This window comes from Phodopus roborovskii, unplaced genomic scaffold (genome assembly GCF_943737965.1).
Source record: "Phodopus roborovskii unplaced genomic scaffold, PHOROB, whole genome shotgun sequence".
NCBI lineage: Eukaryota > Metazoa > Chordata > Mammalia > Rodentia > Cricetidae > Phodopus > Phodopus roborovskii.
Window position 1 is genome coordinate 77,147,832 of NW_026126418.1, and position 72,089 is coordinate 77,219,920.

Below are 72,089 nucleotides of genomic sequence, written 5' to 3' on the forward strand. Positions count from 1 at the left end.
CTCCTTTCTCATCATCTGCAAGCTGGTTCAAATGCTCTTTCATCATTTGTTTTGTTCCTCTGTCATGTCTATCCTTAGCGAGCTCCAGTTTCCTATACACCAATGCATGCATTTCTGACACTTTTAAAAGGTCGTGGACCTTAAGGATCTTGAGTGCTTGAGTGGCAGCCTTAACGGTCACAGTGCAGTAATTAATACGTTTTAGCCAAGGCCGGAGCAGAGGAAGTCAACGGGCGGGCAGGCAGTGTCGAGGTGACAACTGGAGGGAGGAGTGGGGGCGGAGCCGTGGGATGGGTGGGAGGGGACCCGCCAGTGCTCAGGGCAGTGCTGGAGTTGTATTCGAGGAGCCAGCCATTGCTTTTCACATCAGCTCCCAGAGCCATGAGCCGTGAGTCCGACCCCGGTGCCCCCCACGCCCAGGAATGTGGTGGCTTGCAGGAGGAGCCTTGAAAGCCATGCTCAACTTGTCTCTCCTCTGCAGGAAGGAGTCTCTCGTTCCAGTTTCCTCTGCTATTGCTCCTGCTGCTGCCGCCTCCACCAGTACTGCTCACAGATCCCGGAGTGCTCTCACCGGGTAGGCGACCCCACCCCTTGGTATCCCGAGTCCTGCACCACTGGCTTAGTCCATCTCCCTCTTTTCACTCGCGGTGCCTGGGAGTGGGGTGTTGAGTTTGTGGGATGGGGCTCCCCTGGAGAGCTCTAGGGGTGTGGTCATGGCTAGGGCCTGCCTACCTAGGGTCTTTGGCACACAGCTAACTGAGAGCTGGAGCTGGCATGGGGAGCTGGGACAGTTCTTTAACGTCACCTGTTCTGGGCTCCATATCCCCTCTCCCCCCAGAAGCTGGCGGTTTCCTGTGGGGACTCTTTGGAGGAGGAAGCGGCAGGCGCTAAGAGGAAGGCAGGCTGGACAGCAAGTTCCCATTCTTTAGCCTCTAACTTTTGTAGGACTACACCCTGACATCCCGACTAATCCTCCCCTAATCCGTAGAGACGGGGGGGGGGGGGGAGTAGGGTGGGGCACCAGCTATCCCAGGAATAGGGAGGTGGAAGGCAGGTGAACACACACCGATGAAATTGAGGCTCAGTGGTGTGATAACACCCCCAAGTTACATAGTGCATGGTGGGTTCAGGATTTGCAGTCAGGACTAGCCTAATCCAGAACTTCCCAATACCCTTCTTGTTTCATCATGGTGAATGGGGCTGGAAAGTCGGGCCCCTTGCAGTTCTGTCCTTTATCCCTTCTTCAGGCCAGTACCAGGTTCCAGGAAGGAAAAAGAATTCACAGGACCTCTTCCCCAGTCCCGCCCTTCCCCCCTCTCTAGCGTGGATGCTCATCTGCAAAGTAGGACCAAGAAAGACTGTCGGCTGGGAAAACAGGGAGTGGGGGTCCTGGCTTTCTGTTGGGTGCTGCTGGGACTTGGTACCCAGAGGAGGGAAGAGCAGTATTAGAGGGACTAGGAATCAGAACAGGCTTCTTGGAGGAGAGGGTTTGTGTGGGGGAAAAATTGGGCAACCTGTGCATGAATACCTCCTGTCCCCCACAAAAGTGTGGATCTTGGGAGGGAACACTTTTGACCCTCACTGCTGCATACTAAGCTCACTTCTGGGTGGATTTTTCTTCGGTGCTCACAGCAGCCTTGGGGCAGATGTGTTAGACCCTTTTCATAGAACAGAACTCTGAGATGCAGAGGAAGTTGGGTTATTTGTCAGAGCTCTGTTGTGAGCTGGTGGTGTGAGACTTGCCCTGCTGGCCATGGGAATGTGTAGTCAGTTTCAGGATGAATCCAGCTCTTACTTGGCCCCAGTTGATCCCATCTGGGCCCTCAAGTACCTGGTGTTGGTTCACCTGTCTTCCTTGCTTTTGACTCCTGGGGAGGAGGGGGTAGAGTTTAGCTTGAAGAGCATGGCTCTGTTGGGAAATCCACAGTGCTCCAATCCAGGCCTTGGATGTGGCTCTCTTTAGCCAGGGAGCCGGCATGACCTGGTGCCCCAAGCTACACAGAGCATTGAGCCATGATTTGAGCCACAGCACCCCTTCTGCGTATGTTTAGAGCGTGTGATGTAGTGGAATTTTTCTATTTTGCATCCCAAGGGCTTCTTCTGTGCCAGCCTTTGGCTGAGGCCTGGTGACACAGAGCCCAGTGGCGCTTGCAGTCTGATGTGGAGTGATGTAGGTATCCAGGGCTACACTGGAGCTCACAGTATGGTGGTAGAGATGGACAGCAATGGATTGTCATGTAGGGAAGTGAGAGCAATGATTAAGGGGGAGAGAAGCAATGGACAAGGAGAGAAAACATGACCCTGTGCGAAGAGTCAGGGAGGCTTCTTGGAGGAGGTGGTATTTATTTCAACCAGACCTTGAAGAAATGGAGGTGGTGGGAGGGGACACTGGCTTTGTGTTGGAGTTCTTCCTGCAGGAAGCAGTTAGGAGTGGAGTAACAGACATGTGTTGGACAGCAGGGTTTCTGAATACAGGGTCCCTGGAACATGAGAATGGGCTAGATGATTTGGGGGTGAGCTTGGAGGCTGAGGAGCCCATCACAGACTCCTGCAAGGGTTAAGGATAGGACAGGACAGGTGGGTGTCTGCCTGCTCCGAAGTCTGCAGAGGCCCAAACTACTTGGGCACCTGTCTGGAGTCCAATGCTGCAGAAGGAGATCTCTGCTGCTTGATGGTGGAAGAGACAGTGCCTTGTTTAGAGTTCAAATCTGTGCTGGGGACCCACAGTGTTCAAATGCTTCCTGTCCAGAGCATGTGCACATGAGTGTGCACGTAAGTATGCATGCCTGTGCATGCAGGAGCGCCTAGCGCATACACACGCGCACGCACGTGTGTGTGCAAGGTCTCTCTATATAACCCTGGCTGTTCTGGAACTCACTATGTAGACCAGGCTGGCCTTGAACTCACATACACCTACCTGCTTCTGCCTCCTGAATGCTGGGACTAAAGACAGACACCATCATACCTGGACCATTTAGGGCCCCATGCCTAGGAAGGAGAAGATATGACCTGGCAAGTATAGCTGTCTGCCAGGCTGAGGATCCTGAGGTTGCTAACTCCTGCACATGGGTGAGACTGCTCCTGTCTCCAGCCCCAGTTAGGCCTGCCACCTGGAGGCAGGGGTGCTTCTTGGGCCTGCCATGGAGGTGCCGGGCCTGGATATGCCTACAGGCCTGACTACTCAGGCTTGCTTTCCTCTTGACTGCCAGCGCCTCCTCCCTCCCGCCCCCCAGGAGCTTCTGTAAATATTATTCTTAGGGAATTTGAGTGCAGTCTCTTCTCTTCTGCCTGATGCCGCCTCCACATCCGGGAGGACTTGGTGCTCCCCAGCTGTACGTGTCCCCTGCCCTGCTTGCCTTTGAGTCCAGGTCCCCAGCTTTTGGGCTGGAAGATGTCTTACTCAAATCTATGGATGGGTTTTAGAGCTGTGAGTTTCTAGTCATGGTTAACTGTGGGAGCGTGGGTTGGCTGCTTTGACTTTAAGGTCTGTGTGTCTTGCAGGCACAGTGGCTGTCTATCATCCTGCTTCATGGATGTTAGGCACTTAGTGAGAACAGTTGCAGATTCTGTACTGAGGGCGAGAGAATGAAGAGAATAACCTAGAATGGCAGCTTGGCTTCCTGTAGAGTACAGACTGGGGCAGGGAGTCAGAGGGAGGCATCCTCTGAGTTACCCACTCTACCTGCTTAAGGGACAGACAGGCAAGCAAGCCCTAAGTGTTCATGGGTATAGCCAGACCGCACCACTTCTGAAATCCTTGTTGACATGTGCTTGAGTGAAGTAAATTAGACTGTGTCCTTGTACCTCCTAGTCTCTCCCCCGATGGCCCCTGAAGGGTGATGAGTGTTCTCAGTAGAGTTGTGGCCTCTGCTAGACAGAGGGCCGGGCTGGAATAGAACCCTGCACATGTGAAGTCAGACTGAAAGGACCATAGTCCTGTTGAATAACTGGAGGTCTGCTTACAGCATGAGGCAGTGACCTCAGGCCCCACATTCACTTGGGACTTGCAAAGTTCACCACAGCAATATCCATGGCCTTGGATTAGTGTGATTCTGCTGTGTCTCTCCTCTAAGTCAAGTCCTAGAACCGCACCCCCCCAGGAGTCAGGCAGGGAAGGGAAAGGAGGTTCACATTTTGGGTCTGTTGCCTGGAGGCTGTGGAGCTTTAGTATAAGCCCGTTGCCTTCTCTGAGCCTGGAGTTCCTCATTGTGAAATAGGAGGCTCACCCACCCATCTTCCTCCTGGGTGCTGGAAGACAAATAAACCCTGGGGATGTGAGGTCATGGACTCGGTCAATGACAGTCCCAGTTTTCCCTAGCATGGCTGCCATAGTTGGCATGGCTAAGTGGCACCTAGTCTCCTCTCTGCACATTTTCATATCCTGGAGCTCTTGTGGCTGTTGTCCCTGCCCAAGAGGACTTTTCCTGTCTTGGGGCAGCTGGTGTTTATGGAAAGGGAGTGGGGAGGAGTGAGGGAAAGCTGGCCACAGTCTGGTTGGTAGGGAGGGCCTTCTTTTGGCTTGAGGCAGGACACGGTGCTACAGGAATCTGGGTAGCTGGAACAGGAACCCTGGCAATATTAGGAGGCCCCTCAGGAGGCTGTGGGAGGATGAAGCATCTCTCTGCCCAGCAGGGAATGGCTAGTCTTATACCATTTTATTGGTCCCCTGAACACATGCAGACCAAACCCAGGCTGTGATCCCAGCCTAGTGGGAAGGTTGATGCCTGGGAAGGTGTGGCCCTCCTTCAAAGAGAAGAGACAGCAGGAAGGAGAGGAAGACTTAAGAGTGGGAACTTGGTGAGCCTTGGGCAGGGGGCAGAGCAAGATTCCTTGGAGAGGGCTGGGAGATGTGTGAAGAGAAGCAAAGTCTACCTAAGTGTGAGGGTAGGTCTTTGGGGTGTGAGGGAAGGTTGCTGCTGCCCCTCTGAGCTTCAGGACTTTCTGAGACTCCTGAGGAGGCCTGGACTCTGCCCTGTTCCTTCTGAGTGGTAACATTGTATGCTGGGTATGGGAGAGCCCTAGGCCAGAGTCAGGTTAGGCTCATGGCAGGTGAGTTGCATTTGAGTCCTCCATCTCTTTCTGGGGCTGTGACTAGCTGGGGGATTGATGGTGTGTGTGTGTGTGTGTGTGTGTGTGTGTGTGTGTGTGTGTGTGTGTGTGTGTGTGTGGTTCCTGGGTCTTGTTTGCCAGGTCTGCCTGTGGCAGCTTGATAAGGCCTTTTTGTCCAGCCTTCTTCCCCTTGGCCTCTCTCTTCCAAACCCCTGCCAGAGATCACAAAAATGTCATTGTGGGGTTGTTTAAAGTCACCAGGGCCTAAGCAAAACTATTTGCATGGTCTGTATTATTTTTGATGCTATGCCTGTAGTGATGGTGGTTCTGGGGTATCTGGAGGCCCCTGGAGGCAGGAGGGTGAGGTGAGACCACAGGCTGAGGGCTAGGTCCTGCTCCAGACCAGACCTTCTGATGCTGGTCTCTTTGATGACTGGTTAGTTCATACCAGGCTGCTCTTTTTGCCATACTCTGGACCCCTAATCATCAGTCACACACAGTGTCAAAGTTCCTTATGCTGTTGGCTCTATGCCCAGAAAGAGAAGCCTTTGCAGAATGGATCTTGGCATTTCTGTGAAAGCCAAAGGGAGGTGCCTCCTGCCAGGAGCTAGGGGTCCTGGGTCTGCCTGGCTTTGCTCTATGTTTTTGCCAAGTAGCACTCCCTGAGCCTCAGTTTTCCTGGATGAACAGTGTGTGAAGGAGGAGATGGACCTGGCTGAACTGAGTAACTGTCTAACTTGACAGCTGAAGCATCGCTGAGATCACAGAGATATAGCAAGGGGTGGCAGTCAGAAGGATGGGGCTGGACACAGGGAGGGACCTCATTGTTTGGGGCTCATTAGGGAAGAAGGAGGGTGGATGCAGAGTTCACACGCATTTCAGGAGATTTCTTTCCAGCCAGGCTCCTTGTGTTCTCCCTGCACTTGACTTCCTCAAGGTCTTAGGACACAGACCCCACCTTCGCTTAGGTCAAGTCTGAGCTTTTCAGGGCAACTCAGATCTTGGGGTCCCCCTCCCTGACCCTTGTGCTTTATCCTTGGCTCTGAAAAGCCTCTTTCCTGGAGTTGATGCTGAGCCTGGGGAGGATGGCTGGAGAGGAAGTGAAGGGATGGACAGTTGGCCTGATTTGACTATTTCCTGGTGACCTTTCCTGGCCTCAGTTTCCCCCACCTGCAAAGTGGGCATGAGAAACATACTGTGCCCTCCCTTTTGTAGAAATGGAAGACTAGAAACAGATCCTGTCTTCCTAGTGCCTAAGTGATCACATGCAGGCTCATCTGGGAGAAAGCCTTCCACACCCTGATCTCTTTTCTGAAGCCCCTACAATACCCTTGTCATTTGGCTCTGCCAAGGCAGGAAGTGACCCCTCAGATACTCACAGCACATTGTCTTATCAGCTGCTCCCCAGCCTGGGAATCAACAGCCTGTGTCTCCACTCTTCCCCTTACCCCTTGGTGGCAACAGGGAGGGAGGAGAACTTTCTCCTGGGCCCCAAATGCGGGCTAGGCTGGAGATCTAGGGCATGAGAGGAGTCCAGAGTTCATTTGGGAGAGAGCTACCTCTGTGCCCTTTCTCCACACTCGCGGGTTGGGTGGGGTCAGGGAGCTCCTTGAAGGTGTTCCTAATGCTTGTTTCTTGTCCACAGTCAATCCCTGTTGTTACTATCCATGTCAGAACCAGGGAGTCTGTGTTCGCTTCGGCCTGGACCACTACCACTGTGACTGTACTCGCACGGGCTACTCGGGCCCCAACTGCACCATCCGTGAGCTAGGCTTCAGGCCCCTACCTCTCCTGCTCCCTCTGTAGCCTGACAACCCCCTTCCTTTCTGGCCATGGCTTCTTTTGCCTCCTTGTTTGGCTTTGACCTTGCTTAAACATGTCTTCCAGGTGAGCTCTTTTCTTGGTCCACTCCCCTCCATGGTAGTTCTTTTCCATGCTCCCTGCCCCCTGTGCTCATTTTGGGTCCTGGCTCTTTCATGTATCAACTCCTAAGGGTGCTGCCTATAGCTTCCTGTTTGGTCCCTATCTTCTCACCATGGGTAACTGGTCTTGGCCAGAAGGGATGGACTCAGTGGCTCCCATTGTCCGTGCAGCTGAGCTATGGACCTGGCTGAGGAATTTCCTACGGCCCAGCCCCTCCTTCACCCATTTCCTGCTGACACATGGGCGCTGGTTCTGGGAGTTTGTAAATGCCTCCTTCATCAGAGAAACACTCATGCGCCTGATACTCACAGGTAAGTGTGGGGCTGGGCTCCTTTAATCTGGGGAACAAGGAATCACCCCAGGTTTTAGGATTCCTGGCATCTGAATAAGTAGAGAAACTCTCTGATACCAGGTAAAACAAGGCCCAGCATAGGAGGAGGCAGGGAAGTGGAGTGGGATGGGGACAGCCTTGTCACCATTACTTTTGCTCTGCAGTGCGGTCCAACCTTATCCCCAGCCCTCCAACCTACAACTTAGCACATGGCTACATCAGCTGGGAGTCCTTCTCCAATGTGAGCTACTATACTCGAGTTTTGCCTTCTGTGCCCAAAGACTGCCCCACACCCATGGGAACCAAAGGTAAGGGACAGCAGTAGGGGGCTGTTCTGAGCTCTTCTCTTCAGGCAAAAGCAGGCAGAAGAGACATTACTGACCAATTTCGTAGATGGGTGGAGCAAGGCAAGAAAGTTGACATGTCCAGGACCAAGGAAGAGGACAGAAGAGGCAGCTGAGGTTCTTGCCTAAGGTGACAAGGAAAGTCAGAGGCAGGTTCTCCCAGATGAGGCCACATGTGATCACCTAGGCACTAGGAAGACAGGATCTGTTTCTAGTCTTCCGTTTCTACAAAAGGGAGGGCACAGTATGTTTCTCATGCCCACTTTGCAGGTGGGGGAAACTGAGGCCAGGAAAGGTCACCAGGAAATAGTCAAATCAGGCCAACTGTCCATCCCTTCACTTCCTCTCCAGCCATCCTCCCCAGGCTCAGCATCAACTCCAGGAAAGAGGCTTTTCAGAGCCAAGGATAAAGCACAAGAGTCAGGGAGGGGGACCCCAAGATCTGAGTTGCCCTGAAAAGCTCAGACTTGACCTAAGCGAAGGTGGGGTCTGTGTCCTAAGACCTTGAGGAAGTCAAGTGCAGGGAGAACACAAGGAGCCTGGCTGGAAAGAAATCTCCTGAAATGCGTGTGAACTCTGCATCCACCCTCCTTCTTCCCTAATGAGCCCCAAACAATGAGGTCCCTCCCTGTGTCCAGCCCCATCCTTCTGACTGCCACCCCTTGCTATATCTCTGTGATCTCAGCGATGCTTCAGCTGTCAAGTTAGACAGTTACTCAGTTCAGCCAGGTCCATCTCCTCCTTCACACACTGTTCATCCAGGAAAACTGAGGCTCAGGGAGTGCTACTTGGCAAAAACATAGAGCAAAGCCAGGCAGACCCAGGACCCCTAGCTCCTGGCAGGAGGCACCTCCCTTTGGCTTTCACAGAAATGCCAAGATCCATTCTGCAAAGGCTTCTCTTTCTGGGCATAGAGCCAACAGCATAAGGAACTTTGACACTGTGTGTGACTGATGATTAGGAGTTTTGGGGGCTTGAGCTTAGGCATCTGTGGGAGGTATCTTTACCTGCTGAGCCCACTTACCGGATGCCTGTATGATTCTTCGATACAGTCTCCCTGTTACCCAGGCAGGCCTTTAACTGTAGATATTCTTGCCTCAGCCTGCCCAGTGCTGGCATTATATGTGTCCACTATCATAACTGGCACTTGGTAGGGTATTTTAGAAGAGATTCCAAATACCAGGCCATTTCCTTGGCAAATACTTAAAGGCCTTTCTTTCAGTAGAGCTTACCTGTGGTGAGGAAGGACAGGTCCTGGAGGGGAAGAGGACACTATGGCCTTCCTGCTTGAGCTAGTTTGCCTGGGGACTTCTGGGAGCCCAGTGGTCCCCAAGGCAGTAAGATACAAGCAGGACCTAGGCATCTACTGTTCTTTCCTACCTCCCTAACCAGGGAAGAAGCAGTTACCTGATGCTCAGCTCCTGGCCCAACGACTGCTGCTGAGAAGGAAGTTCATTCCTGCCCCCCAGGGGACTAACATCATGTTTGCCTTCTTTGCACAACACTTCACCCACCAGTTCTTCAAGACCGCTGGAAAGATGGGTCCTGGCTTTACCAAGGCCTTGGGCCATGGGGTGAGTATGCAGGAAGGACCTCATTGCCACGTGCAGGCTATCACCAGAATCCAGGTGATTGGAGCGGACCTTTCTCTGTCCTCAGATAGACCTTGGCCACATTTATGGAGATAATTTAGAACGACAGTATCGTCTGCGTCTCTTCAAGGATGGGAAACTCAAGTACCAGGTAGTGTTGGTTGGGGATGGAACAGTGGGAAGGGCCTCCCTCATTTTCTCTTGTAAAGATGGCTGGGTAGGACAATGGAACAGAGAGCAAAGGCTGTGAGGAGCTAAAGGGGCCAAAAAAATAAATAAAATAAAATAAAGAAAATGCATGACCTCCCATGGTTCCCCATGTCCTCCCATGGCTCCCCATGGCTTCCCATATCCCCTCATGGCCTTCCATGGCCTCCAAAGACCTCCCATGACTTCTGATGGTCTCCCATACCCTCCATGGCCTCTCATGGCTTCCCACATCCCCCCATGGCTTCCCATGGCCTCCTGGAGATGCTTTCATTCTACTGTACCACGTTGCAGAGTGCGCACCATGAGTTGACTTGTGCAGGTGATTAGGCAGTGTCCACCTTAGCTATAGGCCCAGCCACCATGGAACCACAGTCCACTAGGGGTCATGTACATGAATGTCAGTGTATGAGGAAACCACAGTCTATCAGGGGTCACATAACAGGAATGCTGGGGTATGCGTTGTAAAAAGATTTCTTGTGTAAATGAGAGCTGTCCAACAGTAGCACGGGCCTCATATCTAATTCAAATTTCCTAGTGGCCACATTAACAAAAGGGAAAAACAGATAAGATGCATTTTAATAATACACTTTACTTGGCTTGGAGAGATGGCTCAGCTGGTAAAGACACTTGACACCAAGCCCAACGACCAGTGTTTGATCCCTGTGATCTATGTATAAAAGAGAGATAGATAGATAGATAGATAGATAGAGAGAGAGAGAGAGAGAGAGAGAGAGAGAGAGACAGAGCAGTTTCTGCAAGTTTCTGCAGTTTCTGTCTTCTGACCTCCACAGGTTCACTTTGGCACCAGTGTGCTCTTGCTTTGTGCACATATAAATAAATAAATAAATAAATGTAATAAAATTTAAAAAGTGCTTCATTGGAGGTAGCTGATATTTCTCTAGACTTCATAAAAATTGTAATTGAATAAGGAGATTCACATACCCAGTAGATGAAACATCAGCTTTAATATTTAAAATTACAGGGCTGCAGAGATGGCAAAGCAGTTAAAAGCACTGGCTGCTCTTCCAGAGGACCTGGGGTTGCTTCCTAGAACCCACAAGGGGCACATAACCATCTGTAACTTCAGCTCTAAGGGATCTGATGCCTTCTTCTGGCCTCTGTACGCATCCCCACAGACGAGGCATACATGCATATATACAAAAAGAAATCTTGAAAAAGGAAAGTTTAAAACAAAATAATCAAGCAAAATCTAAATGAAATGAAATGGAGGTTTTCACTCTAGTCCAATTTGGAATGCCCAGGGGCCACAGATGGTAGCAGCTACTACTGCAATGGGTTATGGAAATCTGAATGAATGGAACGAAAATTCACTGGGGCATCATCAGAGCTGAGAACACTACTTGGCAGGTAGTGTGTACATTTAATGAATGGATGAAGAAACCAACGCCTGCCTAGTTACTCTTGTGATAATTGCCACTGACCAGTTGGTACCATCAGAGAGTCTTGAGGCTGGGATGGCTCCTCCAGGGAGTTAGAGTTGCTGGGTAGTTGAGGAAATCAAGAAGGGGCCAGGGTTGTTGGCTCTCCAGAGGGCTTAGCTATGAAAACGTTTGGAGGCAGGAAGATCTAGGGGTGCATGTTGTGTGAAGGGTTTTAATCTTCACAGCTGCAGAGGGCGGCTGGAAGTGTTTCAAGCTAGGCTGTGATAGTAGATTTGAGGGCTTTGTTGTTTACTTTTTTAAAGGGGTTCTCTGACTGCTGTGTACCTAAAAAGGATGTCTAGGAGAAAGAGCTGGTCTAGGGCAGGCACTTAGGGAGTAGCAGGCAGGTGGGCTAGGGTTGAGGAAGTAAAGCTGGAACACAGCTCCTCGATGTGGAGAGCTATAGAGAGGGATCTTGGAGGAGGGCTGGAGTCAGCTGCGGCTGCCCTGCCTGGCCCCAGGTTGCCAGGCTGCCCCATCCCACAGGTGCTGGACGGAGAGGTTTATCCACCATCTGTGGAACAGACGTCTGTGCTGATGCACTACCCACCTGGTGTCCCGCCCGAGAAGCAGATGGCTGTGGGCCAGGAAGTGTTTGGTTTGCTACCGGGGCTGATGGTCCTCTCCACGATCTGGGTGCGGGAGCATAACCGTGTGTGCGACTTGCTGAAGGAGGAGCACCCCACCTGGGATGATGAGCAGCTCTTCCAGACCACTCGTCTCATCCTTATAGGTGAGCACATCTGAGTGCTGGGAGACCAGCAGGTTAGGACTGTGATGTTAATGAATGTGGGAGAGTCACAGCCTGAGTCCCAAGCCAGGTTTGGCAACCCATACTCAATAACCCAATTAAAATAAAAACAAATAATAGCACAAGCAGAAAAAAAGAGATTTAGTCAGTGTGGTCCCATTGGTGAGAGGGATAGTTGCTAGTGGCTCTAGGCTGTGGCTTCAGACCCTAACTGTGTTGCAGAAGGATTTGCTATGATGCCTTGTGGGAAGGCTCTGAGTACATTTGATTGGTCACCTGGAATCCTACTTTGTTTCCCCCTTGTGCTACACCCAGTTTGGCATTAAGATCTTCAGGGCACCAGGACCAAACCACAGCTTACCCCACCCCCAGGAACCCCCAATTTCCCCACTCTCAGCCTATTGAACTTTGTGGAGTTTTGTAGATTGTAGGTGACTCAGGGACAAGATATTTTTGTGTGTCCTATGGGGGTGGATCCATAACCTAAAATGTCAGATGGCTTCCTGCCTGGGAGCTTGGACCCTGACACCTCTGTCCAGATCATAGCCTGTGTGAGTCACCCACCACCTCTGGGCATTACTGGGCATGGCTGGTCCCAATTACAGTGTTTAATTCACTGGCTTCTGGAAGAGTCAGGCACTTGGGATAGGAACAGCCAGAGAGTAGACAGGCTGAGTTTTCTTCTGAAGTCTGTATCTCACAGACCTTTACCAAAGAGGTCAGGTCTCTGGTTAGAGGTTGCCCAGCACCTTGGATGGCGAAGAAACTGTGACCAAAGCTGGGACTCTAGCTAACCTGTATTGACATGGTTGAGGTTGCCTGTCCTATGTCAACAGTATAAGCACCTCTGTTGTTCTCTCTTCACATGACCTGATACATGGCCATATGGAGATCACATGGGAATTAACAGAGCTTATAGTTTACAGTCCAGGAAAGTGAGCCTCAAGCTCAGATACCTACATATTAAGAAGTTAGGATGTTGGGTGGTGGTGGTGCACACCTTTACTCCTAGCACTGAGGAAGCAGAGGCAGGTGGATCTCCGTGAGTTCAAGGCCATCCTGGTCTACAGAGTGAATTTTAGGACAGCCAGAGTGGTTACACAGAGAAACTCTGTCTTGGAAAAACAAACAAACAAACAATAAAAACTAAAAAAAAAAAAAAACCCAAACCAAAACAAAACAAAAACAAAGAAGCTAGGATGTGAACCCATGTCTACTAACCCCAAATCCCGTGGCTCCAGGTTAGTTTACTGAAAAGCCAGTTCATCTGTTGGCTGATTGGTCCAGATAACAGTTTTCTTTAACTGTTTGCTGGCCTGTTTTCCTGTTGTTCTGGATTTTTCAGCTTACTTCTTTTTGGCTGTTTGTGTTATAGATAACTGGTTTCTAAGGAATCAAAGGAACACCTCTGCCCACGAGATTCTAATGTCTATAACAACACATGAGAAATACAGTATATTTACTCGAATGCCCAAGACTGCATTGCCCAGATGTGTGGCTTCTTTGGCTGCTGCTGCAGTAGCTGTTAGATGGTGTTCCTGAAACCCTCCTCCTTCACTGACAGCTTCAGTGAAATGATATTCCTCACTAACCCAGCACCACAGTTTTTATATCTTTCAGAGTTTCTCAGCTTACAATCTTTTTTAGATAAACTTTTTTTTTTTAAGCATCTTGACATAAATTTTGCAACTCCTGCCTTGGTCCTCCAAGTTCTGGGACCCTGGGTCCTGGTCTATAGGAGAGAGGTTATATCAGGGTTGGGAAAACAGGTTTTTTTTTTTTTTTTTGGACAGGATTTCTCTGTATTGCTTTGGAGCCTGTCCTGGAACTAGCTCTGTAGACCAGGCTGGCCTTGAACTCATAGAGATCTGCCTGCCTCTGCCTCCAGAGTGCCGGAATTAAGGGCTTGTGCCACCAACGCCCAGCTGGGAAAGCATTTTTTTTTTAAATTTATTCTTTGTATTTTGGTGTTTTTGCCTTCATGAATATCTGTGCACCACATGCATGCCTGGTGCCTGAGGAAGCCAGAAGATGGCGTCAGATCTCCTGGAACTGGAGTTACTGATGGTTGTGAGCCACCATGTGGGTGCTGGGAGTTGAACCTATGTTCTCTGGAAGAGCAGCCAGTGCTCTTCATCCCTTTCCATCTCTCTCTAAGCCCCCTGGAAACCAGTTTTTGGATTACTCCTTTACTGGGTCCAGGGTCTCCCTCTGGAGCAGCAATGCCTTGTCTGGGAATCTTAGTCAAATCTGAGTGAGTCTGTTTTCACATCCCCTTACAAGACACAAAAGGAGAAGTGACCGAGGGGAATAAATAAACACCAGCAACAGCAAGGAGACAAGGAGCATTTGTCATGAGTTGTCCCATTTCCCACACACTTACCTCTGCTGACACCATTTCCTATCTTCCCCACACAGGGGAAACCATCAAAATTATCATCGAGGAGTATGTGCAGCACTTGAGTGGTTACTTCCTGCAGCTCAAGTTTGACCCGGAGCTGCTGTTCCAAGCTCAGTTCCAGTACCACAATCGCATTGCTGTGGAGTTCAACCATCTCTATCACTGGCATCCACTCATGCCCGACTCCTTCAAAGTGGGCTCACAAGAGTACAGCTATGAGCAGTTTTTGTTTAACACCTCCATGCTGATGGACTATGGTGTTGAGGCATTGGTGGATGCCTTCTCTCGACAGAGGGCTGGCCGGGTAAGCTTCAGAGGAAGAGTCATCAGGGAAGGGCTCCAACAGATTTGTTCTAAAACCCAGTTTCCTTATCTGTGGGATGTGCATAGTGTCGCTTCTACAGGTGGTTGTAAATATCTCTATGGATTCTCTCATACAGGTACAGTGTCAGGGCTTATTGGTTACTTTCATGTTGTTATGCCTCAAATACCTGACAAAAGAAACTCAAAGAGAAAGGGGTTATTTCAGCCCACAGTGTCACAGTGAGGAAGCTATGGCAGAGTAACCCTGTCTGCGGCAGCAGGAGCTCCAGGAAGAGGCTGTTTATCTGTTCATATCACAGCAAACAAGGATAATGAGATGGGAGCCGGGGGTTGAGCTGTAGCCTTCCAAGACTGTCTTTTAGTGACCCATTTTCTTCAGCTTGGCCACACCTTCTAAAGGTTCCACAGTGCCCCAATAGTGCCACCATTTGGGGAGAAAGTGTTTAAAATCCAAACCTATGGGATACATTTCAGGGTCAGACCACAGCACAGACATTACTCCAGATGCTTGGGATATGGTGATGAGCACAATTGACATGGCTCTTGGACCCTGTCCCATTGGCACTTACACTATAAAAGAGTGTAATGACAGTTAGCATCATTTGAGTACTTGACTATAAGGGACCATGACAGGTGTTTTGCTAGTGTCCTCAGAATGATAACATGTTGAGGACCATAGTACAGAAAGCCATGGTGCTCTATCAACTCTGCGGCCCAGAGTTGGGTGTTAGGGTGATGGCAAAGCAGAGATGATAAAGATGAGCAGGCATTTCTCCTGGAAGGGGGTAGTGATGGTGAGAGGGGATGATTGTATCCCAGATGGAGAGGACAGCATGCGCAAAGGACTGAGGGACAGAGGGCATGGCATTCAAGGAACAGGAGGACTCTATTAGGATATGGTACTATCCATGACAGTGCCTGTATAAAATGCTTTTTGAATTCTATGCTTCCTATCAGCTGAATTGTGTCTTCTCCTAAACTAATATGCTGTTATCCTAACACTCAAGACCTCAGAATAACATTTGGAGATATTATCTTTAAAGAGACAATTAAGAAGACTAACTAGGAAATTGGGGTGGGCCCTAATCCAATGTGATTGGTACCCTTGTAAGATCAGGAGATTAAGACAGACTCACCCAGAAGGAAAGCCACATGCAGACACAGAGAAGAGGCTATCTGTAAGCCTAGAGGCCATCTCCAGAAAGAAGCAAGCATTAGACATACTACCCTTCAACACATATGTGGTCAACACATATGTGTGGCTTTGGCAAACAAATGCATTCTTGTGGGATACCTAGCCAACCACTCTGAAATCCTCCTTTCTGCAGTTGAAGCTCTCCTTCCTGCACCCTAGCTGTCTGGATCCATCAATCTTGAGAACTTCGCTTCTCTGTCATCATTGTCCCTCAGCTCTGTTAGGAAGCTGTGACACTTAGTGGATTTACATTTCCTCTTGGTAATTTGACTGCAATTAGCATTTACTGGCACCTGCATATGCTGACAGGCTTATGTCCTCTGCTCTCTGTGGGAACACAGGTGTAAGAAGGGATAGTAGCCTTTGTGTGGGGCTGTATGGCTGGGAAGTATGTGAAAGGTCTGGGTTTTGAAACTGGCAGGAGAGAGCAGGTGTTAACTCTCAGGATCTTAAAAAGGAGCAGAAGCAACAAAGAAGGCCTTTCTCTAATGATCATCACGATGGTGATGGCTACTGTCTGATGTTGCCATGTGACTGGCACTGTGACAACAGCTGTGCATCCTCCATCCCCTTTATTTTACCACAACATATCAGGCGGATGCTCCTGCACTCACTGTGTTTGCCTATAAGGAAACATGAACATAGTCTGTACTTGTGTTTGCATTCCAGGGTTTCTCAACAAAATGCTTCAAAGTGCTTAAGGTAACAGAGATGTGTCCTTCACTGTTGGGTGGCAGCATGGCCACTCTCTCTGAGGGCTCTATTCTATGCCTTTCTCAGTAGGCTCTCATAGTCTCTAGTTTTTTTCTTGACTTGTAGAAGTGCCACTTAACTGTCTGCCTCCACCATCTTGTCACATGGTATCTTCACTACGCCTCTAATCTCATTTAAAATCAACCACTCGGTTGAACACAGAGGTACACTCCTGTACTCCCAGCACTCTGGAGGTGGAAGTAGAAACACCAGGAATTCAAGGTCATTCTAGCTCCATGGCACATTCTAGGCCAACATAAGACCCCGTCTCAAAAATTGAACACAAAAAGTATAACATGAATTCTAATAGGTCTTAATAATATAAGTCTGGAGTCAGATATTAAGGGGTGAAAGCTGAAAGATCTTACCTCTACAAAATCCTCAGACTGAATAGAGACCGACTTCCTGTCTCATCCTGTTTATGTTCTTCTCTCTGCCCAGTCATCTCACTTCCTGCCTGCTGTACAGACCTCCAGACCTCTATGGTTAGCTAGTGGCTAGTTCCATCCTCAGAACTTCAGACAAATTTTTATTAGTTAGAGCATAAACAAGATATCACCACATTCCCCCTTTTTGCCTAAAAATATTTGTAATAAGTACAATGATTATATATAATATAAATGCATCAACGATGTCTAGTCCATTAGCAATTGACAAATTCAGAGAAAATACTCTATATTTATGTTATCTTGGTAAGTCCAAAAGGTTGTACCTAATTCACTTTCTATTTTAACTTGCATTACCAGAACTATCTTTTTATATGTCTAAACATTATACACTTTATATTTCTTTAGTGAATTTCTTTTCTGAATCTGAAAACAAGGAAGACTAAAACTATAAAGTCTTCAACTCCATCAGAGACCCAAAGGAAATAATATTACCTGAGTAAGTAGGAAGTGCAAGCAGGCAACTTCCAAAAAATGTGAGAAATGACAAAAACAGCTGGATGCCTGGATGGTCACCCAAGCTTCCTCTGCAACATTGGGGCATCCATCTTTGGTCTACAGGCCTAGCATATCTGACAGACTTTTCTGTGAAGCTGGATATTCTGAAGGGCTGTCTTACCTTGTTTCAGCAAAGTTCAGTAGTCCTTTCTTTTGTGACCTGCTTGTCCAATTTGGACAGCATACTGTCAGCAGTCAAGGCAAGAATACTTGCCCAATGGCTAACTTTTGCCATAAAGAAAATAAACTCCATGTGGAGTTTCTTCAATGCCCATCATCTTCTCTGAAGTAGATTGGTGCTGTCAGGAGCAAACATGCCTCATTGTCATAAAAAAGAAAAAGAACCTGTTATTAAATCATATTAAATGCTATATTCTCTAGGTCTTTGAAGTGTCTGAAGATGACATGTCTATCTAAACTATATCTCTGTTTGACCTTGAAGACATACCTAATATGATTACAAGTTGGATTGTAATAGGTGACTAATTGCTAACCTGCATTTCCTTATTATCCTAAATAGTTGGTAATAATAACTTTAAAGGCTAAAAATTTGCATCGAGCAAGATTATAAATATATGTACAGCATGGTCTAACAAAAATAATCTCAACTTTGTATCAATATACAAAAATCCAAACCAATTTAAAATACCTTTTTGGTTTAAAAGTAAATTCAATAATCTACCCTTTTCTATTTCTATATTCCTATTTCTATATTCCCCTTTATTCTTTTCAGAGTAAAGTCAATAATCTACCCTTATATCCTATAATATCTACATCTGCCTTTTTTTTCAAAACAGGAACTCTGAATCTAATCCCCTTTGTTCTCTAAACAATGGCACATATTCATAACCCATCAAATGACCAAAAACCACTCACATTTAAAATGTGGGTGCCACATTCTTAAATTTTCTTTCTGCTGTCTGGGGGCAATGGCATCTTTAGGGGAGCCTGAAAAGAAAAATTTGGGTTAATAGTCAAGTCCTGGGAAAGGTAGCCGAACCATTTGTCATCCGGTCTCTGTATTATGGGAAAGTGCAGGCTTAGTCTCAAATACTGGCTAGAGTAGTCTGTGAGGTTGGGTTATCTCAGCTAGCTACCTTGAAATTGTCATTAGTAGTTTGTTGTCCAAAGCTGATCTTTAGGTGGTGTTATTCAGCTTAGTGGCATTGTCACAGTCCTGATGGAATTGTCACTGTGGAACGCATCTCCTTTTTGGAGACTTCAAAGGTCACTGTTAGGTGTGGTCATGGTTCATGGCAGAAAACTTAAATATTTTAAATGTCATATGCAATAGATTTTTAAAGATGTTATGCACATCTTTGTTATGTACATCTAGAGTATAAGAACTTAATTCCTAGTTATCTGATAGAGACTCAAATCCAAAACCATGTACAGTAAGCTAGATGAAGCCTGTTTTAAGCATTAGTTAGTACTCTATATGACCATTAATATCTGACAAAAACTTTAATGTATATATATATATATATATATATATTAATCTTGTAAAGTTTTAGATAACATTTATATCCCAAGAAAAGCTTCAAAGACTCAAAATAAAACCAAAGGATTATGAGATTAATGGCAAAACATAGACCTTTAATTTTTGTTTTTCTTCTGTCCCATATCAGGTGGCTCTTCTGACATGAGACAGTGACTTTGGATTTTACTTTAACAAGCATGCTTGTATTGAAGTCCTGGCTAGAGTAGTCTGTGAGGCTGGATCATCTCAGCTAGACACCTTTTCCATATGAGGATTATTATAAGTAGGCACCATGAAGGCTAAGTTTTCTCTGTCTTTTTCTTTTAAAGGTATAGTGAAAAAAAAATTTTTTTTAAAATCAGTACTATAAGAGACATGCTTTAGGTACTGAGAAGACAAAGGAATTCCAGAATGTAGAGAGTCCATTAGCCAAATCAACTTATTAACAACGCTTAGATCTGTTATCATTCTCCATTTTCCAGATTTTTTAAAAATAATAAATACAGGAGAATTCCAAGGGCTGATTGATTCTTCAGTATGCTGAACATTTAGCTGTTCTGTTCCAGTTGTTCTAAGGCCTGCAGTTTCTCTCTTATTAAAGACCATTGCTTAACCCACACAGTTTGTATATTAACCATTTTAAAGGTAGGGCTGTTGGTGACTTTGAAAAATTAGCAGCTGTTGTGCCCTGTTCTTGTGCAACCTGAATGGCTGGTGACCGCTATTTATAATACTTTCTAATATTTTCCCCCAAATGCATACTAATATATGGTTTGTTTCTGAGATTGGGGGAATGTTAATCAGAGTATTCCATTGCTATAATAAATCATGTCCCCATAAGTTCATTGATATGTTAGCCACATATGCCTTTAATTTTCCTCTCTGCCCTTCTGACCCTATACATTTGACCCATCTCATGCTTCTGTTTTACCTGAGATGAAGTCCCAATCCCTAAAAACTGAACATTTACCTGAAGAGGCTAATTTGAATGCCAAGATTCTGGTGCAATTATTGTGACATCTGCACTTGTGCTTACAAGGCCTTCAGTGACAGCATCACTTATTTGTATTTTTAATTTTGGTCTTCTTTTATAGAAGTTTGCCAAAATATTTGCTTCATGGTTTCTCCTGAAATTTTTGTTCTCTCTTCTATAGCTTTTCTATCATCCACACCAGTATACTTTCTTATAATAGGCATTAGGTTCTTTAATTGCTCTGGGAAGGAGTTTGCTCTACAATGACAGAAAATGACTGCACTGAATTTGTGCATATCCTGATGGAGAAGGGTTACCTTGAATGTCCCTTGTTGACCTACATTCATTAGTTCAATGCCTGCCTTTGCCACACCTTCTGCATAATCCAGAAGGGAGGGGCATTTCATTTGAATTATGCTTATAAAAAAACATTGTTTCTAAGAATTCCCTGCCTACAATCCCCTTTTAAATGGCCTTGTTTGCCACAATTGAAACACTTGACATTTTGATATTTCTTCAAACCTCTGAAAATCACCTCTGCTATCCATGCATCATTATGGTCATGAGATTCAATATTGATTGTCTCCTGGATCCATTAATATCATGTCAAAAACTTTAATATTTGTATACATTATATATAAACTAATCTTATAAATTTTTAGATCACATTTATACCTTAAGAAAAGCTTCAAAGACTTAAAACCAAAGGATTATGAGATTAGTGAAAAAAAATAGACCTTTAATTTTTGTTTTTCTTCTGTCTCATATCAGGTGGCTTTTCTGACATGAGACAGTAATTTTGGGTTTTACTTTAACAAGCATGCTTGTATTGAAGTCCTGGCTAGAGTAGTCTGTGAGGCTGGATCATGTAGAGTACTAACTAACGCTAGAAAAAAGCCTTTGTTGACCTACATTCATTAGTTCAATTCCTGCCTTTGCTACACCTTCTGCATAATCCAGAAGGGAGAGACATTCCATTTTTTTTTTTTTGAAAACTAATTCCTGCTTCAAGAATTCCCAATTGTATCACCAACTAAATGTGCTGAAGGTGGAGCATGAGTCTGCCTCTGTGTAGCTTGTGTGAGCTGACAACGTAAGTGGTGCACAGCTTGGCTGAAGACAGCTGCAGCTGCTAGTGTGTAGCTGTGAGCTGAGGGTGTGTGGTGGTTGCAACAACAGTAGATGTCTGAGTGGGTGGCAAGACAGCTACCTAGTGTGGCAGCAGCTTGATGGGGGGGGTTTCGGGGAAGCCCACAACCCATGGGGGAGAGTGAGATGTCTGTCTGAAAAATGCACAGGGGATTGTACAGAAGAAGCATGTGTGGTAGCAGCTGCCTGAGGGTAGAGCCAGCTGGTCTAGGGCAGGTAAGTTCTGTGGTGTTTCGAGCCCAGGTGCTTCTGGAGTTTGGGTGGCAGCTGGAGATTGTTTTAGAGAGGCTACAACAGGAAAATTCCAAACTCACTCAGAAACCTAGCCAGGCAGGGTGGTGACTCTGGCGGGAGCCCTGCATGCTGCTCTGGCCTGTACTGGTGGCTGCAAAGCCACAGGCAAGCAGCTGTTTCATGAATTCATGCCCCACGTTGGGTGCCAATTATGTAACATGAGTTCTAATAGGTCTTAATAATAAAAGCCCAGAGTCAGATGTTAGGGGCTGAAAGCTGAAAGATCAGAGAGGCAGAGCAGCCAGCCACTATAGCTCTTACCTTAATGAAATCAGACTAAAAGGAGACAGAGTTCCTGTCTCCTCCCACCTCTGTTCCTTTCTTCACCCAGGCATCTCACTTTCTGTCTGTCTATACAGACCTCAAGACCTCTATGGTTACCTAGTAGCTAGCTCCACCCTCTGATCTTCAGGCCAGCTTTATTTGTTAGTGTTTATAAACAAGATATCATCACAAACAAGGCACATTATATGCTTTTATTACAGAAAATTGTTATACATATTCAACTTTCTATTATTACTATGTCTCTTACTAGATTTAATTCACAAGTTAAACTTTACCATACTTATGTATAGACAAAATGTATGTATATGGTTCAGTACCATTTCAGACATCCATTTGGTGTACAGTACTCATCCCTCTTTGGATAATGTGAGTTGATATTTTGTCTATGTCAGGACATGCATGAGAGGGATGATACAGGTATATGATGCTTAATTTACTGTGTAGGGCATAGCACTCAGATATGACAGTTACATAACTAACAGATGCCAGGTGATTGACAAGCTAGGCAGCTTTTGCAGTACAGACATGCTGGACAGGGGGATGATTCACACCCTGGGCAGCATTGAGAGAGTCCACATTAGATTTCATCATGCTACTCAGAATAGCATGCAATTAAAAACTTAGGAATTTTCCATTAAATATTATCAGATTGTAATTGCCTGTGGGTGATGGGAAGTATGTAAAGCTAAGTGACCAGCAAGAACAGACTATTATATTTCAGCTAAGGTCATATTTGTGGGTGGGACAGGTTAGATAGTACATCTTTGTGGGGGCAATTCCAGCCACACAGCTTGGCATGGGTGGATCTGGGGTTAGAGCCACTCTATGCTTGCTGTTCCAAGTTTGCTTTGCTCTCAGCCATATGATTTCAATTCAACTGTTTTTCTTCCCTGCTCAGTTATATTTGTTCTGTCAAACACATCTCAGGGGAAGCAGAGCTTCCTTTAAACTGGTTCTTTGTAACTATTATGACTTCTTGTGGGATCTTGTGTGTGTGTGTGTGTGTGTGTGTGTGTGTGTGTGTGTGTGTGTCTGTCTGTCTGTCCATGTGGCAGAGGTCAACTGTGGGTGTCATGTCACTCCTCAGGAACTGTTTACCTGGCTTTTCAGACAGGATCTGTACTTGGCCTAGAGTTTTCCAAGTGAGCTAGGCAGGCTGGCCCACAAATCCCTGGAATCTGGGGCCTTTCTTTTTTCGTCTGGACTTTTTCTCTCTCTCAATAAAATGACACTACCTGTTGGTGTGACTGAAGGAGTTCCAGTCACCAGAGAGTGGAGAGCTGAACACTTGGGAAGCTGAAGGCATTAGAATGAGAATGGCATAGCAGAGCCGAGCCAAACCACAGCGTCACGACCTGTGGGCTGTACCACACTTTCTGTCCTGGTTCAGAAAGAACTAGAGCCGCGGAGTTATTATTTTAGGACCTTACACAGGAGACTCTGGCCTGGTTCTTAGACTGATAGCTGTGCTAATCTCTTGGCAGATTGGTGGGGGTAGGAACTTCAACCACCACATTCTACACGTGGCTGTGGATGTAATCAAGGAGTCCCGAGAGATGCGCTTACAGCCCTTCAATGAATACCGAAAGAGGTTTGGCATGAAGCCCTATACATCTTTCCAGCAGCTCACAGGTAGGCAGCTGCTTCCTGGACAGTCTCCACCCTTGTAGTATATACAGGAAGTGAGGGAGATCGCAAGGTGAGAGCATTGTGACTGAGCATTGTAGGGGACAGCAGTGAACGTGACAATGGCCTACTTGGGGAAAGATGATGACTTTCCAGGTGGGTTTGAGGGATAAATAGGAACTTTCCAGGCTGAAAACAGAGGGAGGAGAACTTCAGGTATGGCAAGGGAGAGAACAAAGGCACCGAGATGAAAATTGGTACCTGTCTGGTACCTGTCTGGGTGGGGGGCAGTCACGGATGTGACTGGAGCAAGGGACTTCTCTTGGGAGATTATATGTAGTAAAGGGAGGCTGATACTGAACTAGGATCTTGGGTGCTGAAGACGTGGGTTTTATCCTGTCTAGTGGTTCCTAGACACCCACTCAGAAAGCTGACAAAAAAAATATCTGGTTGGGGGTGTGGCTCAGTGGTTTATTTAGAACATGCCTAGCATACATGAGGTCCTTGGCTTTAACCCCCTTGACACAGCAAAATAAAACACACACATACCACACACACACACACACACACACACACACACACACACACACACACACACACACACACGAGTCCCAAATGCTTCCAGAGATCATGATTCAGTAGGTTTCCATGGTGCTTAAGAATCTGTGTATACATGAGGCTGGAGAAATAGCTCAGCAATTAAGAGTACATACTGCTCTTGTAGAGGACCCAAGTTCAAGTCCCAGCACCCATCTTGGGCATCTCACAACTGACTGTAACTCCAGGTCCAGGTGATCTAATGCCTCTGGCTGCCACAGGCACCTGATTCACATGCTTGTACTCACACAGAGACATACACATATAGTTAAAATAAAAAATAAAAAAAAGATCTCTATACTTCCTCTCTCTTTTACAAAAATTCCCTAGATGCTGGGCAGTCAAATTGGAGCTCTCGATTATCACTGGTATGATAGACCCCCCGTACCTCATAGAGGGATGGATTTGAGCAAATGGATGGGAAAGTCACATGTCAGTCTCTCATTGGTGGACATGTAGTTGTCACAGAGTGGGACAGATTGTGTGGGATCAGTAGATAAGTTCCCCATGGTCCTGGAACAGTAATCTTGAAGACTCTCTAGTCTCTCATGACAAAGGGTTCCAGGAAGCAGAGAGTAGACTGGGCCTGAATACCTGTGTGAACCTAAACTTGACTCTAGGGTAATAGCAGGTCTTGAAATCTTCCCTCAGGGAATCACAGCAGGCTTCTTTCTTCATGTTGTGATGGTCTAAGAACTAAAACCAGAGAATGGAGTGAGTGGCTTGAGGTCACAAGCTGTTTGGGAACCGATCTAGGCCTCTAGGCTCTTTTGTTACCATATAGTTCAAGTTAAAGTACCTATCTGTTCTTTCCTTCCTGACCATACTCTGATTCCAGCGGGGCCAAAATTTAGGACATTTTCCCAGTTGCCCAAATTGTTTCCCTGGAGTCTCTGTCATCCCTAGAGAAAAACCAAATCCAGAAGTTTCCATCCCCAGGTCGACCTTAACAAAACTGTGACATTAACTGTAGTTTCTCACCCTGCAGGAGAGAAAGAGATGGCTGCTGAGTTGGAGGAGCTATACGGTGACATCGATGCTTTAGAGTTCTATCCAGGGCTGCTGCTGGAAAAGTGCCAGCCCAACTCCATTTTTGGGGAGAGTATGATAGAGATTGGGGCCCCCTTTTCCCTCAAGGGTCTCCTAGGAAATCCCATTTGTTCTCCAGAATATTGGAAGCCCAGCACATTTGGTGGTGATGTGGGTTTCAACCTTGTCAACACAGCAACACTGAAGAAACTGATCTGCCTCAACACAAAGACTTGCCCGTATGTTTCCTTCCGTGTGCCAGACTCACCAGGAGATGATGGGCCTGCTGTGGAGAGACCATCCTCCGAGCTCTGAGGGGGTGGGGATCAGCCTCCTGGAGGAAGGAGCTTTGTGTTTGCCCTTCTAGGATGCTCTGAGGTTGAGGTAGACAATCTTCAATGTTTGTCTCCTGGTTTGGCATTGTGAGAGTTGACACTGACAGAACTTTGGATCTCGCCCCTGTCTAGAATATTATAATTTTGCCGTTCTAGGATGCTGAATTCTTTGTTAACCCTTAAAAATGTTAGGAGTGTTTTTTATCTGGCTTCCCAGAACTTGGTTCCTTGTTAGCAACCCAGAAGGTCAAATTTCTGGTTAATTTGGAATGTAGACTTAAAACTTTATATTATAAGGCATGGTATGGTCCCACACACCTTAATCCCAGCACTTGGGAGGCAGAGACAGTTGAAACACTGTGAGTTGGAGGCCAGCCTGGTTTACATAGTTCAAGGCCAGCCATGGTTACAAAGTGAGACCCTGTCTTTAAACAAACAAACAAACAAATTTAGCATGTATAACTCCTAAAAAATTCCTCGAACGTCAAAAGGGGTTATTAATTTTCTTCCTTGAATCTGGGGCCCCTCCAGAATGTTGACTATCTGATTGGTAACTCAGAATGTTCCTGGTCAATGATACATAACATGGGCCAGACCAGTCCAGACCTGAATGTCTAGAATGTAGAATTGGTTAATTTTCCTGTTCAGTGAAATGGACACAGAACAAAAGAACCCAATGTCTAACAAGGACTATTTTGCCCACATTTGTTTCTACCCTGAAGGGCAAGGATGTAAGATGTTGCTTTTGGGAGCCACAATTAGACCCTTTCAAAAGGTGTGGAGGGAACAGTGGGAATCCACTACAGCTCTGTTGTCATCCAGGTCTTTGCTCATGGCAGCTGTTTCTCATGAAGCTAATAAAATTATCTTTCCAAAAAAAATTCCTGTTGTCCATCTCTTTAAATATCATCTGCAAGTGAATGCTGATGAAGTTTTCCTCCTACCCACAGTCAGAGGTGTGGCATGAGACCTTCCAAGGGCATCCCTGGAACCTGTCCTGCCATACATGCCTTCCCCTTGATGCTCCATCTCTCCCTTTGGGCCATGATCTGCCTTTGTCAGTGAGTCTGTTCACCTAGAACACCTAATTCCCAATCCCTGGAGATGTAGCATCCAGTCCCGCTAGCTGATTAAAATGACATCCTCTTATGGAGGAGACAGGCAAGACCAGGGACTGAGAAGAGGAGCAGACTTCTCTGTGCCAACTTTTCACACCCAATTTTCGTTTACTGTCATCAGGACAGTGTGAAGGGGATGGTATAACCCTCAATAGGACTGCAGAGTGGCCGAGTGACATGCCAGTCCCACAGTACCCAGGGCCAGGCTTGGAAGCCAGCTCCCTTCCCTCCTGTTTTGCTCTGTGCCATCACTGACACTGACGTTGCCTCTGGCCTGAGGACAACATGAGAGGCTGGGGATTGGGGGAGGGTAGCTTCCACTTTATGTGCTTGTTGCTTGTTCAAGACCAGTGCTTATTTCTCTAATGCTGGCTGTGCACTGGGCACTTTGATGGGGACACAGCTGAGAGTGGACAGTACTGATGAGGCTTCTGTTCTTCAGAGCTCACATTTCAACAGGAGGGAACAGTATTTCTTTCTAGTCCTGACCTGGTTCTATGGCCAAGGAGGGAGGCAAGGATGGACAGTGAAGGTGAGAGATTGGGAAAGCTTGTGTGCATTGTTTTTTGCACACCCGGAATTGTGGCCATGAAATGGGAGGGATTGGGTTTTGGCTGGCGGTCTTCAGGGCTAGGTCTCCTAGTTCAGAAAGCCTGTTCCTAGTTGTCTAGTTAGGGACCAACTCTCACCATTTCTCCTGGATCCTGCTGGACACAAAGCATGTGACCCTGGTACCCTACTTCCTAACTCTTTCTAACACATAAGGATCCTTTGGGTGCCAAACACGACCAGCGAGCACTTGTGTCTTCTTGCTTCCCCAGTCCCTGTTTTCCTCTTTCAATACCTTTCTTATTAATGTCAGTCTTTTGAAAACTTAGTTAAAATATAATTATCTGATTTTCCTCTCCATCATCTCTTCTTTCCAACCCCTCCCATGTCACATATGCCCACTCCTCCTCAAATTCATGGCCTTTTTCTCTTTAACTATTGTTGTTAAGCGCGTGCGTGTATATGTGTGTGTGTGTGTGTGCACGCATACATATGGATAAATATATAGATAAAACATGCTGAGTTAATTTAGTGTTTTTATATGTTTATGCATACATATACACATTCTTGCACATACCCACACACATACATACACACATGCTTTCAGGGCTTACCATTTGATGTTGGATAGCCATTTCGAGGGCTCATCCCTGGGGAAGACTAATTCTTCTTCTTTCAGCTGTCGTTAAATTGCCTGTAGTTCTTTATCTTGGACCTGTGAAATTTCCTCCATCCACATTGGCATGTCACTTCTGTCTCTTTCTTATTAACAGCCCTCCCTGCCCCAAGGCCTCACTTTGTAGCCCCGGATGGCCTGGAACTAGCTATGTAGATTAGACTGGCTTCAAACTCATAGAGCTCTGCTTGCTTCTGCCTCACAAGTGTGATAATACCTGCCTTTATATCAGTTTTAACAATTATACCAGGAGTGTGTTCTGGCCAAATGCAGGTATATGGGCCTGTGCCAGGTAGCCAGACACCCTAACCTTACTGTTGGCCGTGGGAGTGTGTCCCATGCAGATTGAAAATGGTGACTGACTCATCCCTGAAGCCAAAGCCGAGTTCCCAGGGAATTGTTGGCCCCTGTTTTGATGATATGGGGGCAGCTGAGTTTCCTGATCTTCTCAAGACTTCAGCTTTTAAGCCGAGTGTGGAGGCACAACCTTTAATCCCAGCACTTGAGAGGCAAAGGCAGGCAGATCTGTTGAGTTCAGGGCCAGCCTGGTCTACAGAGTGAGTTCCTGGCCAGCCTGGTCTACAGAGTGAGTTCCCGGACAGCCAGGGCCATGTATAGAGACTTTGTCTCAAAAAACACTTCAGTGTTTTCTTCCACATGATCGTTTGTTTCGGGAGTTTATCTTTTGCTTGTATTGACGTTGCTGTCTGTTGCTTTCAACCAAACTGTGATGGCTATGAGGTGTAGGAGAGCCAACCCCTGTCTGTAATGGGGAGATCACTGCTTTGGAAATAGCCTCTGGTGGGTTGGGCAGAAGAGTGGATCAGGACTTGGTGGCTGCATTCCAACAAAGAGACAGTGGCAGCCAGGTTAGGTGGGGTGGGGTGGGCTGCAGGGGGATTGCACTCTTGAGTGCAGCTGCCTTGACTTGCTTAGTAGTCAACTCTGCATACATTTGAAACAACAGTTTACATTTATTAATTGTGTGCACAACACTTGTGCTTCCACAATTGGCAGTCAATTAATTATCTCCTCTCATCAGGTCAGTTCACCAGGCGTCTTATTCAAGTGGCTGGGCTTGGGGCCCGAGCCAGCTCTCTGGCCTGGGTAAAAGTTTTCTCAAACTAAACATGTTGGTTTAAACAAGAAATCTAGCCAACGTGAAAGTTGGAATGCTGGCACTGGTGGGGTTTTGAGTTGGTGGGTGGCTGGCCTGTGAAGATAGTGAATAGACACAGCTTGTATCTAGAACCAGCTGATTTTAATGAGGATTACTCTTGGTGATGGAGGGGGGCCTGTTCTAGTCAGTTGTAAGGTGTTGAGGACAAAAATCTAAACTCTAAAAAACAAAATCTGATGCTTGCTTCATGGCTTGCAAGCACTATCTTGTGAGTTTTTCTCCTGCATCTAGATTTCAAGTTAGCTAATGCCATAAAGATTTTCCCTGTGTATGTATTATACACCCATTTGTACCTGCTTGGGTTTGCGTCCCTGGAGGAATGCCATTATACTGTCAATTCACTCAGGATTGTCAGTGCAAACAACAGAAGCCATGCTAGCCATTCAGAAAAAGGAAAATGTTTGCATAGCTCACACAGACATTGACAGGACCAGGCTTGGGAGCTTCTTGCCTAAGAACAGTGGTCACTGGCCTGGAGGATGCAGGCATCTTAGATTGCATCCATGTTGCCAAGACTTTGCTGCTGGGGTCCTGAGACCTGGTTGTTACTATTACTAGCCTTTAAAAATGGATTCTATGTGGTACCTATATCTCACTTCCTCTATTATGGTCATGTTTATTTCATATTTGATTGCTGAGGACTAGCTTATATGTCTCTACTCCAATTCTAGGAGAGGGTATGGAAGTAGGTCTTGGAGAGCAGGGACTTATCATTTGGAAGTTGCCTGTAATGAAAAAAGTACCCAAAGGGCTGGAAGGATGCCAGCTTTTATTTTCTCTCTATTTCCAGCCTCTGACCACTACAGAGGCCATAGGAGGGTACCATACCTGACTAGTGACAGCACAGCAGAGCTGAGAGCACAAAACAGAAGGCTGTGAATTGCTTATAGCTTCTCTTCTAAGCAAGCTCTTGGAAAGCGTCAATGTATTAGAGGTGTTCACCTTCCTACTCAATCCATCTTCTGATGAAATGAAATTCAACTAAAACCGCTGTGTGGGAGACAGTAAGGAAAACTAGAACTTGGGATAGGAAGATGGCTTAGTGGGTAAAATGCCTGCTGTGCAAGTCTAATGGTCTGAGTTCAGTTGTTCAGAGTCCATGTAAACTCTGTAAACATGTAAACAGAGTGGTACATGTGTGTAAAGCCAGGACTCCTGGAAGGGGAAATGAGAGACTCGCTCACAACCCCAGAAGCTCAAGGGTAGGTTAACTTGGAGTAATTTGTGTAGCAGTGGCTAACAAGAGAGACCTTGCCTCAAAATCAAGGTGATGGCTGAGGACTGACCCCTGTAGCTGTCCTCTAATCTCCACACACACACTGTGGTATGTGAGGGCTCTCACACAATCACACATACAATAAATCTATATATTTAAACATTATTGCATGTGTGCATGCTAAGGTCATGTGGAGGTCAGAGGACAATTTTTAACAGTTTTCTTCTTCCATCATGGGACTTGGGGATGGGACACATGTCACCATGTGTTCTCAGTAAGCCTGTACATACTTGGCCATCTCACCAGCCATAAGTAATTAATAATAATAATAATAATAATAATAGAAAACATAAAGGTGCTTTCAGTTTTGGGAGTGTAAGGAGGTATTTCTTTTCCACCCTCTCACTACCCACTCTTCTGGTTTTATTCAAAGTTGATTCCATCCCCGGTCTTGGGTAAACATTTCTTTGGCTCTCAGTCTTTATGCTTTTGGTTAAACATATATGAGAGTCATTTGCACAACTGAAGGTTTGGTATTTTGGGTTTGGGGGCAACCTGGTCATATGACTTTACAGACTTCATGGCAGGTCCCCAACTTCCTACCCCTGGCCATTGTAGTATACTCACTGTACACCAAACATACACATGCACCTCGAAGAGTTTTTACACCCGTGGACACCAAGGACATCAAGATGTAGTACATTTTCAGCATCCCAGAAGTCTCTTTTGTGCTCCTCTGTCCTCAAGAGCACCACAGCTATCTGCTGTTGTGACTCCTATCACCAGATTAGTTTTCGACTCCTTATAAACCTCATTTGAATATTGTCACAAGGTGTGCTCTTTTTGCATGTGTCTGGCTCCTTTTTTCTTTTTTTATCATGGGTATCTGTTTGACTGTGTAAATATTTAATGTGTGTGTATGCAATCACCTGTTCATGGCCATTTATGCTGTTTGCATCCCAGGACTGTTATGAATAAAACCATAAATTTTAAATGTTATCTTTTACACTCATCATGTAAGGTGGATTCTTCCTTTATTCAATACCCACTCTCATGTCTCTCTTGCTCTGGGCGCTAGAGGAGAGAGCAATTGGATCCCCTGGAGGGGAAGCAGACTATGTTTATCCCGAGTCTGCTCTGTGGTGGAGTTCCACCGCTGGTCACTTGGACCCTTCCTGGAAGCACTATGAGTAGCACTCTTCCCTTTCATGAGGACTAAATGACTAAATGGAGGTGTGGAAAGGTCAAGCAGCCAGGGTTTGGGGAGATGGTTCTATGATTAAGGTGCAGGCTCGAGTTCAGATCCCTGGAACCCATGGAAAATAGACACCCCCATAGTTTCACGAGTCTACGGTGGGTGTGAGGTGGAGATGGAGAGAAGAACCTGCAGGCACTCTCAAGTGGATGGATGGGCTTGATGGGCATGGTACTGAACAACAAGAACCACAACTCAAACGAGGGGAAGGTGAGGTTGTCCCCTGCACTCCACATGTGCATCATGAAAGGCAGATGACCATTCTCACACCAAGAACACGCACACACACACACACACATTAGGAAAGAAAAGGAAAGAAAAGCTGGACGACTTGTTCAAAGTCAGACATCTCTGAGTGGCAAGGGTTGTTGGTGGTCTGATGGGTGATGGCTTGTCCCACCTCAGCCTCACCCAGGTCACCTAGGAGCTGAATCACAGGGTACAATGGGAGAACAGTTGGAGCTGGGGTGTGACAGGTGCTGAAAGTGTTAGCTCGCTTCAGAGGATTCTGCAGCAGGCCTCAGATGGAGCTCTGGCCTCCATATCATGCTGGCTTGCGGTTGTGCTTCCCTTGGTGGGTGGGTGACTCTTCTTTCCTCTTCCATGACTCATTTCTTCCAGGCCTGCTATCTCCTTCCACATCTGTGACTTGCACTCTGCACACCAAGATGACCATGACAAAGTTTACTGAGAACAGCTGGTTCCCTGGAGTCAGGAAAGTGATGCCATTTGTTTCCTTCTGCTGTCCCTTCCTTGCAGTCATCAGTGACACCCACTGACCCAGCTCTGCCTTCCCCACCCACTACTCAGGTGCCCACTTTTGTCTTGCTTCTCAGTTTTTGCTTTCGTAGAAGGAATTCCTGGCTGGTCCTAGCTTCCTCCTTCTCTTTCTGACTCCATGGGTTGTAAATGCAGCTATGGTAGTTGTTCATCTTTTATTCTGGAAAAATACATGTAATATAAACTGGCTGTTTTAATATTGTTTTTGAGGTGTGAGGATCAAAATCAGGGTCTCATGTGTTCTAGACAAATGCTCTATACCCTTTAACCATATGCACCTCCCATTTTAGTCACTTTATAGTGTGCAATGGTGTGTCATTCATACAGTAATAATCACCACCGATATCTAGTAGCAGGACATTTTTATCATTCCACAAGGAAGCCAGTATCCACTAAGCAGTCCCTCCCTACTTCCTTTCTTTCCAGCCTCTGGTGATCATTAATCGTTCTGCTTGACTGTGCTATGAGCAGTCCCTGAATGCCAGGCATTGTGCTAACCTTGATGTTCATACACCTTAAGGATTGGGCAAATGGCTCTAAGAGATTGGGTTCTTCCACTCACAGGTGAAATAAATGGGACACAGAGAGAAAAGACATCTGTGAGGTCACAATGTCTGTAACCTGCAGAATTTGAACCAGAACTCCAAACCCCAGTACCATTTCCACTCTGTGCTAAACGATGACCAAGCCCCAAGGCCTTTCCCAGGATGTTGTAGGTCTGACTGATTTAGAAGCTCACATCACTCCATTATGAAAGAATATTCCTTCCATTCCACCCAAAGGTCAAGTAGGTACAAAAACAAAACAAAGCAAAGCAAAACAAAACAAAACAAAATGGAGCACAGATTCAAATGAATTATATCCTAGGAATTTTCCAAGATCTGGGATGTGTGTTGAGGGAAGTGATTTGCCATCACAGTCCCAGATAATGAGACCCAAGACACTGTCAGTTGCATTTGCAAACTGTGGGACAATGTTCAGAGAAGCCAGGTAAGAAACAGGGAATTCCTGTGTGCTACTGACTGAGGGACCTCAGGTTCTAGCTGGGGCCAGATGATTGGTGTGCCTTGAAAATTCTCTATTCAAGAATTTGGGCTTCTGGTTGCCACAATCATGAAGGCCAAGTTTTATCATGGTTATAGACATGAAAAGAGCCACTGCAGTGACCACTAAGTAAAGTTAAATTGAGAAAGAAAGAAAGACAGACAGAAAAGGAGAACACAGGAAAGTATTTAACAGAGATGTGACTGTGATATAATCAAGGCAGCCCCCTCCCCAATTTCTTGCTACGAAGGCAAATCTCTTCTGGATACTTCATCCTTCACCATGTATATTAAAGTGTACCAGTGTAGCAATTTAGTATTATTCACATATGTATATTTTATATATGTATACTCTACACACACACACACATATTTTCTTACAAATGTAAAGCTGTTTGTAGTGGATTATCACTCCATTTTGTAACTATTTATAATTTTGTTTCACCATTCCCTATGGAGAGATATTCTCTCAGCCTAGACACATGAGGGAGGGCCTAGGTCCTGCCACAAATGATGTGACAGACTTTGATGATCCCTCATGGGAGGCCTCACCCTCCCTGAGGAGTGGATGGGGGTCGGATGGGGAGATGGTGGGGGAGTGGGAGGTAGGAGGGAGAGGGAACTAGGATTGGTATGCAAAATAAGATTGTTTTTAATTTAAATAAAAATTAATTAAAATTTTTTGTTTCACTTTATTTTGGTATTTTAGAAAATACTTGCTTTCTTCCAACTCTCAAACAATTCTACAAACCTTTGAGGAACTTGGTGGACCAGAGACACTAAACCCACAGGCTTCTGACACAACCTGGCTCTGTGGTCTCTCTAGATGAGTGTCTTTGAAAGGTAGCACTTTGCTTATTCTGTGGAATCTAACCATTTGTGTCACACAGCAAGACCAGAGCTCATAGGTGAGAGCCCTGAATATTTGGAAAAGTACTGACCTATGTTCCTCAATTAACTGTTCCAAGGGAAAGCTTTTGCATAGTTATGGCAGAGCTTGTAGCTGCCATTCAAAATGACGGCTCATCAAGACACCAGGTCACTAGCAAATAAGGGAAGGGGCAGGGAATCTGACCATGGAATGGGCTTGGAGTGCAGAAGCTGGCAAGGTCTTGGCCACTTATGAGCATGGCTTTGAGAGTAGAAGTGCTGGAAAAGGTGAGTTGTCACAGGTTTGAAACACAGGGGCTTGCTTTATAGTGTAGAATTGCCCTGCTTTTGTCTCTTTTTCTGTGTTCTGACCATGGGCAACTTAGAGGAGAAGGTTTTATTTCAGCTTACAGTTCCAGGTCACTGAGAAATCACAGCAAGCCCAAAGCCAAGAGAAGAGAGAAAGGAGCATGCACATGCTTACTGCTTGCCTAGCTTTCTCTGCTCTTACACAGTTCAGGGCCTCAAATTGGGAACTGCGCTGCTCACTTTCAAACTGTTTTCCCACATCAGTTAGTTAGAGATAACCACCTTCCCCAATCATACCCACAGGCCTATTCTGAACCAGACAATCTCCTACTGAAAATTTCTTCCCAGATGATTCTAGAACATGCCAAACTGATAATTTAACAAATCATTACAGTAGTTGCAATCTATTTTACACACATTGAATCCCACATATCTTCACTGCTCAGTGTAAACTGTATTTAACCTACTAGGTGGTTGATAGACACATGGACCACACAGCCTGTCCTTAAACTTTGTGTGTTTGACACTGCACTGTAAACACACTTTTGTTTCTTACTTCTTTTGCTCAGCGTCATGTCTCATGAAATTCTCCATGCTCTGTTTATCAGCAGTTTGTTCTTTTAAAAACCTGGGCAGTGTTCCATTGTGTCAACATATAGTAACTTGTTTGTTCCTGTACTTGTTGATGGAGGTTTAGATTGTTTCTTGTTGGGCTATTGTATACACATCAACTATGAACATTTAATACAAGGTCTTTGTGGATATATATCTTAGTTTCTGTTGAATAAATAATTGGAGGGGAACTGCTGGGTTATGTAGTAGGTGTATGTGTAACTCTAAGATACTGCTAAATAGTTTTCCCAAATGGCTGTGCTATGCTTCGTTCCTCAACAGAAAGTGAGAATTCTGGATGTTCTTCATCGTAACAACACTTGGTTAATATAATCATATATATATATATATATATATATATATATATATACAATCATATATATATATATATATATATATATATATATATATTTTTTTTTTGGTAGCTTTGGAGTTTGTCCTGGAACTCACTCTGTAGACCAGGCTTGTTAGTATTTTTTTTTTAAAAGAAAAAATATTTTATTAATTTAAAACAATACACTGTTTTTTGAGATTTAATTAAAAAAAGATGTACACATATATCTGTGTAGTTTATACATTGCATGTAGAAGTCAGAAGAGGATGTTGGATCCCTTGGAATTAGAATGACAGACAGAAGCCAGCATGTAGGTGATGGGAATTGAAACCTAACAGTGCTCTTGACCCCACACCATCTCTCTAGCTCTGATTTTATTGTTTTTAATTATGTGTATGTGTTTATATTTGTGTAAATGTGAGCCACAATGCCAGGTTATGTCCCTTTTCATGCTGTGTCCTCAGGCTTCTGGTCACTTCCTGAATTGTGTCTTTATCACTGGCGCAAGTTATAGGATTGCAAATGTTTCGTATGAATTTCTGACTTGCTCTTTGACTTCTTCTTAAATTTTTTAAAAAAATGACATTAATTATTTGTGTGTGTGTGTGTGTGTGTGTGTGTGTGTGTGCACACACGAGTGAGTGCACATGTGCACATACCACAGTGTGCATGTAGTGGCCAGAGGGCAGCTCGAGGGAGTCAGTTTTCTTGTGGGTTCCTGGATGGAGCTCACGTGGCAGAGTTGATGACAAGTGCCTTTACCCCCTGTCATTGTTTTTGACAAAGTCTTGCTATGCAGCTGAAACTAGCTGAAACTCACAATTCCATCTCTCACCTGCAGAGGTTGCAGTCATGTGTCACCATGCCTGGCTTTTGATTTTTCTCGTTACAATTTTAAAGAACAAAATTGTAAGATGTTATAATAAGGTCCAACTCTTCCCTTCCCCAGCCCTCTCCTCTCCTATTCCCTCTTCTCCCCCAACCCACTTGGCTTTAGTCACATTTATTTATCCACATCCCTACCCCAACCTCATGTTCTCTCCTTACCTAAAAATTTGAAGAAACAATAACCAAGACAGATATAGCAAACAAAACAAGACTGCACAAATAAGCATGGAAACCCTTTGTGTTGCTCAGCTACTCCTGGATACGGAGCCTGCCCTGGAATGGTGTTGATACACCTAGTGATGTGCCTGTGCAGAAAACTGATTTCTCCTTTTCCAGCAGGTATCATCTGTAAACAGCTTCTTGGCTAGGGTGGGGCTTTGTGTCCACTTCTCTTTCTGTGTTCTGGGATTTTGTGTGGTTTGAACATTTGCGTGCTCTCTCAGTTTTGTTGTGTTCGGAAGCACTGCTTCCCTGGAGTCAGCCATCACCTCTGGCTCTTACAACCTTTCTACCTCCTTTCCACATATATCCTAAGCCTTGAGGGGAGGAGTTTGATAAAGACATCTCATTTCCTGCTGACTGCTCCAAAGTCTCCCACTCTCTGCATAGTCCAGTTGTGGGTCTCTGTGTGAATTTTTATGAAATATGATGTCTTAGTCATTGTTTTATTGCTGTGAAGAGACACCATGACCAATGCAACACTAATAGAAGAAAGCATTTAATTGGGAGCTTGCTTACAGTTTCAGAGGTTCAGTCCATTATCATTATGGTGGACAGCATGAAGACAGACAGTGTGGTGCTGGAGAAGTATCTGAGAGCTATATCCTGATCCACAAGCAGAAATAGAATGAGAACTGGGCCTGGCATGGTCTTTGAAACCTCAAAGCCTACCCCTAGTGACACACTTCCTCCATCAAGGTCACACCTACTATAATAAGGCCACACGGTCTAATCCTTCTCAAATAGTGCCATTTTCTGATGACTAAACATTCAAATAAATGAGCATATGGGGGACATTCATTCAAACTACCACATACAGGTATTGTAATATGTTATGATGATAATGGACTAAATCTCTGAAAAATGCTTTCTTGTATGAGATGCTGTGGTCATGGTGTCTCTTCATAGCAATAGAACAGATAGGTATAAGAGATCCACCCTTTTTTTTGCTGTATTTTTTTTAGTATCTGTCTAAGATACTATCTTATCACTTGGCTGGAGCAGACAGTGGTGGGCTTTCAGAGTTCCTGCCCACACTTTGTAAAACAATTTTATTTTAAAATGCTAATCATTAAGTATCTTGCTTTGAAAAGCAAGAAGGAGGGTTAAAAAAAAAGATGTTAAAATACCCTTTGTGAGTGTAAAAGGCTGCTTCACAGGAGCCATAAAGTTGTTATATGAAAGCATCAGTTCCAGGACTTATTTGTTGGCCAGACAGGCCCCAGAACTCCCCACCCCCAGCATTACACTGCCGTTGCTCTCATGCCAAGACTTGGTGGTAAATCCCTGCTGCAGAAAGCAAGGCAGGTTGCCAAAGTTACATAAATACTTGGGGATATTCCTAGTACTTCATTTTCCCTCCTTGACCCAGGCACCCCGTAAACATCTTGGAGGAAGACAAAGGACTCCACGTCATTTAACAAAGGGTTACTGGAAAGAAATGCTGGCTGCCATTATTTGAACTGAAAGAAGAGCAACCCCCAGCTTTCCCCATGGACAAACCATGGAAAACTACTCTGACTCCATACAGAAACATTAAACAGTAAGGCTCCCCTGACATCACTGACACTTGAATCAGAGGGTCAACATATGAGGGATAATGGGCTTCCGTCACTGGTCTGTAGACTAGTGCAAACGCAGGCATATACACACAGAGACACACAGAGACACAGACACACAGAGACACAGACACAGACACACAGACATACAGACACACAGACACACACAGACACACAGACACACAGACACACACACACACACAGACATACAGACACACACACACACACACACACACACACACACACACACACACACAGTTCCTGGTCATCTACCAATGGGGAAACAGCTCTGAGACATGACCAAGGAGGCTCTGGGAATATTCCCAATATCAGGAAAGAGGTAGCATTCTCCGTCCTATGGCTGTGCATTGCTTTCCTAAGCTTGAAGAATTTGGGACAGGTTCCCTAAGGGATTAATAGGGACAGGTAACATGCTACTCCATCAGTGAACAAAGGAACTCACCAAGGCCTGGCGAAGGACTGAAGAGACAGTGTGGTCTGAAAGATCTCAGGATCATTTGTCTCACTTTGGCAGCTCCGTACCTCCATTTTCTGGAACAAGGAGTGCCAGGGCTATGGGCACATAGAGTAGGGGAAGAGAAAGGCAAATCTGATGGGTGTTAGCTCTTCCTTTCTGTCCTCCTTGTTCTGATCACAAGGAGGAAGTAGAGAATTGTCAGGAGACTGACACCTTTCATCCAGGAAATGTGAGAGCGTGACATGGAAAAGGCTATTGCTCCTGGGCTGTGTAGTGTATATAGAAAGCTACTTTAGCAGTCATGTTTACAACACACATCTAGCAGGCATGTCTTCCTTGCTGCTAGCTGTGGAAGAACAGAGGTCTCAGAGGTGTCCATGAATCGAACATTGTCAAGAATCCTTTTGAATGTTTTAATAAGATACCAATGAGCATGGCGTCGGTGGCACACACCTTTAATTCTAGCACTCGGGAGGCAGAGGCAGGTGGATCTCTGTGAGTTCGAGGCCAGCCTGGTCTACAGACTGAGTTCCAGGACAGGCTCCAAAGCTACAGAGAAACCTTGTCTTGAAAAACCAAACCAAACCAAAACAAAAAACCCAAACAAACAAACAAAAACTGGTGAATTAGGGAAGGGTTATCTGTATTTTTAAGCACTATCCATGTGTACAAAAAAAAAGTGGGTGGCCACTGAGACTAAGCCTCTGGTTTTTACATGTTTGGGTATCATAAGTGCACACAAGGCAGGCTTCCAAAAAGTTAACTGCAACTGACTACTTACTGCACTAAAATATCTGGCTCTTAGAATAAGCAGCAGATGTTTGGGGCTGGGGATGCCAACACCTGCCAGGTCCTGGGCTTTTTAAATGTTGTGTTCACGTAGTCCTCCTAGCTACTTTACAAAGTGGGTATTCCTGTTTTCTACTTCACAGGCAGACAAATTGTGTTGGGGAAAGTTAGGTAACGTGCCCTGGGCCTCTCACTTGACAAGGGGCAGGACCACATGGGTAAATGTAGACCAACGTCCACACTTTCAGGCTCCATGCAGCATTATTTCCACATCAGATAAGGCACTTCCTCTTTTCACAGAGAAGCCAAGAGGCTGGGGGTACCAGTCTTGACCCTAACAGTAAAAGGGATGAGTTTCCTCTTCTGTCATGCCTTGGTTTCTCCTCTCCTTTTCCTTAAGAAATGAGGCACAGATAAGTTAATGAGTGTTGCCCCAGTAAAGTATTGTGAAGTGTGTTGCCCCATTAAAGTATTGTGAAGTGGGTGGCTCAAACAGACATTTGTTGTTTCATGATCTTCACAGTGTCTCTAACTCAGAGCCCTGAGGAGTCTGTTTCAAAGTGTAGCCAGTGACAAACCAAGGATGGAGGGCTCCTGCTGTCCCTGGAGCAGTGGCCTTTAGATGGCTTGAGATCTGCTGTATGTCTTCATTGCATCTGTTTGGAACCCTCAGTGATCATCCAGGCATTCTTTCATTCTGAAAATATTTATCAAGGGACCATTGTGTTCCAGGCACCCTGCCGAAGTGGGTGGTGTATTAAGCAACCAGATGCAGGCTTCATACTTGGGCAGCTCACACTCTAGTGAGGAAGGCAGTGTTGTAAGCACTAAGATTCAGGTCTTTACCAAACCTTTTGTATAAGAGGATGGCACACTAATCTGAAAGTGATGGAAGGATGCCTGGGCAGATTTCTGCTAGCTAATTTGAGCCTGAGAGTGAAAAACAAACAGGGTAAATGGACAGTCTCAGGAAGATGGACTAGGAAGTCCCTAAGGCATGAAGAAGCAAGCCACAGCTTACACTTAGAGCCTGGAATGCAAGTGGCAGAGAGGCAAGGGCTGGAATAGGAGCCATATTGTCCAGACTTGTGAGCTCAGGATTTTATTCTGCAGGTGATATATGTAGGCTTTACACTGGACAAAAGCAGCCAGTATAGCTTGATTGTGTTTCCAGAGAAGGACAAGGCAGTGCCCACTCTGAATAGCTCAGCATATGATCTTCTCTAGAGAATGCAGGGAAAATCAGGTTAAAATAGATCATTAGGGTAGGTCCTAACCCTACAGGGCAGCAGCATCCAACAGAAATGAATTTGGAGACAGGTGAAGATGCTGTTCACAGATGAGTTTTCTGACAAAGCCCAGGTCTAGGAGTACTGAAGGACTAGGCTCAGTCACCCTCCCCAACAACACTCAAAGACACACAATGACAAAAACCAGAACCATGAGATTTAACCAAAGTGGCTCAATGAGAAGAGGAACTGATAAAGGGGCCCAGTAACACCCGAGTCTCTCTTACAGAGGACTGACTGACACAATCTTTAAGTTTAAAAAGAGGAAGAATGGGGGTAAGGGCTAAGAAGCATCTGTAACTAAAGGAAAACCAGGAAACTCATATATTTCACATTTATAAGCAGATTAACACCTCTCCAGAGCAGCTATGTGATCACCTGTGAGAGTTGCCATAATAAAGCAAAATATGTAGACTTGGCTGTGAATCAGAATTATGTGAAATACCTTCCTGGGAGGCAAGTTCTTCTTCTGATGCCAGGACTCTGGTTGGAACTCCCCTTGGCTCCAGAAATTTTCAGGATGTCTGTTAAACTTTTGCAGCTATCTATAAGTCACTCAGAACTCCTGTTACACTGTTACAGCTAGCTGTATACAAGCCAAGAAGTGATGTCTGAAGTAGAAGACTAGGACACCTTGAGTTCAGACCTTTAGCATTCCACAATGTGGCAAAACTTTGGCCAGAGAAGCTTCTTTGTTCAACAGGCAAAGGTTAATAATAATGCAGAAACTTATAACTTACCAGTAATGCAGAGATTTATAACTTATGACTTTTGAGTGCTCATTTCTAAGTGGGACTTCTCTATAACCACCTGTGGTAATTTGAATGAGAAATGTCCCTCATAGTCTTAGCTATTTGAATACTTTGTTTGGGAAGTGTAGGAGGATTTCTAGTTTGCTCTTTGCCTCATGCTTGCCATTGAGGGCATGAGCTCTCAACTTGCTATACCTGCTGCATGCTTTCCACTTATGATCATGCCTCAACTCTGCCTTGATGGACTCATGTGCCTCTGGAACTGTAAGAGAAAAGCAAACTCATTCCATAAGTTGCTTTTGATCATGGTATTTTATCAAAACAGACAAAAAATGAAAACACCCTCCTCTCAAAGGCTCAGGGAGCAAGATGGAAGAGGTAACACAGAGAACGTCAGAGCAGAGGGCGGCGAAAAAGCGTGGTGGAGCACTGCCTCTGGATATGACATGGCCACAACACTCATGAATCCACAGCATCTGTAGTTTACCTGCCCAAGGTGGGGCCCTCACTGTTCGAGCTCATACAGAGGAGGGCTCACAAGTCTCCATCCTAGCTGAGGAGCTATTGGCAGTAAGTGGCTGCTGGAAAGGAGAGTCATCTTTCTGCAAAAATGTAGCCACTCATAAATTACCCATGCTCCAGTCAATAACCGTACACCTACCCTCACAACAGCACCTCTAAACTCAGTCTATCCAAATCAGATTATATCTAAACTCAAATATAAATATGTTTATTTACATGCATATGTTTGCATTATGGGACATGTTGAAAGAAAGAAGAGTTCCAGAGGGAGAAAGATGCAATAGGAGGATGGGGCATGGATATGATCAGAATGTGTTGTATACACATATGAAATTGTCAAAGAATAAATAAAAATTATTTGACAGTAATTAAAAACAAGGACTTTTGAAAGAAAGATAAAACAGATAAAATTAAAAATAAATTCAAAATAGGGGCTGGAGAGTGTAGTTCAGTGTTATACCATGTATTTATCATGTATGAGGGCTTGAATTTGATCACCAGCATCAAAATAAAGAAGTCAATAGTAAATAAATACTAGTTGAGATTTAAGAGGTAAAAGAAAAAAGTAGAAATAAGTACAGGTGAAGCAAGTTCACAGAAGCAGTGGGCAGGCGGTGGGTGTCCCAGGTAGGGAATTGGCAGTCAAACTGACATGACACAACAGACTTCACCCGGCTCCAGTTTACTTAGCACCATGATATGATGAATGTCAGGTGTGGCAGTTTGAATGTGACTGGCCCCCATGATGGGGAGTGGTACTATTAGGAGGTGTGGCTTTGTTGGAGGAACTGTGTCCCTATGGGGTTGGGCTTTGAGGTCTCATATATGCTCAGTGTCTCAGTTCATTTTGTGTTGCCTTTGGATTAAGATGTAGACTTCCCAGTTTCTTCCCAAGCACCATGTCTACCTGCACATAGCCATGTCCCACCATGATGACAATAGACAAATCTCTGAACTGTAAGTGAGCCACCTCATTAAATGTTGTCATGGTCATGGTTTCTTTTCACAGCAACAGAACTCTCAAGATATCAGGCAATGCAGCTGCTATGATTTGGATGTAGTTTTTCCTTTCTGAAATTCAAGCTGAAGTTGGGTCCCCAGTACCACAACACTGAGAACTGTTGGTCATTTGAAGGGTGTTTGGCTCACAAGGTTTTTTGTTTTGTTTTGTTTTCCTGCAAAGGGGTTATTGGGGTTTGGCTCTCAAACCTGATTCTCAGTGACTCTTCCTCCAATAAGAGTCTACCTCCTAAAAACACTATGTCTTAGTGACTGTTCCATCCTTGTGAAGTGACACCATGCCCATGTCAACTCATAAAGGAAAGGATTTAGTTGGAGGCTTGCTTACAGTTCCAGAGTCTTAGTCCATCATCATGGTGAGGAGCATGGTAGCAGGTATGATGACATGGGGCTGGAGAAATAGCTGAGAACTACATCCTGATCCAGAGAGAGGGACACACACACACACACACACACACACACACACACACACACACACACATACAGAGAGAGAGAGAGAGACAGACAGACAGACACAGATATACACACAGACACACACACAGGCAGACAGACACAGAGAGACACACAGACACACAGGCACAGACATACACACACAGGCACACACAAAGACAGACAGACACAGGCACGCACACAGACACACAGACAGACACAGATACACAGACAGACACACACACAGACATACACAGATACACAGACATACACAGAGACATACACACACACACACACACACACAGAGAGAGAGAGAGAGAGAGAGAGAGAGAGAAGGAGAGAGAGAGAAGGAGAGGGGGGCTGCTGAAACCTCAAAGCCCACCCCCAGTGACATACCTTCTAATAAGGCCATTCCTCTTAACTCTTTCTCAAATAGTGCCATTTCCTGGTGACTAAGCATTCAAATATATGAGCCTATGGGGGCCATTCTTACTCAAACCACCACACTCTAAAAATGGCCAAATAGCACCATCTGTTAGGGACATTGTGTTCAAACACATGAGCCTATGGAGGATGTTTCACACTCAAGCCACAACACTTAGGACATTTTTTTCCTAGACAGTCTACATTGAAGTTCAGGCTGTCCTGGAACTCACTATGTAACCCCGACTGAGCTCAGCCTCCTAAATACAGGCATTACACATACACCATGTCTACAAAGTTAATTCTTTTTTTTTTTTTTTTTTTGAGTGAGAAGTTTATTTAGAAGGGGGAGTGAGGGGGAAGGTAAAGAGACATAGAGGCACTGGGAACAGAACATCAGAGAAGAGAAAGAGCAGAGAGAGAGAGAGCAGAGAGAGCAGAGAGCAAAAAAGAGATCATAAGTGAGTGTTGGGGGGGTCTGTCTTTTAAAGTGGTCTTTTGCACCTGCTTGCAGACTACAAAACCATGGAACCCTGGGCTGACCGATATACTGCCTGAGTGCATTCTGCCAGATGACAGGAGCAGGCCAGCTTAATGCCTGAATCCTTACATTTCCACCTTTACTTATTATTAAAAAGGTGAGGAGTTAGGCGTGACAGGTTGTGGAATTAGGACGTAGAGTTCTCAAGACTGCTTCCTGTTGACTTGGGGGGTGTTGATCATCTTTGGGGGACCTGAGAAAGCCAGGGTACTGCTATGTCCTGGGTAGCTGGTTGTTTCATTCCAGTCCAGGCTGTATGGAACTCTGGTGTCTCTTTGAGACCAGATGTTGGCAGAGAACAAGGTTAAATTTAGAAAAAAATTTTTTCTTAGGTTCTGGTACTTGAGGGGAAAATTTGTAAGATGAGGCAGGGGTTCCCTGAGGCGACGGAAGGGAGTCCCAGGGCCAGGGAAAGGTTGAGTAATATTTATTTGTAGTAAATCTGACCTATTTGGGTGGGTACAATTTGGCTCCCTGGAACTTACAAGAATCCTTTGAGTTTGTGAAAACAAATAGTAGGCACATTAGTAGCATACTCATGTCAGAAATTACTTGACTGACAAAATTAACACTTTAAAAACCGACAGATATCTTTAGCACAATGAGAAGCACCTTAATTTTGAGCTTGTAGTTAGTCATGATTGTAAAGTGGTATAGTATGGTGTTTAGTACCCTGTCAGAATTGGATTAGTAGCTCATTAAGACTTTTCTGATTAATGTTAAGACTATGAACAGTAGCATAATGAGAGAAATCTGTAACATATTTCATTCACTTGAATATCTCAAAACACTTTTCTGTCATCACTTGCCTTTTTTCCTCAGACCTTGAATTCATATTCTTTACTTAATCATCTTAGACCTTTCCATCCTCAGACCTTCATAATGTACATTCTTAGGCCTTCATACACCTTATATTTTCCTATCTTCACATAGATAAACCTTAAAACACCTGTTCCTGAACTCTGTTTTGTAATAGTTGGAGCCTTGGCTACTGCTTTAAGCTGGCAAAGCTACCTGTTGTCAAAAGCGTCAGAGTTCTTGACAAGGATAAATTTTTACCTGAATTAATGATTATAGAGTAACAGAGACTTACTAGCTGGCAGCATGGACAGCCATCCCCAGGTCCTCCACAGCTGTTGAGGTCAGAGGCTTTAAGGATATCTGCCTTCTGCTGATAGCATGAGACATGTGGATTAGGTACTTTTGGAAGACTTACCTACTGTTGGCCCAAGCAACATGGAGAAAGTCGATTCCACTGCCCTCTTATCCACAGTTCTTAGTGTCTTTTGTAGCAGTTGAGGTGAAAGGCAGGATTGCTCAGTACTTAGCATTGACACTTTTGTGGGTGGAGTTTCTTCAGTGTCCACCAGTCTTCTTGGAGGAAATGGGTGGTGCCAGCAGCTAGCCTGTCTCTCTGTTATAAAAGCTTTTTAATGAAACATTTTAAATGCCATATTCTCTAGATCTCTGAGCATTTGAGGGCTGTCTGTTTAGTGTATCTCAGCAGACAAAATTTGTCTTTAGTTACTTGCCTTAAGCACATAGGTGGCTTGGTAAGGCTTTATCTCTATAGTTAATTAATCTGTCTGGAAAACTGGATCCAAGCTGAGAGGCCGTGGAGGGATGTTTTACTCAGAGCCCTCTAGCCTGACAGTAACTGATTTTAACTTAAGTTAGAGTTACACCTGTAAAGGACAGAGAAATAGAAAAAAAAATTCCCTTTTGTAATAGAAGCTTAACCTTTATTAACAGCCCACAGGAAGAACTGGGTGGCATAAATATTTTGCTAATTTGAAATAGATCTTTACAACCTTAAATGTTTACCATCATTTAAAGATACATAACAATTTAGAAATATTTAAGACAGTACAATTGAATTTAAGTTGTATATAAAGTTAGGTTACATTCACATATAAATCATATGTATACACACAGATATATCAAACAGGACTGGGAAAAAATAAGAAGAGCCAGAGTGTGCTCTATGATTTGTACATTGTAGCAAACAGGACATTGAAAGATACAGGGAAGACTATATCTGCCAGTGACAAGAAAGTAGCTCCACTGTAAATGGAACAGACAAGATTTTTGCATGAAATGTGTGCCCTACCCGGCCCTGGAGAGGCACGCCATTTCCCAAAACAAGCCATGCACAACAGAGTCAGTGAAAGAAGAAATTAGAAACAAAGAATAAAAGGCAAAAGGTAAATGAATTACAAGTTTTGTCGGCAGCAGATGCTAGCTAGACTGTCCCTCTGCCTAGGCGGCTGGTGTAGCAGAGGGAAGAACCACGTGGGGTGAGGTTAGGCCACATGGTCAAGATGGTGTAAACACATTCCCAACCACTGGCAGAAGTTAGAAAGTTTTGAGATATAATTTTGTTGGACTTTTTTTTTTAATCTCCACAAACGAGGCAGAAAGATGTGTGAAGCTAACAGGACCAGACAGCCAAAAGACCACTGTAAGTCTGAGAAATGAATGCACCAGTCAGCATGAGAGGTGAAATCCTGAAAACCTCATATGTGGGGGAAAAAAATGAAAAATTCTCAGAGCATCCTGAGCTGTCTCAGGCCAGCCCACTGTGAGCCACTGGCATCTGCACAGAGAAGAAACACAGTAGAAGGACAGCAGAGACTGGAGAGTGAGACATTTGAACAGGAACATAAGATGCCTAGCAGGACAGGACATTTTTAGATGGAGGGAGGTTCCCACCCTGAGACAGGCTGCAGCTGCAGCAGGCAGGAGAGTTTTAGCATGCCGGGAAGAGGATGGAAGCAGAAGTTTAAGGAAAGAGATTGTTTAGCAGAAAAGTAGATAAAAGCTTGGTTATATGGTAAATCCTTCCATTTACCTGTCCACTGACAACAATTGGAAAGGTCTGGTAAAATTTCAGTGGAGTGGATGGGCTTATCTCTTTGGTTTATTTCTCATGGGTGAAGCAAAAACTGGCTGACCATTTTTGGAACTCTCAGCCCAAGAAAACGTGGCTGAGGGCAGGATGCCGGATGAGCAGAAATGGCAGATCATTCTCGGAAGCTTGTCAGCCTGAAAACGTTGCCAGGGCCAAATATGCCAGAAGGACCCTGTAGTCTGAAGGCCGAGGCATGAAGCCGAAAGTGAGGAGAAGGCTTAAAGCTGGAAATTAGATTAACTTGCCTGTGTGTACCAGAGATCAAATTAAAGCTGGTGAATAAGTACATGAGAAGTGGTGTTGGTTTGGGATCAGGATCCCGGAACTTTCTAAGAGAGCCTGATCCGAGTCACAGCACCAATGTTGTTCTTTTCTCCTTCTTCTTCTTCTTCTTCTTCTTCTTCTTCTCCTCCTCCTCCTCCTCCTCCTCCTCCTCCTTCTCCTCCTCCTCCTCCTTCTCCTCCTCTTCCTCCTTCTTCTTCTTTTTCTTCTCCTCCTCCTCTTTTCCTTCTTCTTCCAGTTATAACTTATAGATTATAGGATAAAGTTGGAGAAAGGGGGAGAAGGGTGTGGGGTGGTGTCTTTCGTGGGAGTCCCAAAGTAAGGGGCCATGTGGGCATAGCAGGTTCCATAGCAGGCTAGGGTGACCCAGGGCGGAGGGAATAACACACCAGGAAGACCAAGCTTGAGTGAAAAGTTTATATAGAAGGGGGAGTGATGGGGAAGGTAAAGAAACATAGGGCACTGGGAACAGAAGAGAAGAGAAGAGAGAGCAACAAAATTAATTCTTAATTAGATAATTTTTATAATTATTTGTTTCATAAAAATAGACATTTTAAATTAAATTGTACTCTCAAAACAAAACAAACAATAACAAAGAAAACCTATGTGATCACAAGGGTGTCTCATCTAATAGGGAGTTGGAATTCCTTCCACTAATTTCAGAGAAACATGACTATATTCCTGCATAAGATTTTACGTTTTTTTCCAGTTGCATTTCTCTGCTTTCCCTTTTCCTCCATTGTCACACCCATTTTTAAAATATTCCTTGACAGTGGCACTGAGTTGCAGTTGCAAATATCATTCTTAAAGTTAAGTATACTTTTTTCTTTGACTAACACATACCTGTGAAAATTCTATCAGTTATCAAGATAACTTTTGATTCAAGTGAATATTTCAAACCTCTCCTTACTTTTACTAATGTTCCAACTTACCTTATGTCATGAGTTAAATGTATTCCCTAAAATTTTATACATTGGAAATTTAATGTCTAACAGGTTGATGGTATTTGGAGGTAGTCCTTTTGGAGATAGTTGGGATTAGATGAGGTAATGGGGGTGGGGCCCTTATTATGGGTTGGTGTCTTCATAAAGAGAGGAAGGGATATTAGAGCTGAGTGGGTGTTGTCCTTTTTCACATCAGCACACAAGGTCTTCACTAAACACAGATGTTTTGCTCTTGACATTCACAGCCTCTCCAATTGTGAGAGACAAATTCCTGTTCTTTAGTAATTATCCAGTCTGTGGTATTCCATTATAAGAACAGAAAACAGGCTAGAACAGCCAATAAGTTCTGTCTTTAATTACATCCTGTTGTGGAGGGAACACATTAGTTATTAAAATATAGCAATTTCCTAACCTTCTCAACAAAAAAGATTATTTTCTCATCCCTCATATATTTCCCATAACTAGTGGTTAGTAGGAGCCATTGTTTAACAAATTCTAGGTTCCATCTAATATGGAGGCATGGCTCTCCTTCATGCCCTAATGGTTAAGTACGTTATATACTTGATCAGGTATTAAGTGGAGTAGAGTCTACCTGGCTTCCATGGGCATAACCTAATGTGGATCCTTACTGTACTCAAACCCAGGGCACTGCAGGGGGCAAGAGCTCTTTCCTGAGACCCTCTGGCTAAGGGCTAGTATTAAATGTCATTTGAGGCTGACTGAAGTGTCCTCACAAGTGCCACCTCTTCCCTGAGCCTAGAACACATCTGGTGACTGTTGTTTAAGTAGCAGATGCTAAGGCTAGCACCATGAGATAGTTCTTCCTAATGGGCATGTTTTCTTATCCTGAGTTATTGACAAGCAAGATGCTCAATCAATCTACTAAAGCCTGTAATCCATCCAAATACCATGCCTTGTTTTTCTGGGCCATGTGCCAAGTTCAGCCAGTTCCTTGGAAAAGGACTCCCTCTAGTGGTGAGTCTTCAGGAAAGTTGTGTACTTGGCGCCACACTCAAAATCAAATTCCCAACTTCCCAAGTTCTATTTATCACATTACCAACATGGAATATGCCATCATGAATGTTGCTACCAAGTACACTTATGGTGCCATTCTAATTCAAGTGAACTTCATGATCCAAAACTGATCTGTGCTTCCAAGAGACTATTTAATTCCCTGGTTCAAGTATTCCAAATTCTTGGCAGTTTCAGTAGGAAAGATATTATTGACATGTGACAACTACATCATGCCAGCATTCCCTTCTTGGACATCATATATTCCATAAAATTGACTTGTATTGTTTTCCATTTGTTGCAGATGAAGGAGCAAGCTAGACCTCGATGAATCTAGTCATCCCTGTGTTAACCTGTTTTTATGTCTTGGTGCCCAATAGTCTCTCAAACCTTGGCTTATCTCAAGGCCACTGCATTTCTTTTAAAGATTAACTTCAAGGTCTGCATGGTAAAATGGACTTAATCTTAAGTGGTCTACATTCTAAGATCTTAGTGGATGACTCAAACTGAATAGTATCAAATGCTACTTACAGGGTTAGGGATTTAGCTCAGTGGTAGAGTTCTTGCTGAACAAGCCCAACATCCTGGCATTGGTTCTCAGTTCCAGAAAAAAAGAGCCACCTGGATTCAAATGCTATATATGCATTCTATGTATTTCCACATACATACATGTAATAAAGTTCAGAAGTCCTATGTACAAATTAAGAACACTTTACAACTTCTTTTTGGTGTATCTCAAACACCGTTCTTGCATGTTGGGGCCATTGTTACATAAGATAAGGGTTATTTGAGTACAAGCACTGAGATACCACAACAGTGTATCTGATAACCAAGAGCGTTACCGAATGACTAATGGGTGGGAAATGTATACAAGATTGGATGTGCTGGACAGAGAGGTGAGTCATGTCTTGGACAGGGTGAACCAGGACAGCAGGAGATTTCATCACATTTCTTACAATGGTACATCATTTAAAGCATCTGAAATGTTTATTTCTGGATAATTTTATGTAATAATTTCAGCTTAGAGCTGACTATGGGTACCAAAACTGTAGATAGTGAAAACTTAAATGAAGGAGTGCTCCTCAGTTGTGGGGACTTGTGGTCCAACATCAGTCCATTGTTTCACCATGGCTAAAGACTTCCTTTGGGTCTTCTTGGTCTTCAGGTATGTTTGAGATGCGGTGTGTGTGTCTTCACTGGCAAGGGCAGTGTCTAGGACTTTTATACTGTCTAGTACAAAATCATCTGTAAATCTGTGTTTGTTCCTCCTTCGAAGTAAGACAGTTGGTACCCTCATGCTCTGTCTTTTCTAGTCTGACAGGGTTTTTTTTTTTTTTTTGTTATTGAAGGACATTTTCTACTCACACATTTACTGTCTTGTTTTGTGTGTGTGTGTGTGTGTGTGTGTGTGTGTGTGTGTGTGTGTGTGTGTGTTTGAGACAGGGTTTATCTGTGTACTCCTGAGTGTCCTGGAACTCACTCTGTAGACCAGACTGGCCTCAAACTCAGATCTGCCTGCCTCTGCCTCCCGAGTGCTGGGATTGAAGATGTGCACCACTGCAGTCCAGCTTTTGCTGCTGCTGCTGTTCTGCAAATGAAAGCATACTTCAGACAACAGATCACTACCTTCTCAGCCTGTGAGCTGGGCCTTCATTCCACACACTCTTTTGGTCTTTTCTAAGAAGAAAACATAAATAAAAATAAAATAACAGCTATAAATTCTGTCTCTGGCATATAAAAACTGAGCCAAAAGTTAACTATCTCAGTAGTTCCTTAAAACAAAAAGTTCCAGAAACAATTACAGTGCAGGTTTAACTTCTGCAGTATTTTTCCTTATACAAAATGCTAGTAAAATAGGCTTCTTAAAAAGTAAGTAGTGAATACCAAACAAACTATAGGCATCATTACAGTTCAAGTGAATGAGGCAAAATGTCCAGTTCTGTTTCCCAGATGGGGGAGACCGTCTGTGTACAGTTGTGCTGTATGAACTCGAAAGAAGCCTTTTCCTGATGCCAGTGCACTCTGGGACCTAACTGCACAAGAGATGCAAAGAGAGGGCATCCAGGGGAGATAAATCGCTCCTTCTGAGGACAGTGATGGCAGTATCTTGTTGCTTGCTGACTCTGGTTCCACACACCCATTCCTCTCCACCCAGTGTGAGCATAAGGGAAGCCAATTAGGAAAAGAAAGAGGCTGGTTCAGGGCCTTCCCCAGCCAAGCAGAATAGACACTGGTCTTTTGAACAAATCAGGTGCTCTGACTGATGATACAGAAGTTCGCATTAACATCTCTGCTGGTTTGGATAGCCACATTCGTGCAGAGACCCAAGTAGGGGCTTGCAGCATTGGAAGATCTCTGTGGCTTTCTGGGGCTGAGCTGTATTCAGTGTGGTTTAGTGATGCTGGGGCTGGGGACCTCTCTTGGTGCTCAGGACTTTGTGGGGGATCCAGCTGCACTTGTGCTTCTCTACCCTTTCTTTGCACCCCAAGTCCAAGCAGCTCTTTTCTTTGTCTTTCCTGGATTTTTCCAAGCTTCCTAAATTGAAAAAAAAATCACCAACCCCACTGTCTTAGTTAGGATTCTATTGCTGCAAAGACACACCAGACCATGGCAACTCTTATAAAGGAAAGCATTTAATTGGGGTGGCTTACAGTTTCAGAGGAGGGGGCAGGATCAGCTCACTGGTGGGATGGGAGGGGGTTCAGCTCTCCCTGGGCCAGTGAGGGGCAGGATCAGCTCAGCACAACCCTTGTATTTCTTTTTTTTAAAAATTTATTTTATATAACCAAGTCCATTTAAGTGAAAACAAACATTTATAGACAATATTTGGGAATTTGGGCGTCATTCTTTCCAAACTACTTCCTGCTGGTAAGGGGCACTGTCATGGGGGATTCTAAGAAGATGCAGAAATCCTGGCTGTAGTCTGTAAGGCTGCTTTGTTCAGCTGTTTTGAATGTAACAACCCTTGTATTTCAACACACGGTTCAACACATGGTTTGAATGGGTCCCTGTAGTAACATGGGCAATGGACACCAACTCAGACCTCAGCTACATCAGAACCATGGACCCAGATGAGGTCCTTGGCCAATAGTTTGGGCCTGGATGACACTATAGCCCAGGTGGCACCTGGATCTGAATAGCCCTGGTCACACATGACTCTCAAGCACCAACATAGACTCAGGTGTCAGCTCAGATCCTGGGCATCCGTACAGCCTTCAGTGGTAACAGGAACCACGTACATTGATGTAGACCCTGGTTGGGCATAGACATGGTCCCTGACAACAGCTCATGCCTGGATGATACCCTGGCCCCAAGTGGCAGCGCAGGCCACTCAGATGGCATGGCTTTGGAAGCTGCACTTTCCTTGGATCCCAACATGGCCACAGGTGGCAGTGACATCTCTGAGTCTGTTATGTTTGTACTTTAATTTTTTGTTTCTAATTTTATTCATGTGCTTGTACAGGATACAGAGGATTATTTGTATTCCTTAAGGTTTTCTTTGTGTTCCCAAATGTGGTGTTTTCCAGAGAAAGTTCTATGGGTTGCTAGATTAATATGCATTCTGCAGTGTTGGTATCCATTTTGTAGTCCATTTGACCTATGATGTCACTTAACTCATGTTTTTTGGTCTGGATGACCTGTTGATTGATGAAAATGGGGTATTGAAGTCACCTGTTCAGACTGTGGTAGGCCAGCCTGTGCCTAGTGTTTACTTTATTAAACTGAATGTACCAATGGCCACTGAGCATGTGTTTAGAATTGTAATGGTCTCTTGAAGGACTGCTTCCTTAACTGATACAAATGGCTTTCTTTATTTCTATAGACTATTTTTCAGTTAGATATTAGCATAGTTACATCATTTTACTATCTGGTTTTATTTGTTGGGAATATCCTTTTCCATCCTTTTTCCCCATGGTCATATTTGTTTTATTCAGTGAGGTGCTTTTTTTTTTTTTTTTTTTTTTTTGGTTAGGTAACAAGTAGATATGTCCTGTTATTTAAATTCAAATTGCTATTCTGTTAGTCTATGTCTTTTCATTGGAGAACCAAGACTGTTAACATCCAGAGATATTATGGAAAAGTATTTATTATCTCCTGTCACTTTGTTGCTCTTACAATGTTTGATCCATTTCTAATTCTCATTTGCTTATTTATTATTTTAGTGTAGTTTAATCTTTCCGGTGACCCCACAGATGTGTTTCTCTTCCATATGTAGAGTTCCTTTGAGTGTCTTCTGTAGTGCTACCTAGGTCATGAATTGCTTTAGTATGGGCTTATCATAAAAAGCTGTTTTTTCCTTCATTCATGAAGGAATTAGATAACCCATTTATGGCTGAGCACTGCACTGACACACTGCACTTTGACCGGTTGTGAGTTTCTGTGTTAATTACCATCCACTGTGCAAAGAAACTTTTCTGATAAGTCTGAGAGCTTCATTAACCTATGGGTAGAGAGACACAAATTTAGAGTGCATTTTGATACTATGTTCATCTAACAAAACATTATTAATAGATTCCCAACCATGGGTTCTTCAGCAGATTTGCAGCAATGGACATGTGCTTTCTCCCGTGGAGCAGGCCTTAAAGACAATCTGCTTTCTCCAGTGGAGCAGGCCTTAAAGACAATCACAAGTCCCATAACATGTGTGCCACTAATGCATGTATGGTCATATCTAGTAACACCTGTCATCATTGCAATTCACAGGGTTCACAGCTAAGTAAGACTGACGATGGCTTCTCTGCCTCAAGCAGGCTATATGATACCTTCCTGTATTAAAGGAGCTAGCCAGTATGGAGGGAGCTTCCTAGTCAGTACTGAGTTGATTTCTCCATGTTTTATGCCCAATGTATGTGATATCTTAAACAACAGGGTAACCAAGAGCAATGACAGTCACCCATACTGTTTTGGGGGTCTTTGGGACACCTCAGACTAGAAACTTAGGGGAGGTATCCCACACTTGACTTTGGACTTTATATATAGTTTCTATATATAGTTTCTAGAATGTTTTATATATAGTTTCTAGAATGAGTGTAATACCCTATGTAGGGTAATTCCAATTAACTATGTATCCCATGTAAGTCTCAAACTCATAATCCTCTTGCTTCAGCCTCCTAGGTGAAGGGATTGCAAGCATGTATTAGCCACACCAGGACAGCCATTTCTTTCTTTTTTTTGAAGTATTATAAACAAATCTTGTTATTCATATTTTTAACACAATTTTTTATTGCTTTTTTGGGGGGGAATTTCACATCATGCATCCCAATCCTGCTCATTTCTCAGTCCCTCCATATCCACCCCTCTACTCTGTATCATTTCCCCAAAAGGAAAATTAAAAAATATTAATTAAAACAAAACAAAACAAACAAATGAAAAACCCACTTCACTCCTCTATCTTTTCTGCCTCTCCATCACCTCCTTATTTGTCTTAGCGGCATTGGAGCTGTGATGTATCACAAAGCATTCCTTTTTGCCACCCAGCTTTACTTACAAGTGTTCATTGCAATGAGTTGTTGGTCTGGTTCAAGGTCTCTGGCTTCTGGTATAGCATCACCACTGAACCCTCACCATAACTCTCAGACAGTCTGCTGTTACTGCAAACATGAGGATCCTGCAGGACCAGCTTTCTCACACCCATGGTGAGAGGTGGGACCATCTTCTGTGAGGGGCAGGGACAGCTCTTTGCTTGCAGTGACCAGTGAGGGATAGGGGACAGTTTTCTAGAGTCAGCCAGAGGTGGTGCTGGCTCAGCACAGCCCTCAGATTTCAACATGCATGGTTCCTATGGCCACCTTTGGTAACATGGTAATGGAGATTAACCCAGACGTCAGGTACAGCAAGACTGCAAGCCTTCTGGAGCAATTCAGGCCTAGATATCACCATGGCCCTAGTGGTAGCACAGGCCACCTAGATCATTAAGGCCCTAGTGGCAGCATGGCCCTCAGATACCCACATGGTCTCAAGGAGATGACCAGACCTTGGATATCCCCATGGTTTTTTGTGGTAATGGGAGCCAGAGACATCAACTCAGACCCTGGATGCTGTAGGGCCATGGGCCCAGACATAACCCTTGGCTGTAGCTCTGGCTCAGACGACATCATCTCTCTGGGTAGCAGCTCAGGCCACATAGATTGGCATGGGCCTTAGACACCTACATGGCCAACGGTGGTGCCCAGACCCAGACCCCAGACATCTATGTGGCCTTTGGAGGCAGCATGGGCCATGGGCATCAACAGAGACCACAGCTGCAGTAGGACTATGGCCTTAGGTGGCCAGCAGGCCACCCATCTCAGCCTGTTCTTTCCTACCTCCACTTCTGCCTCTCTCTTTCCACACGTGGACAGTTCTTATTCTCTTCATCTCCTAATTCTCCACCATCTATTTGTTCATCATAACAGTGTCTACCTGCTCAGTGCCTTGTGGTTCTGGAAGGGTCTGGGCTTTAAGCACGGGGCAGGCCTTGGGATGTCTTCAGCCAGCCTGTACCATGGAGGACAGACAGGCCAGTTATTCATATTAGATCAGTGGCCTGATAAGACAACTTACAGGCAAGGCACTGTGAGAGAAAACAAAAATGGAAGATCCAATGTGAAAATATCCCTAGGTCTCAATGTGAAAATATTCCCAGGTTTTCCCCTAGTAGTTTCAAAGTTATACAGATATGGTATGGCTTTCCCATAAACCCATTACCATGTCTTCTCTATAGTTAATCCCCATGCATTACCAGAAATGAGCTATTACAGGACTATTTAACCAGAGACAGATTTCACTAATTGTCCTCCTAGAGGCTGCCCTCGTCCCAGAATTGCAGTGGCCAGCATCATTCCAGGTCGGGATTCCTCATTGCTGGGCTAATGCTGTCTCTTGTTTGACTCAGTCCATGGGAGACTCCACAAGATCACACTGAATGTGCAGGAAAGCCAGCCAGGGGCTCAAGGCTTGAAGACTCATGGGTTGCTTTTCCTTCAGTGTGCCGATGTCAGCTAACTTCTCTGATATGTAGTATCTCACCTTTGCCCAGAAAGTATCACAACTATGCACAGCCATATCCTTTTGTCCTGATATCCTTACTATGGTGATTTAAAAGAAAATGGTCCCCAAAAGGGAGTGGCATTATTAGGAGGTGTGACCTTGTTGGAGTAGGTGTGACCTTGTTGGATAAAGTGTGTCACTGTGGGGGTTGGGCTTTGAGATTTCATATATGCTCAAGCCATGCCCAAGTTGCCTGTGGGTTAAGATGTAGGAATCTCAGCTCCTTCTCCAACACCATGTCTGCCTGCATAACACCATGTTGTACTATGATGATAATGGACTAAACCTCTGAAAATGTAAGCTACCCCAATTAAATGTTTTCTTAATAAGGGTTGCTGTGGTTATAGCAATAGTAACTTTAATTAAGATACTCGCCTCAGTTTTGTTTCTACTCCATCCCAGATAGTCTTTCTCTATTGCTACTCTCCAAGCTAGTCACAACATGGGACAGAATGAATCTCCTGTGAAGCGTCCCAGAATAGTGGGGATGATAAATGTCTTTCTTCAGCTTGCTTTTGCAACCATGGAATCTGTGAGTCCTGAGGCATGCCCTGTGTGTGGTGTGCGGGCTTGAATGAGAATTGATGCAGCTGCAAAGATTCAGTTTCCGCACTGTTTTACCATAGTTCGAGGTTTTGGTTTTAATATTGAATTCTAGAGTATGTACGGGGTTTTTCTTATCTGTGGATAGTTACTAGTTGCATTGTTTTGAGAGATGGGAGATAAAACTGAAAAACTCTTCAGTCATAGTGTTTATGTCACTCATTAATAGTTTTGTACTTAACATTTATGCTAAGAATACGACTGATTTATCATCTAGCACTACACTGAGCATGAGAATTTTGAATTGATTATGCATTTATATTTATCCATGTAATTACATTTTTCCATCCTTCCGTATTTTGTGTTATTGGTTAGCATAGAACTTACTATTGGTTAGGGTACATGGTGAACAAGAGGAACAGCTGCTAATGTTCTCAGGTCAGTGCACACTTAATGACCCTGAGATCAATCTCACTAACCCACTGTCTCCCTAACAAGCCCTGGTCCCTGCTCTGCAGAGCATTTCAGTGGAACAGGGGGACCTGCAACCTCTCAGGGGGTAGGGGGATGTGAATTGCAGGAGATGAACCAGTGCTGGGTGTATGGTGGGGAGGAAGGAAAAGCCCTGCTTTGTCTGGGCCAGTGTATGATTCATGATTACTTCAGAACACACTTGTTTGCATCAGAAGCCAAGGTGACTATGGCCATTTGTGTTTTTAATGACACTAGCATCAGGTCAAGCACACTTTTTCTTATGTCTCATCCCATCTACTCCAATCATAGACTCCCTCCCATGGGCAATGCAGAAAATTAGACTATCAGTCCATGCTGGCTTCCTTTCTCCCTGGAAGCTTGGGCTCTTTTCCCCTTGGGTATTACCCTTGTTGGTAAATATACAGCTTCCCTATTTTTCTGCTGCTCGAAGACAAGATGCAACATTCAATAGATCCTCTGGTTGTGAGAACTTCTTTCTGTTTATTTTTTGGATACTGGTCCCTGTGAACAGACAGCCAGTGCTCAGGTTTGCACAGATGTCTGAGCTTATCGAGGGCTATAACAAGTTGGAAGATGGAAAATTATCAATTGGAGCTAGATTTGTGTGTTCATGGAACTATGTATGAGTTGTATTTTATTGATACTTATAAATTTAAAAATACAGGCAATTGACCCCTATAATTACAAGAAAGACAGGCATAGATTATGTGTCTGAGAATCATTGCTTTTTGATAGTGTGTTTGTGTGTGTTGGGTTTGTGCTGACTGCTGGGCTGAAGGTGTGTCTGTGTGCATGCAATATGTACTACTTTGGAAAGATGACTAGGTATAATATTCATGGTGAGTGTGGTGAGTGGTGGTATTTATCAGTTGTGTGTAAGTTCATGTGAAAGTGATAAAATGTCTCTACCTAGGCTGAGTTCAGGTCATAGAGAGAATGGCTAACAGAAATATCTATGATGCCTTGTACGTATGTGTGACTATGTAACATTCATGCTTTAATCTGGTGTGGAACTAAAGTTATGGTACATTGATACATATGTTTGTGTACACATATGTGCTTTTATGCTGTTTTGACTTATTTTAGGCAGCTCCCAGCTGGGTCCTCCTTAAGCTAAATGGGCAGCTTTTGGCCATATGACTTGAAGCCACCCAGTTTCTGTGTGGGCTCTTTCCTTTACTAGCCTTCAACAATGCAATATTTACATTCTTGGGACCATGGTAATGGCTAAATGCTTGGGCTCTGCTCTCATACACATCTTGGTTCAAATCTCTAGTTTTGATCCTTCATAGCCTTATGACATTGGAGTTGAACTCATGAGCTCAATTGTCTGAACTATAAAATGTGATGAAACCAAGGATTTATTCTAACACATGTTATGAACATGCAAGATATGGCAAATTATCTATGAGTCATTTCTAAACTGTCCACAGGGGATTGTCTTTTGGCAAGAACAGAGGAGGCAGGCTGCTTTAAGAACCTTTGCCAAACTCCACCTCACTACATTCCATCTTCATTCCTGAGTATGTCCAGCTGCCTCTTTTACACAAGGGGTGATTTAAATCAAGGTCATCCTTTCGCTTATCCTACCATCAAATTTGATTATTTATTTGTCCTCTAATCTCTGGATTTTCTTCCAGAGATGCTTGCATTTCAAGATAATTGATTTAGTGAACACCAGTGGGTTGTCAGATCTCATCTGGAAGGCTAAGTTACCATATGCTTCTCTTTCCCACCAAGACAACCACCTGCTCTCTCTGCTCCTCTAAGCTCTCAAAGAGGCTTATCTACCAGGTATCAGCCTTGGCATGATTTCCATTCCCTGGATTCAATTTCATTGGCTTCTGTATGTGATCTGTGACTCAACTCTCACTGTTAAAGTACCAAGCTGTATTCTAGGAAACATTCAAGATCAGGAATCACCAAGCACTGTGTGTCCTTCAGTATGGCTTTACATTCTTTTTTGCACTAAGGACATAAAACAAAAACAAAAAACCCACACAGGGCAGACTTTGCAAGCTACATTATAAAAACAATATCTGCTTTATGAGCACATATGAATACTTGCTGCCAGTTGCAATTAAGCCACATAAACATTCCTTGCAAATTTAATGTCTGATGTGACTGCACATTTCAGTTTTCCCAGGAAAGGCTCAATGTAGAATTGTTGTACTGACATAATTATCATACAGCTAACCTTCTACTCTCAAACCTTAGAGTAAATAACAAACTATGGGGTCATTCTAGGTATGTGTGTTGGCAGATAATTAAGTAGGTGGTACAGTGTGACTTTGAAGTTTGAAATAATTTCAGACCTGACTAACCTCTCTCTCCCTCTCTCTCTTTCAGTCCCTAATTTTTTTTGAGATGTACAGCTGATGCTAGCTTCAAAATCAGACGCTCCCTTCCTTGGCTTCCAAACATCATTGCATCTATCTTGGATATTATAATATTAAACTCATCTGGAATTGTAACAGCATCAAATCTTACTTCAGTGACTTGGACCAACTGCTTAATCTCCTGAGATTTAGTTCTCTGATTCCCAAATTTAATAATATAATGTTACAAATGCCTGTACTAGGCTCATTCCGCACCAATTATGATCAATCTGATGGCAAATGTTGGGAGTTAGTTATAATTTGATGGTTATGAATCCAATAGACCCTCAAAACCCCATAGCATGACAAAGTTCTCAGTTCTTGACATGAGAAGCTTCCTGGGGGCAAATTTCAAGTCTGTTTTTGTGAATGAATCCTTGTATTGGGACAGAGGGAGAGAAGAAGTGAGGATAAAAAGGAGAAGGGAGGGGAGAAGGGAGAGAGTGGGAGGACACACACACACACACACACACACACACACACACACACACATAGAGCTAGAGCTAGAGAGAGAGAGAAATTGAGTGGAGATTTTTACTGCCATTGCTACTGCAGGGAGCCAATCCACATGGTTCAGGTAGTCTAGGATCTAGGATCTGGATCTACATGCCCAGGGAGTATGAAAGTCTAGCAGGTTAATATTTTTTTTTTTTTTTGTTTTGAAGACAGAGTTTCTTTGTGTAACAGTCCTAGCTGTTCTGGAACTCACTCTGTAGACCAAGCTGGCCTTGAACTCACAGAGATCCACCTGCTTCTGCCTCCTGAGCACTGGGATTAAAGGTGTGTGATTCTGATCTGAATTTCACTTCACTGTCCTATCTTCCTGCTTTCTCGGAGTCTAACAGTAGGTATTTGTTGTTGTTGAATGTATCCTACTACAGCATCTGACATGGATGGATGATATCATGTGTAGGGGTCTTCAATAAGATTGTTATATGTGTTAAACACAGATTTCTCTGTGTTAAACCCCATAGCTAGATGACATGATCTGTTTGTAGAAGAGAGAGCTTCGGCACATACAGCAAATGGTGCCTAAGGTTGCTGCAGAAGTGAACAGCTGAGGAAAGGGGTCTTCTCATGCCTCCTGGTGGAGAAGCTGTCTCTTCTCTCCTGCTTGGTATTCTGGGTGATGCTGTTAGGATGTAGGCTCCAAGAAGGAGTCTTGCTATCTGTTAAGTGACCTGTGCTGAAAGCACTGTTTGGACAATGTTTGAGTAAGTGTAAATTTGTACTGTGTCCTAAAGGAGGCCTTGTTTGCACTGGGAATGCTATCTTAATGTTCAAACTTAAGATGCAGACAGTAAAGCAAACAGTTTGTCTGAATTTTGATGCACTCAGTCCTTTGAGAAAAAGCATGTATCTGTTGTGTCAATTGGGCAAGGAACTTAAGTCTCTGATATTTCCTTCTCTTTCATTTCCAACAGAGACATGAGCAGCGTGGAGAGAGAGAATCAGAGCAGTGTGTCAAAGTTCCTCCTCCTGGGGCTCCCCATCAGACCAGAGCAGCAGGACATCATCTTCACCCTGTTACCAGCCATGCACCTGACCACGGTGCTGGGGAACCTGCTCATCATCCTGCTCATCAGGCTGGACTCTCACCTCCACACCCCCATGTACTTCTTCCTCAGCCACTTGGCCTTCACAGACATCTCTTTCTCATCAGTCACTGTCCCAGAGATGCTCAGAACCATTTGGACTCAGCACCTAGGAATTCCTTATGAGGGGTGCTACTCAAATGTATTTTTCTTACTTTTTGTATATGTTGGCAATTTGCCATCTGCCACCCACCATACTACAGCATTACAGTGAGGGAGGAGATGTATGTGGCTGGGTTGATTCATTTCTTGTATACATACCTGTTGCATGCTCCCTCTAGTCCCATCCATACCTTACCTGTCCAAAGATCTCAATGAGCCCTGGAAATTATCCTGCTTAGTTAGACACCTACTTCAATGAGTTAGTGATCTTCACTGGGGGGGGCAGGTGTTGACTCTTCTGCCACTGGGTAACATTTTGGGTTGTTGTGTCTGCACTGGGCTACTGTACTAAGTGTCACCTCCACTAAAAAGACCTACAAAGTTCTATCCACCCATGGCTCCCTACCTCTTCCTAGTAATTTTACACTATGGGACTCTTCCAATTACTTATTTCTTTCCTTCCTCAAACAACTCCTAATTTAGAGATACAATTGCTTCAGCTATGCATGTGGTGGTGACATCCATGCGGAACCCCTTCATCTATAGCCCAAGGAACAGAGATTTGAAATTGGCTCTGGAACGGCTTTTGGCAAGTGAGAGTTATACACTCAAGTTCTTTTTACCTCTTTTCCTCATTAAAATAATTATTATTCAAGTATTTTGTACAGTGCATTTGGATCCTCCTAACTAACTCCTCACAGAGTATCCTGGAGATAGACTTGGTGAATCTTCAGTTTTTTAATACATTATTTTGTTCTTTTATTGAGAATTGATAGTTTTCATACAATATATTCTGAAATCACCTTCCCCTCCCCAAACTCCATCCAGCTCTTCCCCACTTTTCCTTTCTTCAGGATCCATACCTTTTCTGTCTCTAATTAGAAAACAATCAGGCTCTAAGGGATAATAATAAAATAAAATAAAACAAACTAGTTGAAATAGGACAAAATGAATAGAAGAAAAAAGAACTGAAGAGAAACATGTAAAACACATACAGACACAGAGACACACACACACAGGAATCCCATAAAAGCACATAACTGAAGCCATAGTATGTACACACAGGACCTGTAAGATTAAAAGAAAACCCCTTAAACCCTGACTTAACATTATGATACAAAAACCTTTCAAAGATGTCATTGAGTTGTATTAGTCATCTGCTGTTGGGCATGAGGCCTACCCTGAAGAGCAGTTTGTTTCCCCAGTGAGACTCCTTCAGAGAAAGGTATGTTTTTAGTTGAAAGTGGGTATCAATTGGAGATAGCTTCTGGGTTAGGGATGGGGACATGTGTGCACTTCTTTCAGCTCTAGTACTCTGTTGGGCGCTGCCCAGTGCAAAATCTTTGCATGCTGCTACAGTTTCTGTGAGTTAATATGTGTGCAAGCCCAAGAAGGCCTTGATTTTTTGGTGTTCCCCAATCTCTGTGGCTCTTACATTTTTTCTGCCTCTTGAGTTCCTGAGCCCTGAGGATAGGTATTTGATAGAGATATCCAATTTAGGGCTGAGTGTTCCAGTGTCTCTCACTCTCTGCTCATTGACTGACTGAGGGCCTCTGTATTTGTTCCCATCTGCTTCAAGAGGAAGCTTTCCTGGTGATGGCTGGGCAAGACACTGATCTATGAGTATACCAGAATGTCATTTAATGGCTTTGTTCCTTTAGCAGAACAGTAGTTTTTGTTTTTCAGTTTGTTTATATGGTGGATTACTTTTATCAATTTAGGTATGTTGAACCATCCCTGTATTTCTGGGATGAAGCTCACTTGATCATGGTAGATGACATTTTTGATGTGTTCTTGATTTGGTTTGCAAGTATTTTATTGAGAATTTTCACATCTATAAGAAACATTAGTTTGTAATTCTCTTTCCTTGTTGGGTCTTTATGTGGTTTAGATATCAGAGAACTGTGGCCTCATAAAAGAATTGAACAATGTTCCTTCTGTTTCTATTTTGTGGTATAATTTGAGGAGTATTGCCATTAATTCTTTGAAAGTATGGTAGAATACTGTGCTAAAACTATCTGACCATGGGCTTTCATTGGATGGCAGACTTTTAATCATTGCATCTCTTTCACTTGGGATGATAGTTAATTATTTGATCTTGATTTGACTTTAGTGGGTTGTTATGGTAGTTTGAATGTAATCGCTCTCCATAATCTCATAGGGAGTGGCACTATGAGTAGGTGTGACTTTTGGAGTGGGTATGGCCTTGTTGGAGGAAGTGTGTCACTATGGGAGCAGGCTTTGAGGTTTCCTATGCTCCCAATCCAGCCCACTGTTTCAGTTGACTTCCTGTTGCCTGCCTGATGTAGGACTCTTAGCTACTACTCCAGCACCAGGTTTGCTTGCACACTGCCATGTTCCCCATCATCATAATGGGCCAAACCTCTGAAACTGTAAGGGAGTCACTCCAATTAAATGTTTTGTTTATAAGAGTTGCTGTGGTCATGGTGTCTCTTCACAGCAATAGAAACACTAACTAGGACAGTAGTATACATCAATAAAATTACCCATATCTTTAAAATTTTCCAATTTTGTAGAGTATAGGTCTTAAAAATATGACCTTATTATTCTCTGGATTTCCTCAGTGTCTGTTGTTACACCCTCTTTTTGTTTCTAATTTTGTTATTTTGAATCTTTTCTCTCTGACATTTAGCTAGTTTGGCTAAGGGTTTATCAAGCTTACTAATTTTCTCAAATAATCAACTATTTTTTCATTGATTCTTTGTATTATTAATTTTTATTTCTATTTTATTGATTTCAGTCTTCAGTTTGATTATTTCTTGCCATCACCTTCTTTTGGATTTTATTTCTTCCTTTTGTTCTAGAGTTTTCAGGTGTGCTGTGAAGTTATTAATATGAGGTATCATCACTGTTTTTATGTAGGCACTTTTTGTGCTATGAACTTGCCTCTTAGAACTTCCTGAATGATGTCCCATAAGTTTGGGTAGGTTGCATATTCATTTTCATTCAGTTCTAGAAAGCATTTAATTTCTTTCTTAACCCATTTTTCATTCAATAGAGAGTTGCTGAGTTTCCATGGATTTGTAAGCTTTTTGATGTTGATAGCCAGCTTTGACCCATGATAGTCTATAGGATGCAGGGTGCATTTTAATTTTCTTGTATCTTTTAAGACATGCTTTGTGTCTGAGTATATGGCTAATTTTGGAGAAAGTCCCATGAGGTTCAGAGAAGAAAGTGTATTCTTTAGTGTTGGGGTGAATTGTTCTGTAAATATCTGTTGGATCCATTTATTTGATAACTTCAGTTAGCTTCAGTATTTCTCTGTCAAGGTTTTGTCTGGATGATTTGTCTTTAGGGGAGAGTGGGGATTGAAGAACTCACTAACAGTGTGTGAGGACCAATACATTATTTAAGCTGTGGTAGTGCTTCTTTTACAAATTTGGGTGACCTTGTGTTTGCTACATAGATGTTAAGAATTGCAATGTTCTCTTGGTGGATATTTTCCTTTGATGAGTATATAGTGACCTTTCCTATCTCTTAGGATTAATTTTGGTTTGAAATCTATTTTGTCAGATATTAAAGTGGTTATACTAGCTTGCTTCTTAGGTCCATTTGCTTGGAATATCTTTTTCTATCCTTTTGTTTAGTGTTGATGTCTATCCTTGATGTTAAGGTGTGCCTCTTGAAAGCAGCATAAGGATGGAACCTGTTTTCCCATACATTGTTAGTCTGTGTCTTTTTATTAAAAAATTGAGACCAAGAATGTTGAGAGTTATCAATGAGCAGTGTTTGTTGATTCCTGTTATTTTGTTGTTGTGGTGTGGGTTCCACCTCCTCCCTCTTGATTTACTCATCTAGGATTATGTATTTCTTGTGTTTTCCTGGGTGTGATTAGCCTCTTCAGGTTAAAATTTTCCTTCTAGTATCTTCTGTAGGGCTGGGTTTGTAGACAGATAATGCTTGAATTTGGTTTCTCCTATTGTGATTCAGAGTCTTTCTGAGTATAGGAGTCTGGGATGGCATCTGTAGTCTCTTAGAATTTGCAGAACATCTGTCTGCCTTTTCTGTTTTTTAGAATCTCCTTTGGAAAGTCAGGTATTTTAGTATATATGTTAATTTTTCCCTTGTAGATTTTAGTATTTTTCTTTGTTATGCATGTTTAATATTTTAATTATTATGCATTATAGGGGATTTCATTTTGATTCAATCTATTTTGGTAGTCTGTATGCTTCTTGTACCATGATAGGTACCTCCTTCTTTATTTTTATTTATTTAAATTTTCTGCAAGACAGGGTCTCATTGTGTAGCTCTGCTGTCCTGTAACTTACTCTGTAGACCAAGCTGCCTTCAAACTCACAGAGATCTACCTGCCTCTGCCTCCCAAGTGTTGGGATCAAAGGTGTGCGCCACTACTCCCAGCCTTGCCCCGCCTTCTTTAGGTTGGGGAATTTTCTTCTATGATTCTGCCTAAAATATTTTTTGTGCTTCTTTGACTTGGGTTTATTCCTATTATTCATAGGTTTGGTCTTTTCATCATGCCCCAGATTTCCTGGATGTTTTCTGCCTAGATTTCTTTAGATTTAACATTTTCTTTGACTGAGTACTCATTTCTTCTACCTTGTCTTCAATGGCAGAGACTGTTTTCCATTTTGTATTCTGTTGGTGAGTCTTGCCTCTGAGGTTCTCATTGAATTCCTAATTATTTTACTTCTAGTTTTCCCTTAATTTGGGGGTTCTTTCTTGATTATCTTCCCACTTTCATGTCTTGAATGGTTTTCTCCATTTCAGTCTGCTACTTGATTTCATAGATCTTATTAATGGATTTGTTCATATCCTAATTAAGGATATGAACCTCTAAAATATTTATAAAGGCTATTTTGAAGACCTTGTGTTATGCTTCAGCTATACTGTATTTGTCAGGGCCTACTGTAATAGGGTTGCTGGGCTCTAACATAGACATACTGTGTTTTGTGTCATTATTGATTATGTTTTCAAGCTGGTATCTAGACATCTGGGTTTGGGATGATTGTAATATTAGGTGCTGATATATGGTTTCATCTTTGTTGGGTGGGTATTCTGTTCCATTGTTTCTACTGACCTCTCTGGTGCTTAGGAGATTGTGGTGGCTGTGGGAATACTTCTGTGATCCTACCAGGTATGACCAATGGGGGTTCTGGGTAGAATGTGTTTTTAGGTATTGGGAGCTGACTAAGGAATGGGGATGAACTAGAAATGGGGATGGTGGACAGGGTATCAACTGGAGGAAGGAAAGCAGAGTGTGCCACCAGGGCCTGGGTAGTGCTTTGGGAATGGGGCAGAGAGGAAGGGGAGGCTTTAGCAAGTGGTCTGCTACAGAGATAGGAATGAAACTGGGGTTAGATCTGGAGAAGAGGAGGTAGAGCGAATATTGCCTGTTAGGAACTAACAGCCTGCTGACCCTGCCCCCAACGATGGGCAGGATGCTCATGGCCATGTCATCACTATGTCAGGCTTTACCTGGCTGCCAGAGGACTCAGTTTTGCATGCGCAGGCCCCCCTTTTAAGTGCACCAAGCATGCCTCTCTCCCTCTCTGCCCCCCTTGCTCTCTCTTGCTCTTTCTCTCTTTCTCTCTCCTGCTTTCGGTTGGCCACCAGCTACCCCCCTTTCTCTCCCCTCTCTCAATAAACTCCACGTGGGCTCTGAGTCTCATGTTTGTGTTTTATAGGCATTGGCTGCAGCAAAAGAACAACATTGGTGCCGAAACCCAGGCAGGCTCTCCTTGAGGGTCACTGGCGGCTGTCTGCTGGTGGGCGGCCAGCCAGAGATACTCGGGATCCTGTTTCCGAAACCAGCGGTCCACCTCCACTCCCATCCTCCCCCTCCCCCCCCCCCAGTTCGCTGGAAATACCATCCCACACCGGCTTCAATTTTAACCCATTTCCTTAAGGTTGGGTACATTCCTCAGGGATGGAAGACATACCGCCCAGGGCGGTATATCTGCTCTGCTCTGGGACTGCTGAGTCCTTCCTGCCTCTGTTGGCCCTGGCAACATTTTTGGGCTGAGGAGCTTCAAATAACGCTCTGCCATTCTTGCTTATCGTGTGGCCACACTCTTGAGCTGATGAGTTCCAAGAATGATTGGTCATTTCTCACTCCACCCATGGGGAATAAACCAACCAAGGAAATACCCTCCTCTCCATTGGGATGCCTAATTTAAAATTTAAAACCCTTTCACTTAATGCCATTTGTTAAGGCACCCAGATTTATTTCCTTTTGTACTGAAAAGTGGCCTAGATATCCCCTAGAAAATAATTTAAATTGGCCACATAACAGCTCTGTAAATCCTGATATCTTACGGGATCTTTCAAATTATTGCCAGTGAACAGGTAGATGGAAGGAGTTTTTTCTATCACTCTGCTAAACAATCTCTTTCCCTAAACTTGTTTCTGTTCTCTTCCTGCCACGCTAAAACTCTCCTGCCCGCCACAGCTGCAGCTTGTCTCAGGGCAGTGGGCTGGGCTGAAGCAGCATCTGCTCAAGACAAAATTATATCTCAAAACTTTATGATTTCTGCAGCTGTTGGGGATATGTTTATGGCAGCCCCCATCTTGACCATGTGGCCTAGCCTCACCATCCATGGTTCTTCCCTCTGCTACATCAGCCACCTAGGCAGAGGGAGTCTAGCCAGCTTCTGCCGCCAACAGAACCTGTAATTCATTTACCTTTTGCCTTTTATTTTTGTCTCTAATTTCTTTTTTCACTGACTATGTCATACATAGCTTCACACTCTAGTCCTTCTCATTTTTACCCAGTCCTGTTTAATATATCTGTACATTTGTTTTAAATTTAACTTTATGTAAATGTAAGCTAACTTCATACAACTTAAATTCAACTATACTAAGTCTCAAATATTTCTAAATTGTTACGTGTTTTTAAATGATGGTAAACATTTAAGGTTATAAATGTCTATTTCAAGCTAACAAAATATTTATGCCACCCAGTCTCTCCTGTAAGCTGTTTATAAAGGTTAAGCCTCTATTATCAAAGGGAGTGTTTCTCTACCTCTTTGTCCTTTACAGGTATAAGTCTAACCTACTAAGTTAAAACCAGTTACAGTCAGGCTGCAGGGCTCTGAGTAAAACATCCCTCCACAGTCTCTCAGCTTGGATCCAGTTTTCCAGACAGATTAATTAATTACAGGGATAAAGCCTTACCTAGCCATCTGTGTGCTTAAGGCAAGTAACTAAAGACAAATTTTGTATACTAAGGTATACTAAACAGTAAGACAGCCCTCAAATGCTCAGATATCTAGAGAATATGGCATTTAAAATGTTTCATTAAAAAGTTTTTATAACAGAGAGACAGGCCAGCAGCTGGCACCACCCATTTCCTCCAAGTAGACTGATGGACACTGAAGAAGCTCCACCCACAAAAGTGGCAACGCTAGCCACTGAGCAATCCTGCCTTTCATCTCAACTGCTGCAAAGGGCTCTAAGGACCATGGACAAGAGGGCAGTGGAATCGACTTTCTCCACGTTGCTTGGGCCAATGGTAGGTAAGTCTTCCAAAAGCTCCTAATCCACAGGTCTCATGCCATCAGCAGAAGGCAGAGGTCCTTAAAGCCTCTGACTACAACTGTGGAGGACCTGCGGGTGGCTGTCCATGCTGCCAGCTAGTAAGTCTCTGTTACTCTCTAATCATTCAGGTAAAATTTTATCCTTCTCAAGAACTCTTATGCTTTTGACGACTGGTAGCTTTGTCAGCTTAAAGCAGCAGCCAAGGCTCCAATTGTTACAAAACAGATTTCAAAAACGGGTATTTTAAGGTTGCTACTGTTTACAGTCTTAACATTAATCAATAAAGTTTTAATAAGCTACTAATCCAATTCTGACAGTGTTAAGCACCATACTATGCCATTATGTGATCATAACTGTAACTATAAGCTCACAATTAAGGTGCTTTTTATTGTGCTAAAAATCTGCCAGTTGTATGTGTTAATTCTTTCAGCCAAATCATTTCTAACATGAGTATGCTGATAAAGTGTCTAATATTTATGTTTCACAAACCCAAAGGATTCTTTAGGTTCCAGGGAGCAGAATTGGATCCATTTACAGGTCAGATTTACTCCAAATAAATATTACTAAACTTTTTCCTGACCTTGGGACCTCCTAACCTTGTCCTGGGACTCCCTTGGGAGCCCCTCCCCCACCTTACTTCTCTTAGACCTAAGAGAAAAAAACTTAAACTTGTCCTCTGCTCTGCTAACATCTTGCCAGGTCTCAAAGAGATGCCAGAGCTCCATAGAACAACATTGCCTACCTGTTTCCCTGGCTGGCATGGCCAATTGGTTCACCAGGAAAGGTTGAGGGAGTTGGCAGATGAGACAAAAGGAATTGAATTTCTTATTTGTTCCTTTCCATTGTGTACACACAGAATAAATATCCCTCTACTTCCACTATTATGCCTTTTTTAATTTTTAAAATTTCTTAAATTTAAATTAGAAACAAGCTTGTTTTACATATCAATCCCAGTTTCCACACCCTCCTATTCTCCCCTGTCCCCCCCAACCAACTCCCATCCCATCCCCTTTCTGCTGCCCAGGGAGGGTGAGGCCTTCCATGGGGATCTTTAAAATCTGTCATATCATTTGGAGCAGAGCTCAGGCCCTCCCCCATGTGTCTAGGCTGAGGGAGTATCCCTCCACGTGGAATGGGCTCCCAAAGTCCATTCATATACTAGGGATATATACTGATCCACTACCAGAGGCCCCATAGACTGCCCAGTCCTCCCAACTAACACCACATTCAGGGAATCTGGGTTGGTCTTATGCTGGTTTCTTATGCTGGTCAGACTGGAATCCATGAGCTCCCACTTGTTCAGGTCAAGAGTTTCTGCAGGTTTCTCCAGCCTGGTCTTGACCCCTTTGCTCATCACTCCACCCTGTCTGCAACTGGATTCCAAGAGTTTGGCTCAGTGTTTAGCTGTGGGTGTCTGCTTCTGCTTCCATCAGCTATTAGATGAAGGCTCTAGGATGGCATATAAGGTAGTCATCAATCTCATTATTGGGGAAGGGCATTTAAGGTAGCCTCTCCAGTATTATTTAGATTGTTAGTTAGGGTCATTCTTGTAGATTTCTGGACATTTCTCTAGTGCCAAATTTCTTTTAAAACCTGGCATTGCTCCCTCTATTATGGTATCTTTTCTTGCTCTCTTCTGTTCTTTCCATGATTCAATCTTTCTGCTCCGTCATGTCCACCTCTGCCTTCCTCTTCTCCCTACTCCCTCTCCCACCCCCAAACCTCTCAACTTGCTTGGTAAATCTTGTCCCTGTCCTCTTCTGTGGGGATCATGTTTGTTTCTCTGAGCGTCCTCCTTGTTTCCTAGCTTCTCTGTCAGTGTGGATTGTAGGCTGGTGATACCTTTGCTCTATGTCTAAAAACCATATATGAGGGAGTACATACTAGGTTTGTCTTTTTGTGACTGGGTTACCTCACTCAGGATAGTTCCTTCTAGTTCCATCCATTTGCCAATGAATTACAAGATTCCATTTTTTTCCTCATTGTCTAAATTTACCACATTTTCTCCATCGATTCTTCAGTTGAGGGGCATTTAGGTTGCTTCCAGGTTCTGGATATTATAAACAATGCTTCTATGAACATAGTTGAACTGATGTCCTTGTTGTATGAATGTGCATCTTTTGGGTATATGCCTAAGAGTGGAATTACTGGATCTTGAAGTGGACTGATTCCCATTTTTCTGAAGCACTGACATACCGATCTCCAAAATGGCTGTATGAGTTTGCACTCCCACCAGCAGTGGGAGCAGTGGAGGAGTGTTCCCCTTTCTCCACATCCTCTCCAGCATGAGTTGTCATTGGTGTTTCTAATTTTAGCCATTCTGGCAGGAGTAAGATGGTATCTCAGAGTTGATTTGCATTTCCCTGATGGCTAAGGATGTGGAGCACTTTCTTAAATGTCTTTCAGCCATTTTAGATTCGTCTATTGAGAATTGTCTTTTTTGTTCTGTACCCCACTTTTTAACTGGATTATTTGGTATTTTGGTACCTAGCTTCTTGAGTTCTTTGTATATTTTGGAAATCAGCCCTTTGTCTGATGTAGGGTTGGTAAATATCCTTTTCCAGTCTGTGGGATGCTGTTTTGTCTTGTTGACTATGTCCTTTGCATTACAGAAGCTTTTCAATTTCAGGAGGTCCCATTTATTAATTGCTGTCTCTGTGCCTGTGCTATTGGTGTTATATTCAGGAAGTGGTCTCCTGTACGGATTTGTTCAATAGTACCTCTCACTTTCTCTCCTAAGAGGTTCAGAGTGGCTGGATTTATGTTGAGGTCTTTGATCCATTTGGACTTAAGTTTTGTGCATCTTGATAGATATGGATCTATCTGGAGTCTTCTACAGCTCAGCAGCCAGTTATGTCAGCACCATTTTTTGAAGATACTTTCCTCCTTCCATTGTATAATTTTAGCATTTTGTCAAAAATCAGGTGTTTGAGGTAATATTAGCGTTTCCAATTCAATTCCATTGGTCTTCCTTTCTATTTTTGCACCAGTACCAAGCTGTTTTCAGGACTATATTTCTATAACGGAAGTCTGGAGATGCCTCCAGAAGTTTCTTTACTGTACAGGGTTGTTTTGGTTATCCTGGGTCTTTTATTTTTCCATATGAAGTTGAGTATTGTTCTTTCAAGGTCAGTGAAGAATTTTGCTGGGATTTTGATGGGGATTGCATTGAATGTGTAGATTGCTTTTAGTAAGATTGCCATTTCTACTATGTCGATCCTACCTATCCAAGAGTATGGGAGATCTTTCCATTTTCTGGTATATTCTTTAATTTCTTTCTTTAAAGACTCAAAGTTCTTATTATATAAGCCTTTAACTTATTTGGTTAGCATTACCCCAAGGTATTTTATGTTGTTTGTGGCTATTGTAAAGGGTGATGTTTCTCTGATTTTTTTTTTCAGCC

General features: G+C 43.8%; 1 protein-coding gene across 1 annotated transcript; it reads left to right on the forward strand.

Annotated features, from left to right (window-relative positions):
* The first annotated feature begins 327 nt into the window (after window positions 1-327).
* Window positions 328-25,908, forward strand: Ptgs1 (prostaglandin-endoperoxide synthase 1). Its single transcript, XM_051185325.1, has 11 exons — window positions 328-388; window positions 482-574; window positions 6,695-6,811; window positions 7,143-7,283; window positions 7,468-7,611; window positions 9,040-9,221; window positions 9,307-9,390; window positions 11,378-11,624; window positions 14,061-14,347; window positions 22,925-23,072; window positions 24,652-25,908. The coding sequence occupies exons 1-11, from the start codon at window positions 382-384 to the stop codon at window positions 25,005-25,007; spliced, it is 1,806 nt and encodes a 601-aa protein (XP_051041282.1). The 5' UTR covers window positions 328-381; the 3' UTR covers window positions 25,008-25,908.
* The last annotated feature ends 46,181 nt before the right edge of the window (window positions 25,909-72,089 follow it).

Bases quoted from the DNA above. Each gene is read 5' to 3' on its own strand.
- Ptgs1 (XM_051185325.1), top strand. The intron at 7,612-9,039 runs GTAAGGGACAGC...CTCCCTAACCAG, and splicing joins CACACCCATGGGAACCAAAG to GGAAGAAGCAGTTACCTGAT. The intron at 23,073-24,651 runs GTAGGCAGCTGC...CTCACCCTGCAG, and splicing joins ATCTTTCCAGCAGCTCACAG to GAGAGAAAGAGATGGCTGCT.